The sequence below is a fragment of the Carica papaya genome, chromosome 2, assembly GCF_054855325.1.
Source record: "Carica papaya isolate Zhongbai chromosome 2, ASM5485532v1, whole genome shotgun sequence".
Lineage (NCBI taxonomy): Eukaryota > Viridiplantae > Streptophyta > Magnoliopsida > Brassicales > Caricaceae > Carica > Carica papaya.
Genome location: NC_142310.1, coordinates 30,434,243 through 30,506,331, shown reverse-complemented (window position 1 = coordinate 30,506,331; position 72,089 = coordinate 30,434,243). Strand labels below are relative to the sequence as shown.

Below are 72,089 nucleotides of genomic sequence, written 5' to 3'. Positions count from 1 at the left end.
CTGGTGTAATAGTCAATCGTTCCTTGAGTCCTGCAAAACTCATTTCACATTCTTTATTCCACTCAAACTTGATATTTTTCTTCCTAAGCCGAGTTAGAGAGGTGGTCAGGCTTGAAAACCTCTCTACAGACCTATAGTAATAACCTGTCATACCTAAAAAGCTTCAAACTTCCTTAACCGAAGTCAATTTCTTCCAACCTGTCACTGCCTCAACCTTATCAAGATTCACTGACACTTCATCCTTTGATATTATGTGCCCTATGAAGGTAGTCTGCTCAAGCTAAAATCCATTTTTGTTCAGTTTTACATATAGTTTCTTTTCTTAGAGAACCTGTAAAACCTGAGTTAGATGCTGAACATATTCCTCTCTGCTCTTTGAATAGATCAAGATATCATCAATAAAATTTATGACAAACTGATCTAAGAACTACTTGAAGACCTTGTTTATCAAGTTCATGAAAATTGCAGGTGTATTGGTTAGCCTGAATGACATGATTAGAAACTCATAGTGCCCATACCAGGTTCTAAAGTTCATCTTGGAGATGTCTTCTACCTTGATCTTTACCTGATGGTAGCCCGAATGCAAGTCAATTTTTGAGAAACCCTGAGTACCCTATAACTGATCGAAAAGATCATTGATCCTGGGGAGGGGGTACTTGTCCTTGATTGTGATCTTATTTAATCCTCTGTAGTCAATACACAACTTTAAGGATCCATCACATTTCCTTACGAATATGACTTTAGCACCCCAAGGAGATATAGTATATCAGATGAACCCATTATCTTGCAATTCTTTGATTTGTTTCGTCAGTTCTTCTATCTCAACATGACTCATTTGGTAAGGGATAACTGAAATGGGCTAGGTGTCAGGCTGAAGATCTATGGTGAATTCAACTTCTCTATCCACCGACAGTCCTGATAGTCTATCAGGGAATACATCCAAAAAATCTCGAACCACAGGAATCTCTTGAATGCAAATTTTTTTCTTAGGTTTGCCTAATGTAGAAAAGAATGACTGAGTTAAAAAAATCAGATAAACAATGCAGTTACCATGAGGGAATAATATCTAAAACTTTTATTAATTTGTAAATGATTATTCGTTAGGAAAGTTGAATATAAACTTCTTATGAAGCAATCTATAGTGGTGTGATACGTCGCTAGCCAATTCATTTCTATAATTACATCAAAATCCCCTGTGTCTAGTGCTATCAGGTCTACATTCAATCTCTTAGGAGAGTATCGGTCCAACTCCAGGAATTTTCGAAAATACTCAAACATTATCATATCACTTTGGACCATGTGTGCAAACTCCATCTCCTTTAAATGCCGAATGTATTCTGGGAGGTACTGTAAAAGCCTGAAACCTTAAGTAAAAGAATATATATAAAAATAGTAAAAGTGAATAATAATTACATTTCTTACACAGTAATTTAGGATACCTAATAGAGTTACATGAATATTCTTTTTAAATAATAGTTAAAATAACAGAACAAAAATGAAGTTAAAATCCTATAGGGTTAACCTCCATTGGCAATTTTGATGAGACCCGGGAGGTAACATTTACTTGTAACCCTCCTGCTGTTCAGGATTTAGATCTTGGTCTTCTTAATATGAAATGTTTCAATAAGGAGATGAGCTACACTAGCCCAGTAAAAATATCACACTAATCACTAACACAAAAAATCGAAGGTTTGTAAAAATTATAAAATAACTAATGGAGCCATTTGCTTTCTTAAATAAATTTATATAACATAAAACTGTTTATTCCATACTTACCGTTATGAATTTTCAGAATCGACTTATGAGGACAATAACTCAATAGCATTATGATTTAATATATAAGTGAGCAGTAACAACAATTTTTATTTTTTACCTGTTTACTGGTACCTCTGGGGGTCTATAGGAGTGTTCTTCTACACGTGAACCCAATATCCAAATTTGTCAATTAATCGACCGTCCCCATACCATGTCCAATAATGAGCGTCAAACATGTCATCGCTTCGATACCCTGTCTGATATGAGGGTGAATCATATCTCTCATGCCCTTCCGGTGTGAGACTTCTCAGCTCGTCTGACTAATGTAATGTTCACAGTAGGGTTCTCTATGTACTGGGTCCGTCCACCTTTTTTTAGGGTCTAATAAGCCTTTTATACATAGATTCTCACTATTAACTAATTATTAGTTACATACCAATATCTCATATTTACAAATCAATGGTAAGTCATGCAAATAGGCGATACATATATCAAAAAATAAGATTAAGATATTTATTATAAAACAAATCAACAAATGAGGGTTATGCAGTCAGGTAAACTGAATAACTGAGAAGGAATTAAAACTAGTAATTTAAGGTACACAATATGACAATAGGCATTTTAAGCAATACAGAAAATAAACAATAAATGAGAGCAAATATGCACTGACCGGTTCTGACTCCACTAGTAACCTGTCATTATTTTTAAGATTTTTTAATTTTCAGAAAATACAGTATTATTGATTATTAAGCTTCAATTTACCATAACAGGAAAAAGGGTGAGAGATTCTTACCCTGAATCGGTGTCCGAAATACCGTACTTCCTACTGTACCTCATGGCGGCCCCCTGGGTTTCTTGAATTTTCTTATAGAAATTAAAATACCCATCACATATCCTAAATATATCCCAAAAGGCAAAAATAGGCATGGCAGTGGTTCACTTCGGCCTGGCCGGTTTCGGCTGGTTTTAACTTGCAAAAAAATGAGTTAGGAGGCGTCGATTGGCTGAAAAAGGCAAAAAATTAAAACTCTATCGACGGAAGGTCCCTGGGTGCGACGATTCCCCTGGTCCTCCTTCGCGACTGAAGTTCTCCTTCGGTTAACTTGTACTAGAAAAAGGTTAGTGAACATGATGATCAAAAAATTACATGAAATAGAAAACGAAAAGGAGGTCATCATAGAGGGTTTTGGATTTTGGCTTTGGTAACTCGGTCGAGTTTTGTCAGTAGTTTTTTGGCTTACTTCACTCCAATATAGCCATAGGGAGACTCGGGATTGAATTCCGAGCGAAAAGGAGGAAATTTTACATTTTTTGGTTGTCGACGTTGGCTCTGGTGCGGCGGCGGCGACGTCCCTCCGGCAGCTGGTCTCCCCTTCAATATCCTTCTTCTTTTTCTTCTTTGGCTGGGTGTTGGCTAGGGTTTTGTCTCCCTGCGAAGAGGAGTTTAAATACTCATCTCCATCCGATCCAGGCCTCTCGTTCGAGTCGACGTGGAGCGAGGAAGACCGTTCGATAATTTCCAATTTAGGCCAATTGCATGGATGACTCTGGGCTGTCCATCGCAATCAATCTCGTTCGGTCGATCATGTATAAAGGGAGAATGCATCTGGGCCATTTGTGCGCGCGAGATGCTATATGAGCCGTCGGATCGCCCAGACATGCGGATCACCCACGTGGTGTCCCGCATGGAGTCAATGTTAGCGTGTCTGCCACGTAGCGTGCCCTAGTTTGCCATAGCTGCTGATCAGGCCGTCCCATGTGGCCAAACTTCTTTTTTACAAATTTACTCTATGTTTTCAAATTTTCTTTCAAAAACACCTCCTGTTTTCACACTTTCGCTCATTTTCCAAAATTATTTTTAATTTCTTCTCTAATTTATTTTTTTCTAAAAAATTAAACAAAATTAAATTGAAATGAATTTTAATTATTTATATATATTTTATAAATTAAAAAAAGATTATCCTGGGCCAAATTTTTGGGCCTATTGTTCCAGATATTCTGCATTGAAAGCTGACAGAAACTATTACCAAGTGACCAGAATAGTTAAAGTGGCATGCTTCAGTTGTCACTAACGACCTGCTTCACATAAGAACATGTAAGTAGCAAGTATGACCTTGTTCAAGAACCAACCTAAGAGTTACGAAAGCCTTCTTTGTTTCTACCAACTAATACTCAACTTATTTGAAAGTGAATACCCCTGTAAAAGTAAATGGTTTAAGTCTCTTGTACCTCTAAATATAGCTTGGGTCCATCACAGGTGAAATTAAGTCTTGTTGAAGAGGAGCTAGATTATGCAAGGGAGGGATCGGGTGACCCTGTGGTGGTACCTGGTTGTATTACGAGAGCATTGGATTGTACTGTGGCGGTGCTGGATGATACGGTGGAGGAGTAAGGTTATACTAAGGTGGCACTAGATCTTTCTATTGTAGGGGTGGTGTAACAGCCCCGAAAATTCATAATGGAATGTATATTAAAAATATCAAATGCGGAAGCGAAGTCAAAAATTCGATTAACATCCCTTACACTAAAAGCAAAAACGTACTCACAATATAAAAGATCAAACTGCCTAAAGGAGAAACTTGAAAGTAAAAGCTACAAATATGGCTATGGAGTCTTTAGGCGTCCCCTTCGTCGTCCTCCTGCGGAACTGGCTCGGGAACAAGGTCTTCATGATCTGAAATGATTAAATAAGGAATGAGCTACACTAGCCTAGTAAAGACATCACGATATCTCACCGTCACGGAGGTAAAGGTGGGTAGAAAACACAAAAAGACCAATGGAGCATAATTTACAACAAAACCTTTTATCAATAATAAAACCTTTACCATTCACTTACCTCGGTGAAATTTATGAGTCAATATACGAAAACAATAACATCATCATCATCATGAAATCATATATAAACTGTATAACGTAATACTTATCAAGCCTTTCGTAATACAATCATTAAACAATACATTTTCCTCATTTACCAGCCCACTAGTATCCATGGGGATCCATAGGGGTCCCGCTACCCGTTAACCCTTAACACTTGAAATCATTTTTCCAGAGCCGTCCCCATACCCCGTCCGGTATGGGCGCCAAAACTATAGACCTCATTACCCCGTCCGGTATGAGGGTGAAACGGGTCGTCCCCATACCCCGTCCGGTATGGGCGCCAAAGCACATAAGATCTCCATACCCCGTCTGGTATGGGAGACCACAATCCCGGTAGGGTTCCCTACGGACTCGGTCCGTCCACCATCTCCCAGGATATCTAGTCAGGCTGACCACATTATACAATTACCCATTTACATAATCTATCATTCTCTTTTCCCTCAGTCAGCATCATCAATCCACATACAAACGAGCAAAACAGTAATTTATGCCAAACAGACAACATACAGCATCAACATCCCAGTCATTCAATCCATAATCAATAAAACAGTACAATATGCACACGAAACTATAAAATGAAAACATCAAACCTCATACTGCATGTAAAACTGTAAAACAGGCCAAATAACAGTTAACCGACAAACACAATAGACTCGGGCTCCATTAGCGACCTTAAGCAATTTCACACATTCGTTGATTCATGAAATACCGTTTTATCATTTATTGAACTTTAAAATCGTGATAGGAAATAGGGTGAGGGGTCCTTACACGTTTCGGGGTCCGAACACGGCTTCACAGTGCGCCTACACGCTGTCCCCAATTTTTCCTGAATTTTTCCTGGAGAACTAAAACGCACTACTGGTACCTGCACGTGTTCCAAAAAATCCCAAATTAGGCCCAGGGCCCCTTTCGGCCAATATCGCAACTCCGGTACGGCGGCTCCGCCGTGCTCTGGCGACGGCGCCGCCACTTGCGGCGGCGGTTCACCTCGGGTTGGCCGTTTTCGGCCGAATTCGGCCACACTCGCATTGGTTCCTGCGATAAAACAACCCTACGGCCCTCGGGGGGCTGAAAATTTACAGAAAATCGAAGCTTACCGGCGGCGGTGCTCTCGGGTGCGGCGGCTCTCCGGTGAAGTTCGTGTTTTGGTGATTCGGCTCCGACCAACTTGTAGAGAAAAGAATGGTGATCACGGTGATATAAAAATTGCATTAAACGGAGGCCGGGAAGGGCCTCATCGGAGGCAAAAACCGAGGAGGGGCCCAGCGGCGCCGCTGGCTTTCGGTCGTGTTTTTCGGCCGTTTGGCCGGGATTTTGGCTCTGATTTGGCCACTTGGGAAATCAGCGTGGAAAAACGAGTTGAGGGTATGAAATTTACCTCGATCGGCGGTCGGAAATCTCCCCGGTGCGGCGGCGGGTGGCGGCGGCCGGCTCTGGTTCGTCTTCTCCGGCGAGGGCAGGCGGCTAGGGTTTTGTGGTCTGGTGTGGGGGTTCTATTTATACCCTTTTGCCTTTTGATCTTAGTCGTCCATTTTGATTAAATCTGGGCCGTCCGTGCGCGCGATTGATCTGGGCCGTCCGTGCGCGCGATTGATCTGGGCCGTCCGATCGCGCGCACGCGGATCGCCAACGTGGCCCGTCCCCGGTCGACATAGTTTTGCCACGTGGCAGGTCCTGGTTGGCCAGGACTGCTGACTAGGTCTGCTGACGTGGCTGCTGACGTGGCGCGCGCGTTTTTTTTTTTTTTTCCTTCAATTTCCCGGGTGCTACAGGTGGCTCATACTGTGGCAGGAGTGGAGGGTCAGACAACTCCCTTCTCTCTTTTCTGGTCTGCTAGGAAGAGATGAGTCTCTCTAACATCTCGAAAAGTCGATCGACATCCTCTTGAAACGACCCATCCCGGGCTACTCTGTTCAGTGGGGACATTCATCTCCTCATGTCTTTGTACTTGTATTTCACAAGAAAAGGTTGAGTGTCGAGTTATATTGAATGATTCTAACCTTTATACAAGGAATGATTCCGAGGAACGTAATTTTGATACTAACTTTAAAGGCCCAATACTTAATAAAAAAGAAAATATTGGATTAATAAAATAATGGCGAAAGCAGTTGAGATTTTAGAGTTTATATTGCTTACATAGTAAATTTGAATGCCCAATAGAGCTACAAGAATGTCCTTTTTGGAAATTAAAACAACAGAAATAAGAACGTAATTAAAATCCTATAGGGTCAACCTCCATTGAGCAACTCTGATGGGATGGGGCGACAACTTTTAATCGCAACTTTCTTGCTGTTCAAAATTCGGATCTTGGTCTTTCTGATCTAAAATTATTAAATAAGGGGGATGAGCTACACTAGCCCAGTAAGAATGTTAACACTTAACATTAATACGAAAAATGAAAAGTTGGTAAAAATTATAAAACAACCAATGGAGCCATTTTTCTTGTTTGGTAGATTCTTTTAATTTTAAAAACGTAGATAATGCTCGCCTTTTAGGTTATAAAATACGACTTATGAAGGCAGTAATCAAGATATCAATTTATTATACATTTAAAGGAATAATAATAGTAAACATCATATTTTTTACCTACTTACCAGTACCCTTAGGGGTCCATAGGGGTTCTTCTTATGCGTAGACCCAACATCCAATTTATCAATTAATCGTTCGTCCCCGTCCCTGACCGATAATGGGCGTTAAATGTACCACCACCTCAATAACTCGTCCGGTATGAGAGTGAATAATTTAATTTAAATTAATTTATAAATATAATTTTTTAATTTTTTAATTTTAATTTAATTCATAAATGAAGAAAATTATGTGACAGATGAAATTGAAAACAATTTTAAAAAAAATGGTGAAAATTTGGGTTCTGGAGGTATTTTTGAAAGAAAAATAAGAAACCGAATGTTAAAATACAATTTAAGAAAGTTGTACCACGTAAGATGTCCAGTTAGCAGCCTCGACAAACCAGAATATGTCGCATGGTAAGGAACGCTAACATGGTGCCACACGAGAGACCACGCAGGCAATCCGCATGCCCGCGATCAAATAACCTAGATCTGCTCCCGTGCGCACGAACGACCCGAATGCGTCCCCTCCCCAAATGCGATTGGACAGTCAGATTTAAACGCGATCAACAGTGCAGATATACTTTTTATTTAATCATGATTGAACGATCCAGATCAAAACTGATAGACAACCCATATTAAAAATGGACGGATATAAATAACCATCTTCACACTAAACCCTAACCCTAGCCGCCAGACACTCTCGTCGGAAAAGAAGACCCAGCCTTCGAGAAGGAGAGTCGCTGCCACCCACCGTCGTGCCGAAGCCACTTTCGGCCGTCAAAAGAGGTAAAAATTTCTCCCCTTGCTCGAAATTTAATTTTAAACACCCCCATGGACAAATCGGAGCCAAAAGACCAGCAGATTGGCTAAAAACTATAGGCAAATCCTAGTGACACCATCGCGGAAAATTGTAAAAAATGCCTCCGATGAGGCCCTTCCCGATTCCCGTTCTGCGTAATTCTTTCACCATTGTAACCATCGTTTCTTCCTCTACAGGTTGACCGAAGCAAAACACCAAACCACAAGGGTGAGCCAGCGGTGCCACCGAACTGGAAAACTCCGCCGCCGGTAAGTTTCAGTTTTTCATTTTTTTTTTGGCCAACCAAGGCCCCTTAACGTGTCTTCTCGCATAAATTGATGCAAAATCGGCAGAAAAAAGCTAACCCAAGGCAAATTGCCGCTACCATGTCGAAATTCTAGAATGGCCAAAAAGAGGTCCTGACACCGATTTTGGATTTTTGAGATATTTGTAGGTACTTGTAACGCGTTTTAATCCCCAAAAATTAATTACGGATTACTAATAGAGCCAGAACTGACAATTATTCACTGTTGATTTTATTGATTGATTTTACAGTTTAAATGCATGATAGTATCTGATTGATCGATCTTATAGTTTTGAATGCATATATTATTTATTTTATATGATTCAGTTGAATTGGAAAGCTGAAGATTAAAGGTAAATGGAGAATTGTATGAATAAGTGAATGGATGAAACGACAGTCTTACTGGATATCCTTGGCGATGGTAGAGGAAGCGGGTGCATAGAGAACCCTACCGTGAACGTTGTCTTATACCAGATGAGGTATCAAGGCTTAATAATTTGGCACTCATATCGGACGGGGTATGGGGATGGCCCGTTTCACCCTCATACCGAATCGGGTATTGAGGTTTTGTAATTTAGTGCTCATACCAGACGGGTTATGGGGACGGTTCGTTAATTGAAAATATTAAAGGAAATGGTTCATACGTTGTGGGGACATCCCTATAAACCTCCATCGATACCAGTAGGCTGATAAAAATAAAAAATTGTTGTTTTTACTTAATTGAATATGAGATCATGATATGTGTTATCTTATTGACTATACAAGTTATTTTTGCAAATCTCACTACGGTAAGTAGATGGTAAACGATTTTGTTATGATAAATAAATTTGCTTAATAAGAGCTCCATTAGTTATTTTGATTTTTTTACCAACTTTCATTTTTGTGTCGGTGAGTAGGGTAATATTCTTACTGGACTAGTATAGCTCGTTCCTTTATTAATCATTTCAGATCAAGAAAACCAGGATTTAGAGTCCGATCCACAAGAGAGTTGCGAGTAGGATGTCAGTTTTATTTATTTTTCGTTTATTTTCTTAAATTTTTTATATTTCCTTCAAAAGAGTAATTTCCGTAGCGCTATTTGGTACTTGAAGTTATTGTGTAATGAATGTAAACTCTAACTAATTATTTTGTTTCCGCACTTAACTTATGATTTATTTCCTTTAAAATTTTCGGGTTCGTTACACTGTCATGCGGCGCACAACGATCGGCCATACTACTAACGTCTCCATGTGACCAAATTTTTATTATTTTCACGTTTACCCTAGTTTTTCATATTTCTTTTTAAATCGGTCTTCTCTTATTTTTAGTTTGGCCATGATTTTTAAAAATATTTTGAAATGCATCCACAATACAATTTTCTTCAAAAAATTCAAATAAAATTTTAAAATAAATTTTTCTAATTTATTTTATTATTTTGATTTAATTATTCCGGACCTAAATTTCGAGGTCGGATATTACAACAATGTACATGTACCTAGATTTATAGTACACATATAAGTTTAGAAAATACATAAAAACATATTTATATTTGAATTTAAAACAGCTAACATACTCATTTTAAACTAAAAAAATATAGACCTAGAAACGAAAACATACCTAAATCCATAGTGAAGGAAATCTGCACGTCAAGCGGTAGATATTGCAAATCAATATGTTGGTCCTTTTTGAAGTTTTTATATTATTTTTTTTAATGATAGGATGACAAAATATAAAATATATAACTTATGATTTAAAGACTATAACTGTCTATTTATATAATTAAATTTTTGCTATTTAAAATTTTATCTATCACAAAATCAGAAATTACGTTTTTGGGTCTATATGCATAAAATAAAGTTTACACTTTAATTTGATACATTATGATTTAAAATACTTTTAACCATACTAGATTACTTAAACGGACCTAATTAAATTTAATAACTTTTTATGTACAATAAACTTACATATTAATCCATACAATTGATTAAAAAATCCAACAATAATAATATATAAAACTATTTAAATAGTTTTGAGTATATATTGTGTGTGAATCTCTATCTTTGAATTCTGTATTTAAATCATATATGATATATTTTATCAGCTTGACAATATTTTAGTATAGTTATTTTTTCTACTAAATGAAAATCTATTCTTGTTATTAGTACTAATATTCTTGAAATGAAAGATAATGGGTTTTAAATATCAAGTACGTTAGATTTTATTTTCTTGATGATGTTATATCATTTATAGTTTTAGATTCTTTAATTGTCATGATCACCTTGTTGATACATCTTTTGATAAGTATCTAATATTTATTATTTATTATAAATAAAATAAAAAATAAAATAAAACAAATTTCATAATCTCAACTGTTTATTCAGCTATGTGGTTTTTTGCTAGTTAGAATGTATTTGAACACTTTAAAGATTAACATAAAAGATGAATTTGCCTAATTAATTAAATTAATATCTTATTTATTATAAATTAATTAATTAAAATCATATTTGAAGCTATTTTTAAAGTGTTTAAACATGATGTAATCAATTTTAATTTTTTATGTTGAAAAATAAAGGAAAATTGGATGTTTGAACCAAATAAAAAAAATATTAATAATTAAATTATTACAAAAAAAAACTATAAACTAAATTGTAACAAGTATCAAATTTTGAGAATTAATTTAATAATTTACTTTAAATAAAATTATATGAGAAACAATGCTTTATAATAATATTTTCAATGTGATTTTTAATTTTATATGAGAAATAATACTTAACAGCATAAATGTTTATTATAATGTAAAAAATTATTTCTTTTTAAATATAACCAAATTGTTGGACAAAACAATTTCAATTTAGAATGAATTTAACATAGCTTTAGTGGTATATATATGAAAATTACCAATTATATTTTTTATAAAAAAAAATTAAGATGTTGGAGAGTTGTTAAGGTTTTGAAATGGGCTTAATTTAAACCCTTGTAGCTTTTATAATATATAGTGGGCTTACACAATGGCCCACAAAACACACTACCTTTCAATATTATAATTATTGTTGTAATATGATAACATCTTCTTCTCCTACTTTGAAAATTTTAATAATTATAATCTCACTGCAATCTAATTTATGTCATTGTCTTGTCATGACGTAACCCTAACTATTTTTATTTGTATTATTTCACATGAATTTGCTATTTTTTTAATAAAAATAATTATATTAAAAACAATTAACAAACCCTGAAAATGAGCAAAAAATATGTCTCAAATTAAAATTATTAAATTCTAAGTCTCTAACTCAATATTTTTTTAATCACTCATTATTTCAATTTGTTATGTCCCAATCTATTAAATAGAATATGGTGAATTTACAGTTTAGAAAATAATAATAAATTTAAACTTGTTACATCGAACAAATTTAAAAATTAATAGTAAAAGTATATGTTAGTATATAGCAAATCAAATGTTATATTGAAACAATTCCAAATATTTTCTTAAAAAATTTACTATAAACATGTTGAGTTATGATTGAATTTCAATATTAAATGAATTATGTAACATCCCAAGCCCGAAATTTAGATTCGGAATGATGTAATTTAATCTTTAAACTAATAATAAAAATTGTAAGATTTAATTTTAATTATTTTTTTAGATATATATATTTTGAACGAATTTAAAAATAATTTTAAAAAATATGACAAAATTGTAAATAAAATGGAGTATATTTGTAACAACCCGGAACTTAAAATGAAATAAATTACAAATCAAGTGCGGAAGTGAAATAATAGTGTTAGGGTTTATATTCTTTATACAATAATTCTGAATACCCAATAAGGTTACGGGAATTACACTTCTAAATGAACAACTAATAATCAAAGAAATAAACGAAAAGTAAACAAACTGAACACTCTACTCACAACCTTCTTATAGATCGGGATCTAGATCTTGGTCCTCTTTATCTAAAATAGTTAATGAAAGAGTGAGTTACACTGGCTCAGCAAGAATATCACACTACTCACCAATACAGAAATAAATATTGGTAAAAATCATGAAAACAACTAATGAACCTCTTAATTTAAGTTCATTTATCATGAATAAAATTATTTATTGTACACTTACCGTATCGAAAATTTCAAAACTGACTTACGGAGGCGATAACATAATAATATCATAATCTCATATTCAATTAATCTAAACAACAACTTTTTCTTTTAACCAGTCTACCGGTATCCATAGGGGTCCATAAGGATGTCACAACTACGCGTGAACCCTTATTCAACATTTTCAATTAACCGGTCGTCCCCATACCCGGTCCGGTATGAGCACCAAAAATAACATCCCTCAATACCTCGTCCGACATGAGGGTGAAATGGATCGTCTCCAAACCCCTTTCGGTATGAGCACCAAAACACCAATCCTCGATACCCCGTCTGGTATGAGTCAACGTTCACGACAGAGTTTCCTATATACCCAGTCTGTCTACCATCTCTCAGGATATCTAGTAAGGCTACCGTTCATCTATTCAGTCAATCAAGTAATTTTTCATTTACATTTTATTTTTTAGTTTTCCAATTTAACTGTGAACCATGCAAAACAAGCAATATATGCATTAAGAGACACAAACGAATCCTCATACCAATTCTAGTATATTATCATGCATTCAAAACTAATCAATCAATTAAAACACGACAAATTAGAATAAATTACCAGTTCAGGCTCCATTAGTAATATTTAATTATTGATACTTCTAAATTGTACAAACCACTACATTATTTATAATTAAACTTCAATTCCATAATAAGGAATAGAGTGAGGAATTCTTACTCGAGTTGATGTCCGAAATGCTAAGTTTTCAACTGTACCTACTGGTGGTCCCCAGGTTCACTGAATTTTTCTTCGGAGATTAAAACACTCTTCAAATACCTAGAAATACCTTAAAAAATCTAAAATCGGTGTTAGAAACTCTTTTCGGCCAATTTCGAGATTCCAACACGGCGTCACCGCCATGCTCTGATGACGGCACCGCTACCCACTGCGGCAGTTTGCCTCGGACTGGCCGTTTTTGGCCAGTTTCGATTGATTTTGGTTGGTTTTGTATCCTCCATACGAGAAAACATGTTAAGAGACCTCAGTTGGTCGAAAAAAGTCAAAAAACAAAGGTTTACCTACGGTGGTTTTTTGGTGCAGTGGCTCTACCGGTTGACCTTTGCAGTTGAGTGTTTTGCTTTGGTCAACCTGTAGAAAAAGGAATGGTGGTTACAATGGTGGAAAAAAAATGCACGAAACGGGAATCGGGAAGGCCTTCATCGGAAGTGGCTTTTTATTTTTTCCGCGGTGGCGTCGATGCAGTTTTACCTAAGATTTTCGGTTCATCCGTCAATCTTTTTACTCCGATTTAGCCATGAGGGTGTTTAAAATCGAATTTCGAATGAATGAAATTTTTTTAACCTCTTTTGGCGGTCAAAGGTGGCTCTGGCACAACGGGGAGAGGCGGTCGGCTCCCTTCCTGACAACTGGTTCTTCTTCTTCGGTGGGGGGTGTCTAGAGGCTAGGGTTAGGGTTTCATGTGAATGAGGGTATTTATATCTGTCTCCTTTTAATATGGATCGTCCATCGCGTTTGATCTGCACCGTCCAATTGCGTTTAAATAAGAAGTGAATATGAACCGTTCATTACAATTTGATCTGGACCGTCTGATTGCGTTTAAATAAGAAATGAATCTAAACCATTCATCGCGATTTAATCTTAACCGTCTGATTGCATTTAAAGGAAAAATGGATTCGGGCTGTTCACACGCGCGAGAATAAATTCGGACCGTCTGATCGCGATCACGCAGATTTCTCGTGTGACCTTTCGTGTGGCACTGTACCAGCATGCCTTACCACGCGGTGCGCTCCAGTTCGTCGGGGCTGCTGACTGGGCATCCTACGTGGTACTTTTTTTAAAATTGCGTTTTGACCTCAATTTCTGATTTTTCTTTCAAAAACACCCATAGAACCCAAATTTTCACTAATTTTTTTCAAAATTACTTTCAATTTCATCATTCACCTATTTTTCTTTATTTTTATATTAAATAAAAATTCAAAATTTTAAAAATTATATTTCTACATTAATTTTAAATATATTAAAATTAATTTAAGGGTATTACAACTCTCCTCTCCCTTAAAAAAAATTTAGTCCCTAAAATTTGTCTCTCTCTCACTTAATCAAACAGTTTGGGATATTGGGCTCTGAAGTCTGATTTTAGCTCCCATGTGGCCTCTCCTTATGTGTGATTCTGCCATAGGACCTTAACGAATGAAATTTTTCAGTTGCGGAGTACTCTACTCTTTCGTTCCACAATACTGACTGATAACTCATCATAGGACAGATCCTCCTTGAGTGAAAGAGGTTCGTGGGATAAGACATGAGAAGGGTCCGGGTTGTACTTGCGTATGGACACATGAAACACATTATAGACCCTAAAAAGTTCTGGAGGCAGTGCTAGTCTGTAGGCGGTGGTGTCAATTCTGTCTAAGATTTCAAATGACCTAATAAACCAGGGGTTTAGTTTTTCCCTCTTGCCAAATCTACTGATTTCTTTAAACAGAGTGACCTTAAGGAACACCCGATCACCTTTCTCAAATTTTAAATCTCTCATCTGAGTATCCGCATAACTATGGGCGACCATTCAACACCTCGTACGGAGCCATGCCAATACTTTCTTGGTAGCTGTTATTGTAGGCGAACTCTATTAGGGATAAATAATTATCTCAATGGCCCCCGAAGTCAAAAACACAAGCTCATAGCATATCTTCAAGTGTGCGGATCGTCCTTTCTGATTGTCCATCCGTCTAAGGGTGGAATGCAATACTAAGGGACAATTTCGTTCTCATAACTTGCTGAAAACTAGAACAGAACCGAGAAGTGAACTTGGGGTCCCTGTTGGACACTACTGTCACTAGCACTCCATGTAATCTGACTATTTTTCGAATATACATTATTGCTACCTTGTTCAAGGGGTCGGTCATCCTGATGGCTAAGAAGTGAGAAGACTCGGTGAGCCGGTCAATAATTATCCAAATGACATCATATCCTGAGCGTGCCCTAGGTAATCCTGTCACGAAATCCATTATGATATGTTCCCACTTCCACTCTGAAATTGATAATGGCTAAAGTAGCATGCCTGTACGTTGATGCTCTACCTTGACTTGCTGACATACCAAACACTTGAAAATAAAGTCGGCCATATCTCTTTTCATCCCGTTCCACCAAAATCGGGATCGCATACTTTAATACATCTTAGTGCTTCTGGGGTACATGGAAAACTTTGAGCTATGGGTCTCTGTCATGATGTCCCTTTTCAACTCACTATCATATGAAACACACATTACGTCCTGAAATCTAAGCAACCCATTAGTAGAGACTCAAAATTCTGAATTAACTCCTTGTTATGCATCCTTCTTGAGGGCTGCTAGGGTGAAATTGGCAGATAGGGCTTTCTTTATTCTTTGGATCAACTCAGGTTGAACATTAGGTGGGCTAAACATATGGCTCTCCTCAAGTTCTGAAATTGCATCTGTTGTGTAGCTCCTATTTTTCTGCATTATGATACTATTAGGTAGGCTAATATACCTACACTTTTTTTGCTGAGTACATCGGCTACCACGTTGTCCTTACTCGGGTAATACAAGATGTTGCAATCGTAATCCTTGAGGAGTTCTATCCATCTTTTCTTACGCATGTTGAGATCCTTTTGAGTGAATATGTGTTTCTAGCTCTTGTCAGTATAGATTTGAAAGGTCTTCCCATACAAGTAATGGCGCCAAGTCTTTAAGGCGTGGATAATCGTGGCAAATTCTAAATCATGGATGGGGTAGTCTTTCTCATGACTCTTCATCTGCTTGGATCCATAGGTTATGATCTTTTCATGCTGCATCAGAACACAACTCAACCTTAGGTAGGAGGCATCACTATAAATGGTATATCTACATGTCCCGATTGGCAATGCCAACACAGGTGCGATAATCAACCGCGTCTTTAATTCCAAAAAAATTTTTTTACAGTCCTCGTTCCACTCGAACTTGACGTTCTTCTTTATGAGCCGGGTCAAATGAGCAGCTAGACTACAAAAGCCTTCTACAAACCTGCGGTAATATCCTGTCATTTCTAGAAAGCTACGAATCTCCTTGACTGAAGTTAATTTTTCCCAGTCGAGCACTGGCTCAACCTTTTCGGGGTTCACTAACACTGCATCACTTGATATGATGTGCCCTAGGAAGGTAGTTTGCTTCAGCTAGAATCCATACTTGCTCGGCTTTGCATACAACTTGAGGACCTATAAAACCTGAGTCAGATGATGAGTGTGTTCCTCTCTACTTTTTGAATATATCAGGATATCATCGATAAATACAATGACGAACTGATCTAAGAATTGTTTGAAAATTTTGTTCATCATATCCATGAAGATGACTGGTGCGTTGGTTAGTTTAAATGGCATGACCAAGAATTCATAGTGTCCGTACCTAATCCGAAAAGCTATTTTGAAAATGTATTCTACCTTGATCTTTATATGATAGTAACCTGAACGCAAATCTATTTTGGAGAAGACTTTGACATCCTATAACTGATCAAAAAGGTCATCGATCCTAGGGATGGTACTTGTTCTTGATCGTGACCCTATTCAGTCCTCTGTAATCAATATATAACCATAAAGTTCCATCCCTCTTCCTTGCAAATGTGACTCTGACACCCCAAGGAAACACACTATGTCGGATGAATTCACTATCTTGTAATTCAATGATCTGTTTTCTCAACTCATCCATCTCAACACGACTCATGCGGTAAGGGGCAACCGGAAGAGGCTGGGTGTTTGGCTGAAAGTCTATGGTGAATTCAACTTCTCTATCCACTAACAGTTCAGATAGTTTATTTGGGAACACATCCGGAAGGTCTCAGACTACCAAAATCTCTTGAATACAAATTTCATTTTTGGATTTGCCTAGTTAGAGAAAACAGTCGGGTTAAAGTACTTGATAATAGAAAAATAGCCCTGAAGGAACAAATGTTAAACAATTTTATTAATTTGTGAATCGCTCCTCATTAGGAGGGTTAAATACAAATTTTTTATGAAAATAATCTACGGTAGAGTGATACACCGCTAGCCAGTTTATTCCTACGATTACATCAAAGTCCTTCGTGTCAATCTCTATTAGGTCCACACTCAATTTTTTATCTGCCATATCTATAACACATGCTTTATATATAACCTCCCCCAGTAGTGTCCTATTCCCAGGAGTAGACACAAACAACACAGAATCAAGTCCTTCAAGTAATATATTAAGTAGACACAAATAACACAGAATTAAGTCCTTCAAGTACTACATTCAAGTTTAATGCAAAATCATATGAGATAAATGAATGCGAGGCACTAGTATTAATAAAAAAATATGCAAGATAATTACAGATAGTGTACGTACTCTGTATCATGTATGGGTTGGCTTCTGTATCCTACTGAGTGAAGTTGTAAGCTCTACTCTAGATAGGAGGTCTGGTATGGTTCTAATTCCTTGGGCACTCCCTCACATAATGCTGGGTACTCCCACATATGCGACATGTATTGTTGAGGCGATAGTAGGGTCGATCCCCATGATCCTTGCCATAGTATTGGCAAGTCCTGCCACGTCTTGTTGTTGGAATCTGAGGAGGAGCCTGAGTTATTGGCCTAGATCTCTTATTTTGCTAAGCATGTGCATTAGGTGCTGGTCTACGGTGTGGAATCGGGGGCTTGAAGTTCCCTACTACTAGAGAGAAAATATGAAGGTTCCTCTCCACTAGCTTTACCTTGGCCAGAACAGCTGAGTAAGTACTGAGCTCGAAACTGAGTAAGTATTGAGCTCGAATACATACAGCTACTGTCTGATCTCATGACAGAGACCCCACTCAAACTTTCTTATCTTTCTGCCTTCATCCATTATGCTCTCAGGGGAATACTGGCCTAACTCTAAGAACTTTCGGGTATATTCTGATACAGTTATGTCATCTTGGACCAGGTTTGCAAACTTCATTTCTTTCAGATATCGGAGATACTGTGGGAGATACTCTACATTAAAGGTCATCAAGAATTGTTCCCATATGACTGAAACGGGCAGGGTGACCTGCTTGAGTTACCACCAGTGGTCTGCCTCTCCCACTAGCATGTAGGTGGCAAGTATGACTCTTTGTTCGAAAATCACCCTAAGAGTCGTAAAGGCCTACTCTGTCTCAGCTAACTAGTACTCGGCATCTTCAAAGGAAGATTTCCCTGCAAAAGTAGATGAATTTAGTCTTTTATACCTCTCAATATAGTTTGGGTCCATCATGAGAGGAATTGGGTCCCGTGGAAGAAGGACTAGATTATACTAGGGATGGACTGGATGGCCCTGTAGTGGTACTGGATGATACGGTGGAGGCACCAGATTGTACTGTGGTAGTGTTAGGTGATGCAGTTGGGACATCGGGCTATATTGTGGTGGTGTCGGGAGATATTGTGGCTGGGGCACTAGATCATACTGTGGTGGTGCTGGATGGTACTATAGAGGAACAGAGTCGTACCAGGGTAGCTCAAGATCCTCTCGCTGCAGGGGTGGCTCGACCTGTGGCAGGCGGGAAGGGTCAGGTAGCTCTCTCCTTTCCTCTTGGGCCTGCTGGGCAGCGATGAGTCTCTCTAGCATTTCAAACAATCGGTTAACATCATCTTGAAGCGAACCCTCCCGAGCTGTTCGGTTAGTGGGAGTCTTTCTTCCCTCATCTATTTGTACCTGCATTTCACAAGTAATGGTTGAGTAATAATTCATTCTTTGGTGTTTCGTAGAGTTTTTATATAAGGAATGATTCCGAGAAATGCAGCTCTGATACTAACTGTAACAACCCGGAACTTGAAATGAAGTAAATTATAAATTAAGTGCGAAAATAAAATAATAGCATTAGGGTTTACATTCCTTACACAATAATTCTGAATACCCAATAGGGCTACGGGAATGAATCTTCTAAAGGAACAACTAATAATCAAATAAATAAACGAAAAGTAAACAAACTGAACGTCCTACTTGCAATCTTTTTTGCTCTGATGTGGTCAGAGAAAGATTTAAAATCGAATTTCGAGTGGATAGGGGAGAATTTTACCTCTTTTGGTGATCGATGGTGGCTCTAGTGCGGCAGCAGCCGGGGGTCAGTCTCCTTCTCCGACGACTAATCCTTCTTCTCCGGCGAGGGCAGGGCGACTAGGGTTAGGGTTCCCCTATTATGTGATATTTTTATACTCATCCTGCGTCGATCTGGACCATCTATTCGCGTCAACATGGAGTGAGGAGAGTCGTCCAATTTTTGTCTGTTTAGGCCGATTGGGTGGGAAAATTTGAACCATTCATTGCATTTGATCTCGTTTGTTTGATTGCACCTAAGGAGAAAACGAATTTGAGCCGTTCACGCGCGCGGGATCAAACCTTGGCCATCGGATTGCTGGGCACGTGGATCGCCCACGTGAGGCTGACATCAACGTATTTTGCCACGCAGCGTGCTCCGGTTCGTCAAAGCTGCTGACAAGTCGTCCTACGTGGCCAAATTTTTTTTTTTTTTGCATTATGAGCCCCTGTTTTTAATTTTTCTTTTAAAAACACCTTTCGAACTCAAATTTTCATCAATTTTCTCCAAAATTACTTTCAATTATGTCCCTAATCTATTTTTTTCAAATAATTTAATAAAATTAAATTAAAATAATTTAAATATAATTTTTAATTATTTTTATAAATATCAAAATTGATCTGGGCTAAATTCCAAACACAGGTATTACATGAGAAATCCCATCGGGACAGAGTTAGAACTTGATTTAATTACGCTCATATCGAACAGTGTATTAAGGCAATTGTGTATTGTGATGCCCATTACCAGACGGGGTATGAAGACGATCATTTGATTACAAAGAAAATATTCGTGTCCATGTGTAGAGGGAATTCCTATGGACCCCAGTGATACTAGTAGGGAAAGGTAAAATGAAAATGTGGAGATGATCATGGTAAGAAATTCGGCTTAAGAAAGGTGAAGAGTCAAACATTGTACATCTATTGAAATATATATTGATAGGTTATGATCCTGATTTTTATTTTAATGAACGATATTTAAGAAGTTATAGGTTAATCGAAAAAATATTAATGTTTTCAGTAAAACAAATAATAAATGCACTAGCGTTCGAGTTTTATTAAGAATGAGCTCCATTGGATATTTTATATTTTCTACAACTTTTAATTTTCCGTATTAGTGGTAACTTGTTGATATTTTTACTGAACTAGTGTAGCTCACATTTTTTCTTATTAACCATTTTAGATCAAAATGATCAAGACCTGAATCCTAAACAGCAAGAAAATAGTTAAAAAATTACTTCTTCCACTTCACCAGTTTCGAGCAGAGGGTAGCTATAATTGTTTTCTTTCCATATTTTTCTTGTTTAAGTTTCAAAAGAATTTTCATAGCTCTATTGGACATTTTTAATGATGTGCAAAGAATGTAACCTAAAAATATTAATTGCTTACGCTCTAATAATAAACATCAGTATTGTCATTTTACTATTACTATGTTATATGTTCGAAATCTTTGATAAGGGTTTGAGCTTTTACAAATTATCTCAACAATTTTTAGTAACGAAAATTTTGCTAGTTCTAACCTTATAATAATATTAATATTTACCAATATTCACAAAGTCATTTTACAGTGAGATTCAAAGTTTTAAGCCAAGCTTACAAATGAAATATCATTCTCATCATCAATAACAATTGATCTCATTAAAAATAGTTTCATTAAGAGAAAATTTTGATCTAAATTCCTCATCAAAAAGATAAATTAGAAATGATATATATTCTTCATGTTGTATAAAATTAAGGACGTCCACAACACTATTTGTAAAAAAATACGACTCTTCGTAAGTTATAAAAGAGAAACTCATTTGTAAAAAAAATATGATTCTTGATAAGCATATAAAGGAGAAAAAAATTACTTCTATTTAATTAAGAAAGAAGATAATATCTAAAAAAATTAACATATTATCATTTTTTTTCTCACATTGAGTTAAACCATAAAAAAAAAAAACTTGGGTCTTGGGGTGTCAAGATTAACTGAAACCCTAATAACATTCAGAAAAAAATAAAGACAGTCAAGAGCATCCAGAAAAACAAATATCTTATTTTATTGCTTACGCATTAAAGTTAGTTCTAATTTTTTAACACTCCCAGAAAAAAATATACTCAATAAATAATTTCAATTATAACAAATATTTTGATAATTTTAAATTATTAAAAGATATTAGAATAAATAAATTAATACTCGCCGGTAACATATCAAAAAATGTATGTTAATATCAATGAAAAACCTAATTCATAATTTACAAGGATCTAAATTAAGTACCTAGAAATATTGCTGATCAAGTTTGTAATTAGAAATGATTTGATATTTTGACATTTAATGTGAGATTATTTCTAATTTATTTTACTATTAAAATTTGTAATTCTAAAAATTAGAAATCACTAGAAGAAAGCTCAAAATTTGTAGTAATTATAAACACGTAAAAATTTTAGTTCGTTCAATTCTTATCTAAATCGTTTAATTTTGACTTTTACAGGCAGTTTATGAAATGTAATTTCTCTCTAATTAGGTATAGTCTTAAAAAATTGACCCAAAAAAATCTGAATTACCATTAAAGTAAATATTAATAATTAGAAATTTCAATTATTCCATCAGCAAAATTTAAAGAGAATTATTTCATACATTTAACACATAATTATTAAACAAATTTAACTAATATCCTCAATTTCAGAATAGTAAAATTAAATTAAATTCTCAATTAAAAAATAAAACAATAAAAAAACGATTTGTTTAAGTTATACATTCAATTATTTTATTCCACAACTAATATTTATTTTTTCAATTTATAAGAGATTATAAATTTAAATCGAGCTGAATTAACTGTCTATAATTTTTAACATGTTATGTTATAATTAATATATGTGTTTTATAATTAATGATTTATCTCATTCTTATTATATTTTCTTTTTTATTTTATATAATTAGAATAAGTTGAATCAAAATCAATTTTAACAGAAAAAATCTCAAATATTACAAATTAACTAAAAGTTATATCTTGGAAAAAGTTAAACTCTTTGATGACATCATAACTTACTTTAAAAAATATAGAGCAAGGTGATATTTTTTTAATAATTTTTTAGATTCGCATATGTAAATGTATCTGGAAGATGTTGATAGGGTTTATTAACTTTTTCTTATTAACGAAACTTTTTAGAGATTTATTCAATACAATACAAGATTAAATAAGAATTGGTTACCTAATATTTATGATTTTATATTTATAATTAAATATAAATCAAATACAAAATTATTACTGTAAATAATTAACATATATTGAAATATGAAATAAAAAATAAACCAAATGATATTGCATGAATTAGAAGAATGTTGGAAATTCACCTCAAGAACACATGCAACTATTTTATTAATTAGCAATACATCTAAATTAATAAATAAATTAAAAGATATTAGTAAGGTTTTTTTTTTTTTTTTCTATATGCTTGGTATATTGAGAAACACAATAAAAGAATCATAATAAAATACATATATATATATATATATGTATACATTGTAGAGAGGAAATCTGAAATGCACTTAATGAAAGACATATGATAAAATAAAAAGTAAAATTAAGAATAAATGAATTCATTGTATGCAAATGAGTAACCTTATATAGGTATAAAATTAAAGGTAAATAAAAGTCATGTTCCCTGTTATTAACTTCTCTACTAATTAAGTTATGTTATTTTATTCTCTACTACTAATTTATTCACTAACCAAACTATATTTTTTGCCATTTAACTTCTGGACTAATGAATTTTTTTAAAAATTATATAAAAAATAAAAAAAAAACTAAAACCAACTAAATTAGTAAATGACTTTATAGATAATAAATTCGGTCAAATAAAAATTACGTGCTGACTGATGTTGATGTTGTAAATTTAATATGATAATTGTATTAATTTTTATAAAAATATAAATTCGAATCAAATTATACATTTTATTTAAAAAAAATTTACATTCTGATTATATTATTAATGGTGAACAAATATTAAAGAATAAAAAATAAATAAATATTAAAGAAGCAAGATAATAAAAAGAAAAAGAAAAGAAAGAAGATATAGTTGAATAGATGTAAGGGTGGGACCAAAGGGCACTTGTGTGGTTGGTGTTATTGTCTTAGTGGGGAGTGACATGAAGGAGGCAAACATTATCTTTGCAGATGGTGAAGATGAGTAATCATATTCATATATCATATCTCCATTAACATAATGGATGGACAAAGTATGGGCCTTTCTCTTTCCTACATACATAAACCTCCAGACTTATAATACATATATATATATATATATATATATATATATACACACACACAGATGGGATATCCAATGAACTTTTACACATGTTTCATTTTTATATCTATATATATTGAAAATGTGATCGCCCCATAGGTATTACCATGATTAGTATATGATCGTAATTGACTAATGATGTCTTAATTTATGTACATGCATATTGTTATTTGAGACAGCATTTCTGTAGTCTTTACAAGAAAACACAACAACTTGGATAGAAATGTTCTGAGATACAGAGAATATATATATAATTGTAAAATAATAAAAGATTATTTTATTTTTTTTACAATGTGAACACCATTAATTAATTATACAAAAACTTTAAAAAACTTGAGTATGGTTGATTTAACTTTTAATATAATATAAGGATAATAAGTAAATTTTTTTACTTTACTTTTCTCTTCTGCAATAATTGATCACCAAACTCCAATTATTTCCGTAATTGGATGACTAGATTACAATGGTTGTGTCCTCTTTAATATTTATATCAAATGTTAATAATATTTAATGTGGATAAAAATTAATGTTTTATATTTTTAGTAAAATTTAAAAATATTTTTTATTATTATTTAATTATTGTCTGCAGGTGAAATATTTTTTTTTTCGTTTTAAACTTTTTATTAAAATATTATTATTATTATTATTTTCCGTGAAATATCATATATCAGCGTATACATATGACATTTAATGATAATATTAATATAATACATATCTAATATAAAAATACTTTTAACTAACAAGTGTTGGTGTGATGGACTAAAATTAAATTAAAAATATAATATTAAAATTATTCCAAAAAAAATAATGCATGAATGAATTTATAATAATACACAAATTAATATAATATTTTATCAAAATAAAAATGACTTCCTTTACGTCATCTATTGGGCCAAACACTTTCTTACATCAATCAACTTGATTTAAAATTTTCCCAGAACACAAAAAAAAAATAATAATAATAATGGAAATGGAAATGCTTGGAAAAGAATCTGACCACAAAACCCACTTTTTCTAAAGTAGAAAGAATTGAGAATGGGACGCTAAACACAAACATTTTCAAGTATCTTCTTCCTTTTCTTTTTTTTTTTTTAATTTTTATTTTTATTTTTGGTGGGACTTCAACAGTAAAATCTCCACCTTTTCCCTGTCTGTATCTGTACTTGCTCTCTCTTTCTCTGTATTCTTCTCTTTCTCTCTGTCTCTCTCCTTCCATTGATGTATAGCTGTTGAAAGAAAACTGGAAGAGCCCAAAGTTCAACAAAAGATGTGTTTTTATCTGTTCTCTTTTCTCTAATTAATTTTTTTGCCCCTGGCTTTCTCTGACTTTGCTCCAGCAAACCCATCTCTCCAACTTCTGCTTTCCCATAATGGTACGCACTCTCTCTCTCTTAGTTATCTTATCTCAAATTTATTCTCTGTCTCTCTTTTTCTTTCTTTTGATCTCACCCATAATCCATTTGTGGTAAAAACTAGGAAACCCACTTCATTACTGTCTTGTCTTAGCCAGCCTTTCATTATACCCAGTACTCTTCTTGGTTGCAGCAACACATCACATAACCAAAGGCTGCAGTCTCAGTTTACCACTACATGTAAGCCAACTCTCACCACCACCCCCCTATATCATAGACTCTATAGATTTCATTCTTCTGCTTGTTAACTTTTTTTATTAAATCTGTTTATGCTCCAGTTTTCTCTTGCTTTTTCTTCTTGTCGTTTGAATGTTTCCCAGATCCCATAACTTGTGATTTGTCTTGATTTTTGTTGTGCTGAATGATTGCTTGTCATAGCTCTTTGTTTCTCCTCAGTTGGTATTTTTAATGTTCGATGATGTTGGGGAAGAGGGGGAAGGGGGTTTTCAGATTTTGTTACGCTAAATTTTTGATAAATCTGATTTTGAAATTTTGCTGAAATTGAACTATATTATGCACTCATAGAGGGAAAAAAATAAAGCAAGTGTTGAAACTTGAAATAGATAAGTGGGTGGTACTTAAAATTAGCATTTTTATTGTTGAAGTTATGCCAAAATTTGATGCAATAAATGTTACATAATTACTCTCACGTGGTTAATAAAAGGGAATGATAGAAGGTTTCTAATACTTCTCTTGAATACTACTCGGAGTAACCAGTATTTCTTGTCTACGTAGTAGCAGGTATGTCTATCCCTTTTTCGTATTCCTTTTTATAAAGGTAAAAGCTTGAGTTGTGAGTTGTGTGTTTCGTGTGTCAATTCAGTCTTGTTATTTTTCACTTCTTCATTGTTTGATAAGGTAAGCTTGGTAGATTGAGAAACTTATTTTTGGTCAAGGAGAGTAAGTTAGAGGTTTATAGCAGTAGAGAAATTAAAGATGAATATTCAATTACTGCATATAAAAAGTCAGATTCTTAACAACAAAGTACTTTACATATGCAAAAATGGGTATGCAGGGCAGAATAATCTAGATTTGAGTAACAATTTTAATACCCAGATTCAATGTTGACATGAACTGGGCCTTAAAAAGCATATATGATTTGCCATTTTGTATTTGGCCAAAGAATATTTCGAATACATTGTGGGATGGATGTATTCAGCATCTTGCTCAAAAAGAGCAAAGGGACCAAATTGTATTTGTTTACTTTTCCCTTACATCGCTCTCCTACTTGTGGGTGTCATTTTGTTTGTTGATTACCTCAATTTGTTGCCAGCATTTTGTTTTAGTTTTGAAAAAATGGCTATAAGTGTAATTATGTACATACTTATAGCTCGTACCGTACGAAAAATATTTCGTAGTTACTGATATTTAATCTTGTGAAATCAAAAAACATTGTTACACTTACACACACGCATATGCCCCTTGGGTCTCCAGATTGTAAATGAGCTTTTCTTTAGAAATCTTGAAAATATTATCCTCTGCTTTTCAATCGTGATTATAAACGTAAATTTAATAATACCAGTAAAACAAACTGATAATGTCAATATAACATTGTGATTGATTTGTTTAAATTTACATATTTAATTTGATTATTTTCTTATTTATGTTAAAACTAGATACTTTATTCATATACAAGAGTCAGATATTGTTTCTTCACAGTCTTAAGCGAAATCCTATTTTCAGATAATTGTTTTCTATAGTGTGATCTGGAGAAGTCTTATCAAGTTATGGTAAAAATTATGGATAGTCTATTATATTCTTCTGGTTTTTCTGGAAAATTAACCGGAATTTGTAATTCTTCCAAGAAAATATACTTGTCATATTCAGAAACTAAAGAAAATTTGGAAAAAAAAAAATCTATATTTATGCGGAATCAAGAAGTAGCAGCTGTATTGCAAAGGCAGATATATTTGCATTTTGCAAGGTGCCTAAATATGTTTTATCTGCCTGTTATATCTAACGGAAATTAAAACATCAAGAAATATGAATACCTAACCTTTTTCACTTTGTTGCAATACATAATCTATGTAATAATCCATGCAGGTGAAGAACTGCATTGTGAATTTTCTGGGACAGAAACATGATAACACCAAACTCCAATTTGGAATCCGAAAACGATTCAGAAATTAGCAGCCAAGTAGCTTCAAACCTTTCAGTGCCAGAAGCATCTCCTGATCCTTCTAAGGACAGTGCCACAACATCTTCGTGTCTCACGAATGTCATAAAGCTCCAATCCGATCCAGGTTCCCTTTCGCTAGACTTGACTCTAAGTTTCAATGCTAGTGATCAAGCAGAATTGAAGGTTACAGGTGAGGCTACCTATGAAGCAGCAGCAGCAGCAGCAGCTCCTCAATCTGAAACAAGAATTTCAAGGATATTTTCGTGCAATTACTGCAGGCGAAAATTCTATAGCTCGCAGGCATTAGGTGGACACCAAAACGCTCATAAAAGGGAGAGGACAATGGCAAAACGTGCAATGCGGATGGGAATTTTCTCGGACAGGTATACTAGTTTGGCATCATTGCCACTTCATGGTTCTGCGTTTCGATCACTGGGTATCGAAGCTCACTCTGCAATGCATCAAGGCATCATACCATCACAGAGACCAGTTGAAACTAGAGGAGTAGCAAGGTTTCATCAGGATGGGCATTTTGGTATGCCAATATTCATGGAAGATGAAGATGTGGACTTGTTCTGGCCTGGGAGTTTTCGACAGGTTAACGAAGGAATTGGCCTAAATTCAGATTCAAATTTGGCTCAAAACTCAAACAATAATGTCGTTGCTGCAACACCAACATCACCAAGAACAGATACTTGTCCTGATCTTACTTTAAAACTTTAATATCTATTCTTGGTTGGTTGGCAGCTCCAAGTAGACATCGGTATTCATTACAGTGTACAGCGGCTATATAACTTAAAATTTCCAATATTCTATAACTTTGTTTCCTTATTCTTGTGATTTGCTTACTGCACAAGTCAATTTCAGGCAGTGAAGCCGGTTGCTGCAATATGCAATTTGTTTTTCCTGTTTGCAATCAAGCCAAACACTGGATCTGGAATCATATCAACTGAATTGGAAGAGCTTTTCTCTTTTTTGGGTATAACATGATTTTTTTTTTTTTGTGGACAAATGTTTCTGGATCAAACATAGGAACTATGAATTGGTTTGGTTGGAGATAGTCTGCTACCAAAACATTTCCTTTAAAGGTAACTGAAATTGAAGCATGTCTAAGTTCCGACCATAATAACACCTGTTAATGGGTCGGGTCGGGTCAAGTGAAACCCAAACAAGGCTTGTCCTCTGGGTTGTTGCATGGTCGTGGTCTAGCCCAGCCTTACGGGTCCCTAATAAATGAAAATTATTCTCAAAAAAAAAAAAAAAAAAGGAATTGTACATATATTACATTAAATATCAAATATTTGATTATTTTATTATTTAATCTTTATGCAATTTGTTTAATTAATTAAATTTAATTTGCCCACGAAGAACAGAAAGAAACAAAGAAACGAAACACGAGATGCATAAAAAGACAGAAGCGACCGACAAAACAGTCTGTCAGGGTTGACTTTCTAATGCATCTGACCAACCAATTTAATATTCACGTGCTAATTGAACAGAAGAAAATTTTACATCTTAGCGACAATAAATCAATGGAATTTAAAACAAATCTAAAACGTAAAATTTGCAATAATAATAATAATTAAATTAAACAGCAAGGATTGCGTGGGAAATTGATGAAACGCGATGCGGCGGTCGGCTCTCTCGTCTTTTAATTTAAATGTTGTTTTTATAATTTATTAATAAAAATTCAATTATTCTTAAACATTAAATAATTATTAACTTTTATTTATTTTTTTTAAATTATAAGTTTGGTGTTTTTAGAAAAAGGAAAAAAAAAAATCAAACGAGGGTTGTCTCTCGAGAATGGTACTTCTTAGTTCAAGAGTTCTTATTTAAACCTGTTTCTTTGCAGCAGCCCCACCTTTTTATCATCCTCTTTGTCTCTTCTACCATCTTTTTACTTGTAAGATCTTTTCTAGTTTTTGGGTCCATACCAAAGACCAAAAAAAAAGACACAAAAATAAGCAAAACCACAATCAAATAACCACCACAAGATGCATTAGCCTTTCACATAAATACCCAAACTCTTTATTGTCTTTATGTCCATTAAAATAACAGCACAACACTTACTCTCGAATCCTTCTTACTCTTAAGTGTGTTCGTTGTTAATTTATAGTGTCTCTAATAAGTTCCCAATCAAATAAGAATAGATTACTATTGAACAATTAAACTTTGTTTATTGCTAGAAATTAAAACTTGAATTAATTTACAATAAAGAAGCGAAGATGAAAGCAAAACAACAACCTTTCTACTTATATAAATAAGTTAGGCAAAAGAGTGTGAGTTGAAAAAAAACTAAGTGAGAATTATTAGCTTCAACAAGTTAATGCATACCGGGTTTCGGGTGTGAAATTTTGTACTGTGAGTGTTGTAAAACTTATGTTCTTTCTATCAATAAAATATTGAATGTTTTTTAATTTATAAATTTATTTCTCTAGGTAATTATAATAAAATTAAATTGCCAACATCTGATATTAGAGCTTAAGGTTTGATCAATATGTCTTCTAGTTCAACAACGGGAGTTTAAATTCAACAAGTGCAGTCATCAAATTTTAAGTTTGATAGCAAAAATAATTTTGCAATATGGAAACACTTAACGTAAAAGCAATGATTATGGTGAAATTCTAGATAATGGTTTTGTCGAAAAAGAAAAGTCGTCAATATTAGGTTTATAAAACTTAGTTTGTGATCATTCGTTAAATAAGAAGGTTTTTTTTTTAATTTGTCAGTCTGTGGAGCTGTCGGTCCTAGAAAAAATATTCTATGCTAAAACAACAAAAGAAGCTTGAAATATTTTACTTAAAACATATGAAGGTGTAGATCCAGTCAAACGAACTCGACTGCAATAATTGAAAAAATAGTTAAAGCTAATGGAAGAATACAAATACGAAAGTATTCGTAATTATTTTTCACAAATGAAGAAATTAATAAACGAGATTAAGAAAATAATGAAGACCAAATAAATGAGAAAGATGTCATGGAGAAGATCTTACGTACATTGTCAAGTTGATTCAACTACACAATGACAGTTATTGAAGAGTTCAAAAATTTGGACACCATGACTCTTAATGATTTACAAGCTTCATTAGAGTCACATGAGATGTGGATGAATGAAAGATCTCCAAGCACAATGGAACAAGCTTTAAAGGCTAAATTAAATTTAAATGATGAGATGCCTAGATCACAACATAGTCATAGAGGCTTAAATTTCAGAGATAGAGAAGGAGAAAATTTCAGAATAACTTCAAGACAAGAAACAACATAGAATGAATCTTCTCAAGGTAAGTCCGCATCCAATGTCATAAATGTAAAAAATGTAGTCATTATCAATCAAACTGTAAATCACATATTCAGTGCTATAATTGCAAAAGATATAGTCATTATAGTAGAGAGTATTGTCCAAAGAGATCATAACATTGAGAAAATCATGTCGGGGTAGCCCAAAACTATAGTGTAGAGACTCTATTGATGGCAGCTCATGATAGTAATGGAAATAACAATAGTCAGTGATTATTAGACTCAGGTTGTAGCAATCACTTGAGTGGAAATAAGGAAGTATTTTTGAGTTAGATGAATTGTTTTGTTCTTCGGTGAAATTAGGCGACAAATACGAAGTCCCAAATTTAGAAAAATGAAGAATTGCTGTTAAATTAAATAATGGGTTTGCAGATTATATTTCTAAAGTTTATTATACTCCTACTATTTGTCAAAACCCATTTAGCATGGGACAACTAGTAAAAAAGTTATGATTTGTGTCTCAACAAACATGGTACGTTGTAAGTGACACAAAGAAAGGAATGATCCTGAAGACAAAGATGTCATCCAATCATTTATTTCCAATGCAAATCAATTATAGTAGTGTTTATAACTGTAATTCTATGATTGTCGATGATAATTGGCTATGACATATGCGGCTCGGGCACTTGAATCTTGGAAGCATCAAATTTCTTGCAAATAAAGAGTGGGTTTCAAGCTTACCAACTATTTAAGTTCCTTACCAACTTTGTGAGCATTGTGTCTTAGTAAAGAAGCATAAAGATCCATTCCCTACAAAGCAGACATAGAGAGTTAAAAGCCCACTTGAGCTTGTGCATTTAGACTTATGCTACGTGGATGCTCATTCTAATGGAGGTAACAAGTAGTACTTCATTACTTTCATTGATGATTTTAGTATAAAGACATAAGTATTTTTTTTTTATGCATAAATGAGATGTATGTTGAATAGTTAAGAATTTTTTAGCATATATTGAAAGACAAAGTGGTTACTCTCTTAAAACTTTAAGAATTGATAAAGGCATAGAATATATTGTTTGTGATGATTTCTTAAGAAAACATGAAATTAAACATCAGTTAATGGCTAGATATACTCCTCGACAAAACAGATGGGCAGAAAAAAATAGAACTATTATGGACATGATAAGAAACATTATGCATTGTAAGAAGTTACCTAAGAGTTTTTGGGTAAAAGCAGTTGCTTGTGCCATTTATATTTTAAACATATGTCATGTTAAAAGTGTTTGTGATAAAACACCACAAAAAGTATAAAGTGGATAAAAGCCTAATTTAAGACATATAAAGGTGTTTGGTTGTATCGTTTATTCATATGTACCAGATGAGTTAAGGATGAAACTTGATGACAAAGCAGATAAATACATCTTCATTAGTTATAACATAGAAACAAAGGGCTACAAGCTATACAACCTAAAGACCCAAAAGGTAATAATTAGTCATGATATTACTTTTAATGAAGATAGAGAATGAGAATGGTCCTAAGAAGAAAAGAGATCACTATGAGTTATGGTGTTCATAAACAATGAAATAGAAACAAGTAATCGAACTGGTGAGCAGTCTTCTCCTCCAGTTTCTGAAGAATCATTTAGTGTTGCTCCAAAAGCTTCATCTCCTCTTGTACTAAGATGTTTACAACGAGATTGTCATCCGCCTACCTATTTAAAGGATTATGAAGTTAGTAATGATCCCGATGATGATGAAGATGTTGTTCATTATGCTTTCTTTGTAGATTGTAATCCAATAGTGTTTGAAGAAACGTCTAATAATGATCGGTGGATTAAAGCTATGGACGAATAAATTTTTGCCATTGAGAATAACAATATATGGGAGTTAATTACTCTATCGAAAGGGAATAAACCAATTGGAGTTAAATGGGTTTACAAAACAAAGTACAAGCCTAACAAAGAAGTAGAACGGTTTAAAGTGAGGCTTGTTGTAAAAGGATATAAATAAAAGTCACGTATTAATTACTTTAAAGTATTTGCACATGTTGCTAGATTGGATACTGTGCGTATGGTTATTTCACTTGCTGCCTAAAATTATTGGAAAATATATTAAATGGATGTAAAATCAACATTTTTAAATATTGTACTTGAAGAAGAAGTGTTTGTTGAACAACTACCTAGTTACGAAAAGAAAGGTGAAAAAGATAAAGTTTATTAGTTGAATAAGGCTTTATATGAGTTTAAACAAGCGCCAAGTGCATGGTACACTCGTATTGACACCTATTTTCTTAATCATGGTTTCTAAAATTATCGGTACAAATATACTCTATATATCAAGACAAACAAGGATGGAGATATTGTTGTTGTTTGCCTTTATGTGGAAGATTTGATATTCACCGATAATAATTCAAGACTTCTATCAGAATTCAAAAAGGATATGATTGCCCATATTAAGATGACAGATATGTGGTTAATGTCTTACTTTCTTGGTATTGAGGTTAATCAAACAGATGAAGACATATTCATTTCTCAAAAGAAATATGCAAGAGATATCTTTAAGAAATTTAAGATGGAAGCTTGCAAACCAATATTAACACAAGTGGAAGAAATGTTAAAGCTTATGAAAAAAAGCAGCGGTGATTTGGTTGAGGCAACAAATTTCAGGAGACTTATTGGAAGCTTGAGGTACTTAATAGCAACTAGACTTGACATTGTTTATGGAGTTCGTATTGTGAGAGATTTATAGAATCACCAAGATAGTTTCATTGGCAAGCTGCAAAGAGAATATTAAGATATATTAAAGGAACGCTTGATGATGATATTCTTCATTCAATCACTAACAAGATTGAACTAGTTGGGTATACAGATAGTGATTAGGCATATGATATTGAAGAAAAAAAAATATTTCAGGTTGTGTTTAATCTTGATTCAGGTGCATTTTCTTGGTCCTCTAAAAAACAACAGGTAGTGGCATTTTCAACAGTAGAAGCAGAGTATATAGTAGGTGCAAATTGTGCTACTCAAACAGTTTAGCTATGAATGATGCTTAATGAGTTAGAACATCAACAAGATGGTCCAACGATAATCTATTATGATAATTAATAAGTTATTACCTTAACAAAGAATCTAGTGTTTCATGGTCGTAGCAAACGCATCGACATCAAACATCATCACATATGTGACTTAGTGAAAGATAAAGAGATCGTGGTCGAGTATTGTGCATTGCAATATCAAATTGCAGATATTTTCACAAAGCCACTTAAAGTAGATATATTTATCAAGTTAAAGAAGATGTTGGGATTAGTTAAATCAAGTTTAAGGAAGGATGCTGGACAATTAAACTTTATTCAATTTTGAAAATTAAAACTTGAATTAATTTACAATAAAGAGGCGAAGGTAAAGCGACAACAATAAAGAGAGAAAATGAACAACAATAATAAAGAAGGTGAAGATAAAACAACAACCTTTCTACTTATATAAATAGGTTAGGCAAAAGAGAAATATAGACAAGTGTGAGGAAAAAAAATATTTAGGACGTGAGGTGAAAAAAAATTAAGTGAGAATTATTAGCTTCAACAAGCTAATGCATAATGGGTTTAGGGTGTAAAATTTTGTATTGTGAATGTTGTAAAACTTATATTCTTTCTATCAATAAAGTGTTCAGTAATTTTTAATTTATAAATTTATTTTCTAAGTAATTATAACAAAATTAAATTGCCAACAATTACAGAGACATTTCTCTTAGGGTGAGAAATCAATCACAATTTTATTGCCAAAAAATTTCATATCAGGTCCTTCAACATACATGCTTAAATAGAAAAGAAAACATAACTGCTTCCCTAATACAATAAACTGCAAATAACTACTAGAAACTATCTGATCATATCTTCTTTAGAAACTACTTCGACAACTGTTTGATCATATCTGGTGGTTAATGAAGTATCAAGGATTGGACATCTTGGGTCTCTGTGATCTTTGTACTATATCATTACTTGCCCCAAGAAGAGGAACCTTGTCCTCAAGGTTCATATCAAGAAATTGTTCTTGCAAGGTGGTGGTTATTTCCCAAGTAGTATCTTCGAGCAATAGATTACGCCATTTAATAAGAGTCTCTTCCACAAACTTGGAACCGCACTTAATCCATCGATGATCAAGAATAGATTCTAGTTGTAGGAGTGAAACACTATCTTCTGTGGTAGGAGGTAGGATATTTGTAGGAGAAGTGATAGTGTCAAGTTTCTTGCGAAGCATTAAAATGTGAAAGACTGGATGGATGCAGGATGTAGCTGGAAACTGGAGCTTATAAGCCACTGGTCCAATTCGTTGAATGATCTGAAAAGGCCCATAAAAGTGACAAGCAAGTTTTTGAAAAGCACATTTGAAGACAGAGTGTCGTCGATATGGATGCAACTTAAGGAAGACCCAATCACCCTCCTAAAACTCGACATTACGTTGTTAGAATTGGCCATTTGCTGCATGTGATGGTTAGCACTCTACAAATTAAGTTTAAGTTATTGTAGTAGGGTATCTCAGTTAGTTAGTTGAATATCAACTTCATTCACATGGGAACCACCCGTATGATAAAGAGGAATAGTAGGCAGTGGTCGTCCATAAAGTGCTTGAAATGGAGATAATTTGATAGATGAATGGTATGTTATATTGTACAAGAATTCGACCCAAGTTAATATGAAAGTCCAACTGCAGGGTTGTTGGTTGCAAAGACATCGAAAATATTGTTCCAAACTTTTATTAATGACTTCGGTTTGACCATCAGTTTGAAGGTGATATGTTGAACTCATCTTGAGCTTAGTGCCAAACAGTTTAAAAAATTCTTGCCAAAAGTTACTGAGAAATATAGGATCACAACCACTAACAATTGACCGAGGCATGTCATGTAACTTTACTATTGTGTTGACAAAGAGTTATGCAACAACCTTGGCAGTATATGGATGACTTAAAGCAGCAAAGTGTGCAAATTTAGTGAGGCGGTCGACTACAACAAAAATAACATTTTTACCATGAGAAGTAGTTAAACCTTCAATGAAATCCATGGAGATATATTCCCAAACTTGATCGAGAATTGACAATGATTGGAGTAGTCTCGGTGGAGTACGGGTATCTGCTTTAGATATATGAAAAATATCACAAGAGGAAACATACTCATGAATGGTTTTATGCATGGATGGCCAATAAAACTATTGGGCAAGACGTCTAAATATGCATTGAAAACCAAAGTACCCTCCAATAGGTGAATCATGGAATTCTTGTAATAGCTAAGTCATGATGTTGGATCAAAGAGGAATGACTATCCGACTTTTGAAAAAGATCAATATGTTTTTCTTTGCATATGGCTGCCCATGATTTTCCATAGCTATTTTTTTAATTTGTTGCATGTAAGGATTTATCACCAAAGACTGGCGAATGTTGTCCCATAGTTGCGTATAAGGAATGGATATGACATGAAGTGTAGGATCGTCATCTCTTTTGAAAAATGCATCTGCAACAGAATTCTCTTTCCCTGGTTTGTAGATAATCTCATAATCAGAAACAAATAATTTTGTAAGCCATTTCTGTTGTTCAGTTGCTCAAGCATATATTTTAAACTTCTCTGGCCCATTTGTATATAAAATTTTTGACTAAGGAGATACGGTCACCACATCTTAATTGTAATAATGATTGCCAATATTTCTTTGGCGTAGCTACACCAAGCTTGTTTGGAAATGCCCAAAGTTCTGCTCATATATGCAATTGGTTGATTATTTTGAGAATGAACAACCCCAATGTCGTCATCGAAAGCAACAGTCTAGATCCCAAAAAGAATTTAAAAGTTAGGTAATGCCAGAGTGGGAGTTGATGATAGAGCTTGTTTGAGTTGAATGGAAGCTTGCTTGGCATTATTAGACTAAAAATTGGCCTTTCTTTAAGAGATTAGTCAAAAACCGAGCTATGATTCCATAATTGCGAACAAACTTTCTGTAATAGCAAGTTAGTCCAACAAATCCCCTAAATTCAATGATAGTAGTTGGACAAGACCAAGACTCCATTGCTTGAATTTTATGTTGATCCACTTTTACTCTTTGCGATGGCATAATATGTCTTAGATACTCTAATTCTTACTCACTAAATATATATTTCTTCAACTTGACAAAAAATTGATTTCACTTGAGAATATCGAATACCTACTCGACATGTTCAAGATGCAAAACCCAGCCGCTATTATCGATTAAGATATCATCAAAAAATACCAATACGAACTTGCTTAGATAGAGACAGAAAATGGAGTTCATGATGGCTTGAAATGTGGATGGAGCATTGCATAGCCCAAATGACATTACCAGGTACTCATAATGCCCATTGCGTGTTCGAAATGTTGTTTTATGAATATCTACAGGATGAACTCTAACTTGATGATAACCTGCTGTTAAGTCCAATTTAGTAAAGAATTAAGTTCCGTGTAATTCATCGAGCATGTCATTTATAGTGAGAATAGGAAATCTATCTTTCACGGTTGCTAAATTAAAAGCACGCTAATCAATACAAAATCTCCATGATCTATTGTTCTTGCGTACCAATAAAATTGGTGATGAAAAAAGATATTGGGTCTAATTAAACCAGAATTCAACATCTTGTTAACCTGTCTTTCAATTTCTATTTTTTAAAAATGAGCATACCGGTAAGGTTAAATGTTGATTGGTTCAGTACCTTTTTGAAGGATGATTTTGTGCTCAACTTCTCTAACTGACGACAAACCTTCTACTTCCTGAAAAATATTAGAAATTTAGAAACAAAGTTCTGTAATTTTGGTTTCATGGTAGGTGCTTAGATTCTGCATTGCAACCAAACAAATAGCAAATAGATCTACTTCTTTTAGGGAAGTTGATCGGGGAAGATGAGGAGTGATACCCTAAAGGAGTCGCACGTGCCCTTTCTATTTGGACTCCATCGTCATGTTTTGCCAGTCACAAGCAACGGTGCCTAATTCAGACAGCCACTGCACTCCCAAAACCAAGTCTAATATGATCAATGACAATGCATAAAAAGTGAAGAAGAATTTGAAACCTTGTATTTCCATTGGAACCCATTTAAATCTTTCCCAACGACTCATGTGTCGTCAAATTGCTACTTTTACCAAAAATGGATCAGTCAGTATGACATAAAGCTAAAGCTGATTGGCGAGACGTTCACTAATGATATTGTGAGTCGACCCACTATCTATAAGGACCACCACTTTCTGGTTGTTAATGGAAGCGACAATCTTTATGCTCTAATTGGTTGACCAATCTAAAAAAAAATATTAAGGGAAATTTCTGGATCTTCGACAACGGTCAGTCCCTCTTTGTCCTTTCCACCTTCGAATAGCAGTAATTACAGTTTGCGACATCGGTGGTTAACAACAAATCTTTCATCGTAGTTGAAGCATAAACCTTGGGCTCGCCCTTTCTGCATCTCCTCCCAAGACAACTGTTTAGTCAATTTAGGCATTGGAGCTCCTGAAGAGGAAGACGTGATGGTTAGGGTTTGCGTATGTGTATTGGAATTGAGTCGTTCGGTTCGGGTAAACTGCCTCAACTGGTCTAATTGATCCTCTCTCATCCAGGCCAGGCTAATGGCCTCTTTCAAATTCTTAGGTTGAAATAGACAGATCTCATTAGCAATTTTGGGCTTGAGCCCACCCATGAAAAAGCCCACCAAAGCTTTCTGAGTCCAACCTTGAACACTATTACCCACTCGAACTCCATTTTAAACTCTCGAAGTGGCTAGTCTACCTTAATTTGGATAGGACCTCATCAGCATCTTCACGCTTGATTGGCCAAAAACGAGCCCAAAGTTCATTTGTAAACCCGGTCCAGTCCAACTCTTCTCATTTTTCCTTGTGTGCCTTTTTCAACCACCACAGATTTGCCTCCCCTGCTAGATGAAAAGCCACCAACAGCATCTTATTTGCTTTCGGCGTGTCCTACAAATTATAAAATTGCTCAGCACAGCTTATCCATTTGGTGGGATCGGAATCGTCATAGATCGAGAAGTCGAGGCATCACAGTCTCGAACCAAATGATGGTCGGGGTCCTTCAATGCGATCCGTGCCACCTTCTTTGATAAGCCATTCCTAACCTTTCTGACCGACCGTGTTGCTACTGGAACCTTCCTTGTTGAGGCTCAAAGTTTTTGTCAATCGCCAAAGGGTTTCTTTCATCCCGTGGAGTTTATCCGCACCGATTTCTATTCGGCTAAGTTGATCTTGCAAACCCCCCACACTTGCTTCTAAATATTCGATTCTTTCTTTGTTAGTTGACGTGCATGCTCTAATACCACTTAATAAGGTCACAATCAAAACAAGAATAGATTACAATGACATTTCTCTTAGGGTGAGAAATCAACCAGGCAATAAATTTTATATTAGGTCTTTCGACATACATGCTTAAATAGAAAAGAAAACGTAATTGCTTCTCTAATACAATAAACTGCAAATAACTATTAAAAACTATCTAATCATATATTCTTCATAAACTGTTTCGGTAACTGTTTAATCATATCTAGTGGTCATTAAAGTATCGGGGATTGGGTATCTTGGGTCTCTGTGATCTTAATACTATATCAGTATCTCATTTTGGTTCCTTAAAATTTTAGTTTAAATAGTGATCGATGTGTATTACACTTTGTCATTCTTCTACTTGTCTTTACCTTTTATATTTAGATGTCTTCACTTAAAAATTTGGATAAAATTATATAACAAACTAGTTAGTTGATTTGTTTTTAAGTAAATCTGACTAAAAATAATAATAACTTAAAGTTCAAGTGGGATATAACATAATTAGAAAAATTTATGCCCCATACAATTATTAATATACCAGTGATTACTTAGATCCTGCATAAGATATAAAAAAAGCCACACATCATCGAAATTAAAGGGCTAAAAGCCAACTTCATGCTATTTCATTTTGTTCATCCAGTCTTCAAAGATAATGCATTAAATAAAGTAGTTTGGTCTATTATAAGTAAATCCATGATCTTGTAACCTTTTAATCGAAATACTATAGTTGACAACTTATACTCTACTGTGAGATAACTTTAGATTTAAAATAAGAGGATTCTATTAGGTATGATAACCAAACATAATGCATACTAAATTGGGAAATTGCTTGGGACTATTGTAGACATTAAACTTTTAAGCTCATGTGGGCATTAACTAAATTACTTGAGGGTTAAGGTGGAGTTTAATCTTAATAGTCTTTTTTTTATTAGGTACATTTGTTACTTTACTTAGTATAGAGGGAATCTAGGGGTACATTTGTTACTTTACTTAGTATAGAGGGAATCTAGGTCCACTTATGGTACAAGCGTGTATATGACTTATGTTATATGTGTGAGTCTATTTCTTATATGTTATAAATGGGTGTCTTAGGACATTTAAACTTATTGTCGTTAAATTTATGTAGCTTTAAGTGTTTGAATGTATGTGATAAGAGAGATTTTATACTCTGCAAACAAATACTGATTTCTCCGTATTATAGATAGTTTGTTATATTATTGTAAATGTTAATTAGTAATACATAATTTTTTTATATTAATTATAAGTGACTTAGTTATTTTTTTCATTCATTTTGTGTCATATATATATGTATATAACAAACAAATAACATAATAATCACTAATGCAATAATCTAATAATTAATATTTTTGTAATCTACTTGAAGGGTACGAGTTTGAATTTCATTAAAAATGTAAAATTTGTCACTTTGTAATGTGTTACCAATCACGCAACTCAGAGTATTTGATTTAATAAAAATTAGGAATAACCTCATTAACGTGCACGTGAAGTTACAGTGATTATAGTAGATTTTGTCATATTAAATCATAACTATTTGAATGAAAAAGATTATTTTATAATGATTAAATATTTTGAATTATGATAACTATAATGGACTAAAAAATTCTACCAAGCTTTTTATTGAGAAAAAAAAAACATAAAAATGTAATTTGAACGAGACAAGTACAAAATTAGGGACATCTTCAATCAAGAAACAACAATAAGAACAATTAACAGCTAAAATAATTAACAATTAGCAGCCTAATCACAGGATTTACAGATATGAGAAAAAGAAATGGTAGTAAACTTGGAAGTTAAAACCTTAATATCAATCAGCAGAAGACCAAATTCAGTTGACAGAAATCAAAGTGAGAAAACAAAAGAGACAGAGCAGTTGGATGGGAAATTCCTGCGCCCACCTCCTTAACCCGAACTTGCATATATAATATATTTTTTAAATTTAAAATAACTTAAAAATAAAAAGTTTTATTTTAATAAATAACAGGCATATAATGCTTATACTAAACATTATCTTAACTTATCAAAGACAATATAATTATTTAAATCTCAAGTATTATTACCACTAATCTATATGTAAGTGCGGGCGAGACCCACTTGGCTTGTTATTCTTATATACATGCAAAAAAGTCATATTCGTTCTTATTTTTAATATACAATAAACTTTACACTTAAATAATATCTCCACAGAATCTTTTGATGAATATTTTGATGCCTTTATTAAAAATAAAAAAAAAAATGTTTAGATGTTATGATCATGACAAGTGACAAAATTCTTTGTGCCCAAAATCTGTTTGAGGTAAATTTGAAGATCGTCTGAGAATCTATGGAAGAAAAGAAAAAAAAAAAAAAAAGAAAAGAAACTCCCTCTTTACACTATAGCGTCCTTTTTGTGTAAGAATACTCATAGAAAAATATATATTTATATTATAATTATATAATATCTTAATGTATATATATAATAATATAATACATAAAGACACAACTAAATTTGTAATGTCTAATTTTAGTCGCTCTCTCCCTCTCCCTCTTGAGTCTTGAGAGACACTCTCTTCCCCGTAGTTCTTACCGACAACAGCACCCAATCACTTACCTTCTGTACTTGATTAACCAATTTCTAAATGTTGGATTAGATCCTAAAGAAATTCAATTTCCTCAAGAATTTATCTTAATTCAGGATCTCTTGGCTCAACTTTATCCAGGTTTTGCTGAGGGAGCAACCCCATTTTTTACCTTGATTTGGTCAAAATATGCAGAATTTCTTATTTTTTTGTGGGGAATTAGATCCATTGACCGGTGGTCTATGGCTAACTGATATTGCACACCATCATTTAGCTATTGCAATTCTTTCCCTGATAGCTAACTGATCCACTGACCGGTGGTCATATGCATAGGACCAACTAGGGTATTGGTCATGATCTAAAAGATACTTTAGAGGCTCATAAAGGTCCATTTACAGGTCAACTCTCGCCTTTAAATGGAAAAGAACAAAGAAGTTTAGAATTTCTTTTTTTTTTTTTTTGGTTAATAACTAAATTGATTGAGATACTTCAACCGATTCAATTTAGTTATAATTCCTAAATTGATTGGTTTGATTCGGTTCAATTAATTTCTGTCAATCAGTTTTCTCGAATATATATGTAATACCCCGACCCAAGAAAAATAAATCCAACCTATCTGTTTTTTAAAAATATGAAAAGTCAAAACGACGTGTTTTGATATGAAGAAAAGAAAAAGAGAAGGAGGTAAAAATGATGTCGTTTTGATGACAAGAACAAAAAAAAGGGAGAGTTGCAGAGGCGAACACGCCTCTGCTAGAAGAAGAAGAAGAGGAGGCATACATGCCTCTGAAACTCGCCAGAGAAGGAAGAGACAAAGTGTAGATGAATCTTTTTGTTCCCATTTATAAGAGGAAAAGAGAGACGAGAGAGAGGGATGGATTGGATAGAGAGAGAAAGGTAGAAAGAGAGAGAAAGAAAGGGGGAGAGAGAGAGAGAGAGAGAGAAGGAAGAAAGAATAAGAACAAGAATGAGAAGATGGCAGTGACGGCAGCATGCCCAGATCGTTGCCGATCTGCGGCAAAGCAAGAATAAGGAGAGAGGAAGAGGAGTTGTGGGCAGCGGAGTAATGCCGGAGAAGAATATTGGAGCGCAGCAGCCAAAACGCGAATTTTGCTCATCCGTATTGTTTTTTGACTCGATTTCACTTTATCTGCATCAAATTTGAGTGTGCGATGCATTCTACGACGTGTTTCGATCGGTTCGCGGTGGTGTGGGATGGTTGGTGACGTTCTGACGGTGGTCTGGCGACGTTTTGACAGCGATCCGATGATGTTGTGACGACGACACATCCAGGTACGTGCAGAGATTCTTGTGGTTATTTGTAATAAGGGCAAATTAACATCCATGGAATTTTATGAGAACTTAACTCGAGAGGAGAAATCAAGTAAGTAAAACTTACGCGCTTAAAACTATGACGTTTAGTAATTGATAATTAGGCATAGGATTCCGATGAGATTTTATTATTGATTATTGTGTTCTTATTTATATTTACTATTGAAATTGCTGACGAATTGTTTTGTTATGTTTTGATAATTGAATTCGTATATATATTGGTTGTAATGTAATTGGGAATAAATTAAGGATATGTAGAAAAATATAAGATGATGAATAGTTACAGTATGCGTGCTATAGATATAAAATATATTAAATAATAAAAATTAAGAAATTTATTAGTGAGTTGAAATTAATAAATAGATATTAAAAGATTTGATAAACTCATTTAACTAGTATCACCGAGGTATGTGTGTGTGTGTGTCGTCTTTTGGTGTGTGACTGTGGTGAACCCTATCCATGAATACGGCTTTAGTTAGACGTGGCGAAACGATAAAAACTGTAAATTGTATACTGTGTACTGCAAACTGTAAACTGTAAATTGAATTGTTATGTATTCACGTGGTAGAGGGGATACTTACTACTCTCGTTGATACCGGCGAAAATGGCATCGCACGGTGAAACTATTTTAATAGGATATAAACCGAATAGAAAGTCATGTATAACGTTTATAATACTAAGATATTGAATTAATATCTACTATATTATTTACGATCTAAATTGTGATAGTGAATACTAAATTATACTATTTATTGAACTATTTATATCTTGAGTTATGATACTAAAATAATGAATTCTGAATATTTAATGAATAAACTAATTTATAAGGTTGTTTTAATGAACTATAATGTAGATATCTCATGTTTTCTGAATTAAAGAGAAGTTTTATGTTTTCTAACAAATTTGACAGATTATCCTATTATTTGTTAGTACTTACATGCTTATTGAGTATATTAAGTTCATCCTATCTATTATTCATTTTTTTCATATCAGTATATTCAAAACAATGAAAGACTTACTAGGAGGTTGTTTATTTTTTTTTTTAATTCGAGCCATATTTAATGTTAATTATTTTGATTTTAATGAGTATTTATTTTAGAGTTTAGATATATTCAATAGATATTCAATATTTTGAACTAAATATATAAAAGATGTACTTTTTATTATTTTAAAATTTGTTACGCGAATTATTCTTATAAATTATTTTATCATAATATGGTGTTTCTACGGTCACCCAAAAAAATTCATTAATTAGATTAATTCTCAATTTTTTAAAAAAATATTATATCGGCCATAATTCTAATTTAGTTGAAAACATTAAATTAATTGATAAAAGTAGGAGATTTTAGCCATTGAGAACTTGGAACGTTGGCCAAAATTTATATTCACACACCAAAATTCTCTTACAAATGGTTAAGTATGAATACTACCTAGAAATCTTGTGTACACATAATTCATATATTATGAATATAAATAATATAAGAATTTGAACGAAGACCGGACTAGATTTTATTCATTACAAGATTACTAGAACAGAGTCAATAACAAACAAAATTCAACCTATAAATCAACTAATCAAAAACCATTTAAAGAAAAGATACTTAGCTGAATTATAACAATTATATATATATATATATATTATATAAACTTATTTTTTGATTTGTGCAAATGGGGGATTGAATCTTCAACCAGTCTCTCATCCAACACTAATGGAGGGGGAGGTAACCATTAAACCACAGTTTTTGTGGTTAATACAGTGCTTTGTTTGAATTAAGATATTTTTTAAAAAGTTTTTATAGAATATTAAAATTATGCATACGCATCTATATAATATTTTTTTCAAAATATTTTAAAATTAATTAAAATATATTAATTGGTTTCTTGCTTTTTATGAAAGCATGTTTCTTGCTTTAGGAAAGCAAGTGCATTGTTGTCAATATCTATCGTTTGATGCTTTTGGAATACAAATAAATTATGAGAACATATAAGATTGATACACATTAAAGAAATCAGTTTTATATATATATATATATATATATATATATATATATACATAGAGTTTAACAATTTATTTATAATGTTAGAGCATCTAACAATTATTCTCAAATATAATAATTAAAGAGAGTTCAAGTTAACTGTTATTTTTATGAAAAAAATTAACAATCAAAATAGGATATTAGGAGTAATTTTTTTGATGATTGTTACGGCCTAACATAAGAATCGTACTGGATTAGGTCAAACGATATTTAATTTAGTATTCAGTCTGTACTAAAGAAAATTTTAAATTTTTATAAAGAAATATTTAAAAAAATTATGGTTATGAATTAATATATGATGAATCATTATATGCTTTATTAAACTTTTTAATTATGAATTATATGAGTAATTATGGTTTATGGGATTTTTTTTATTTACTATTGATTTCACTAATTATATTTAATTTTAAAATATCATTCAAAAAAATCAATCTAGTTCAATTTGGTTTACATTTGATGAATGTCACTGTCATCTATTTATTGAGTTAAGAAGAATATTATACCACATGCAACAAAATAATATGCCAAATGAGATTTTATAAATCTCACGGCTATAATTAGGACCATTAAGGTTCATAATTTGAACAGACAAAATCAATTTCCTGATGGTTGGGAAAGGGTAAAAAGTTGACATGATAATATGATTGTTAATGCCGTAACTAGACCTGTTGAACTTAAGATTCCCTATCTAGTTTTTTTCTATATTGTATGAGGTTATATATTAAGATGTTTTATCATTTCCTTTCTATACGTAAAGATGGTTTTATTACCTAAGTATACGAGTAGCTTTTTTTTTTTTTTGTAGAAACGATGAGGCTTCGTTTTATTTAGTTGGTCTATAATTTTTTTCTTAGTTGTAGTGTTTTTTGTGCGTTTTAGTGGATAAAATCTAAATGTTTAAATATGAGCATCTAGTGGATATATCTTTAAATATATTTGTATTTATTGATTATCGAATCTAATCAATATTTGAGATAATAAAATATATATTTTTTATACTGAATTTTTTTTTTATTATAAAAAAATGGTGTTAAGATTTTGTATTTAAGTTAATTGCGTTACATTTCTCTTAAAAACTTGCTTCCTTTATGCTTATCATTTTTCTTAAATTGAATTTGTAATATATTTGAGCTACAAATTTAATTTATTTCGATTTATTTTACATTGAGTTATCTTGTGGTTTATCAATGATATTTAGATTGATTTCTCAATTTAAGGTAGTTGAATTATTTAGTACTGTGTATTTGTACATAACTACTAAATAAAATTAATATTGTTTATCGATAATGAATTAAAAATATATATATACTTGTTTTAAAGTAATAAACTTAAGTAAATGTGGTGTAAAGTGAATCATTCATCAGCTATCTTTTATTTAGATCGCCTTTGCATTAGGGGAAGAGGCCAAGTTTGATGTGGTGAAATATCCTCCTCTTTGAGGGGTTTGTTGAGCATAATAATTCTCCAAAGATTGACCGAGCAAAAGTTATTAGTATACGATTAACCTTGTCTTCTCTATAAAATATGAATGTCTAAAATTCTCAATTGCCCAAAGATTAAGGTGGACAGTGGAGATCAGGGTGTCTCATTTTTGTATAAAAAGAGTTTAAAAAAAATGCTTGGGACCGAATGCTGTCATTAATCCAACGTATACGGACAAGTGGGGAGGAATTTCGACCACCAACAACAAAATAAATTAAGGAAAATGATTGGGTGGTTGAGGACTTTGAATTGGTCTTATTTCACATTGGACTAAAAAGGTAATTTAAAATACTTCTTTTAGAAAATAAATAAATTTCAAGTATAATCAATATAAATTTAAGTCAACAAAAATCTTGATTTAATGTTTTTATATTTTACATTTGCTTAGAGTTTCTTTGAGATTCTTTTATCGTGCGGAGTTTGGCTTAAAATCAGATGTGAGCATTAATTATAGACACCCACTGAAGTTGATTAGACGACATGATTTATACAAATGAAAACGTGTTAGCGCATAATTTGGTAATTATTGAGTCATTAAACAGTAATTAACCTAAACAAATCTAAACGTTATTCTCATTCCTAAAAGAAGAGAGAGGAGAGGACCAGCTCAGTTAAAGTTATGATTGATAGAGTCAACACTGTAAATAAGCCCAAAAGATATAATTCATTTTAACCAAATTAAATTACCACCAAAATTGAAAAAGAAAAAAAGAAAAAAGAAAAAAGAAAATCATGGTGGACGCGCTTTGAAAAACCAGCCGTTGTTGCAGAGAGAGAGAGAGAGAGAGAGAGAGAGAGAGCTGGCCATGGTGTGCTGAAAGAATCAAAAGCTAATCAAGTGAAGAAGAAAAAACACCCACTTGATTCTCTCAAAATTTCCCTTTTGCCCTCATATTCATACACTCCTTCTCTCTGCTAACTCATTGCTCTCCTCCCTTTCTCTCCTCCCTTTCCTCGCTCTTTCCTTGTAAAGTCATGTTTGGGGACACGGATATCTCCGCTGATCTACCCGGTGATGGAGACACCTCTCAAACCAACCTCTCGTATCGCCGGATAAGTGAGGATAACCGAGAGAACGCTGATGAGAAGATGAGTTTCTCTCAAAAGGGTATTGATTTTCTCAGAGCAAGCAAGATGGGTCTGGATGGCTTCCCTCCAAAACCCCTCAAACCTGGCACTTCTGGCTCCCAGGAGCTTACTCTCAGTTACCTCTGTGATAATACCAAGTTGGGATTCTCTGACAGCGGGAAAATCCCCATGAATTCTCTGGAAAAGTTGAGCCAGAAGGGCAAAGAAGTCTTCGTCTCTGAGAATTCTAATCACGATGAGAAATGGGTCGAGAGGGATTTCTTGAGTTTGAATGAAAGTAGAGGGAATTCTTCCAAAAGAGAAGCAGACGAGGAGATTGAAGAGAGAGAGAGAAACATAGAGAAAAGGCCGAAGCTGGAGACTCTCAATCTCTCTCTAGCTTTGCCTGATGTCTCTCTCTCTCTAACTGCATCTAACGCTTTGCAAAATGCTGATTCCGTTCTTAAGCCGAAACCTACTAGGAGTATACAGTCTATGGCACCATCAACCAATAACACCCAAACAACTTATTCAAACGATTTCCCTGCCACTTCCTTATCATACTCCTACTCTCATCCCTTCTCTCACAACCCTAGCTGCTCCTTGACCCGTAATTCTACCGAGTATTACGAGTGTTCTGTAGGAAGAGATGATCAGATTTGGTGCGGTGGGGAGGGGACCAATGGGTCTGTTCACAGCCGGTTTAAGCCTATTGGAGATGTAGTTACTTTGTCCAATCATTGTGGTGGTAATGGAGGAGGAGGCTTCTCAACGATGCGGAACAAGGATTCATGTAACAGCCTTTATAAGACTACTGGCTCTGATAATTACTCGTTTTTCCCGTCTGAATTGCCGGCAAGGCCGCGTGTAGATAATCATTCAGGGGATTCAAGGAGGAGAGATTCGGAGAATTTGAGAGGTCTTGAGGGTGTCGATGGTGGCAGAGCTAGAAAGCTTTCTCGGCCTGAGAGAATCCTTCACGAGATTGTATCAGAGTCCATGCCTGTTATGGCTATCTTGATTCAGGAAATCCCAGAAGAAACCCTTGAATCCACTAAAGAGTACTTAAGGAGTTTAATAGGATCACCGGAGAGGAAAGAAGAATTGGTAGGCTTACAAAACCGGCTAGAGACAAGATCTGATTTCACCAAGGAGACTCTCTCCAAATGCCACAAAGACCAACTTGACATCTTGGTTGCAGTTAGAACAGGGCTTAAGACCTTCTTGTCTGGAAAAATTCGAATACCTGTTATTGAATTGGTGGAGATTTTCTTGTTCTTGAGATGCAAGAATGTTAACTGTAAAAGCTTGTTGCCTGTTGATGATTGTGACTGCAAGATTTGCTCAGCTAATAAGGGCTTTTGCAGTTCATGTATGTGTCCTGTCTGTTTAACTTTTGATTGTGCTAGCAATACCTGTAGTTGGGTAGGTTGTGATGTTTGCTCCCATTGGTGCCATGCTGCCTGTGGTATCCAGAAGAATCTGATTAAACCAGGTCCAAGCTTGAAAGCTCCATCAGGGACTACAGAGGTCCAGTTTCACTGCATTGGATGCGGTCATACCTCGGAGATGTTTGGATTTGTTAAGGATGTTTTCATGTGCTGTGCGCAGGACTGGGGTCTAGAGACTCTAATTAAGGAGCTTGATTGTGTAAGGAAGATTTTCAGGAGTAGTGACGATTTAAAGGGCAAAGAGTTGCATATAAAAGCTGATGAGCTAGTCAAGAAGCTAGAAACCAAAATGATGGCTCCTTCAGATGCCTGCAAGTTTATTATCAAATTCTTCAACTGTAAGTCTCCGAACTTCCTACTATTTTCTTTGGGCAATTATATATACGTATATGTATATTTCTTGTTTTATTGAAGTGGGTAAGTTTCATGCCTTTTGTGCCTTTCTTTTTTGTTATTAATGCAAAAAATTCCTAGTTTTAGTAGCAAAAACTACGTTTGGTTTATGTAGAACTCACAGGACTATTTCTTTGATGGAGGAAGCGAGGTTTACTCAATGCCTTCAAGTACAATGTCTGTGGAACCTATGAAATAACTTATAGTCATAAACCACCAATAGGATCTTGATTTGCTACAGTAAAGTCGGCTAATTTACTGAATAGGGCAGAAAGTATGTTATGATGTTCTTCAAAATACATTTATAAACAACTAAATTCAAGAACAGTAGTGTGGCAAGGCATATCTTATTACAGCTACAACTATAAAAGAGAAACCTTTTCCCCGTCCATCCCTGTCACCTGGCAACAGTGGGGCTCTTAGCCTATTTCATTCTCTGCTGACTGCTTTTGTTAATTATACTCAGTAAACTGTGTGGCCTATGGTATTGGAATCACTGTCCGGTCACTCCCTTCAGCTGATCTGAAAATCAATAAAATCTGAGGAGGACAAGCAGCATGCAAGGAACCATATCCTTCAGTGTACTATTAGCTTCTTTTATGGAAGAAATGAAACACTGGTATTGACATTGGAGGAATAGGCGCATTTTAACTGACATCTTGTTGTTGGATCTATTCGTAACTCTTTTTTACCCCAAATGCAGCGCAATGAGGAATAGATGCAGTTTAACTGACAATTTGTTATTTACTCTCCTCATAACTCTTCATAACTCTTGTTGTTGAATCTCTTCATAACTCTTTAACTGCCCAGTTTAGCTATGCCTTCACCAGTATCATATCCGCTGACAGTTGCTGCAAATAGCATGAAAATATTTTTGGAAGTTCTTAAGATTGACTTATTCATTATATCTTCTCTCTCCCGATCTGGATACCATAAACTAAACCGAGTTCTATTTATCTCTTGAAAATAGTGCAGGTTGTTCGTTACAGCTTTTGTCTCCCGAGTTTGATAAAGAGAACTATATTTTTGTTGTTTTTAGGTATGGGAACAGTAACCTGAAAGAGAGATGACACCTATTTTGATCTGTAATGGGAGTATTTGACTACAGAATTGGCACGTCAATGTTATCTTACTTTGGAAAGAATTGCACTCCAAGGGCTAACCAAAATAGTACTCACTTAGCTCAGACTCACATTTAAATGGACCATCAGTTGGTCTTTTGTTTAACTTTCACACTATGTTTGGGAGTTTCTAAAGAAGACTAAGGTAGAAGTTTTTGAACTGAAGTAGAGAAAATTAAAGTAAATAGAAGTAAGGATTTAATGAAAATCTGTGTCAGAGTTAGTTTTTATATAGAGAGTAAAAGAAGGATTGAACCACACTCTTCTCTGGTTATACAAAGTAGACTAAGGAATTTATTAATAAGAGCAAAATAACTCATTGTTATTAACAAAGTTGCTATGCTGTAGACAGGGTGGGGTATCTAAGAACTTCAACTCTTGAGGGGTTTAATTAGAGAGGTTTGGAGAGGTTCTAAGATAGCCTCATTTACTCTAGTTCACTCTAATTTACTTTTTTAAAAATCAAATAGAGTTTCATGTATATTTCAGTTTTACCTCCTTAACTCTTAAAAAAGAACTCTAAAATATATTGTTTTTTTTTAAATGAAAATTTATATATTTTAATAATCAAGTGACACATATATGACAAGAACAGAATCGACCTCAAAAGGAAGACCCACGCACACATAGAAAGGTGTGGCTAGATGGTTGGTCAAGCATACTGTTACCTACAATAATAGAACTCAGAATAAATTTCCTCACTGATAATTGGATACAGTTGACCTTTATGCTTTTGAGAAGTGATTCTAAGCTATGTATGGTCTCTTATATGTATCCTCGCACTTACTGCTCAAAGTGTTATTCTGTCATCATGGAATTTTAGTGATCATATGCGGTACTATCTTTCCAAGAGTCCTCCATAGATTGACACTTATGAAATGTCCATGTGGAGATACCATTTCCTGAAGATCTGGGGTTGTTTTTCAACACTAGGTGGCTTTAGAGAAAGTTTGGATGGTTTGGATTGCCTGACAACGCTTTTGGCAATTGAATAGATTGACATGTTAAGCACTTAGTCCTAACAATAAAAAGCATATTCGGTTTCTTTAAAATGTATCCTGTTAAACTATCGGTCGCTCTGATTCTGGCTGTCATCTCACTCATGGTCCTGGTGTTAAAGGACTGATTCTTACCTTCATAGAAATGCATGCATGCCATTGAGTTCTGCTATTGCCTTCACTTGTAAAATATAACTATTATGCTAGAAACAATGGGCTTTAGAACTTGCAGCTTCATGATTACTTTCCTTGCTGTGTTAAAAACACTTGTACACTGTGCTGGATTCGACTTGTGAAGTCTGACTGCGATCTTTTTTTAGTACTTCATACATTGCCAACTGATTTTGGACTCTTTATAATTTACAAAAGAAATGGTTACAAATTTTTTTTTTTCTTCATTCCAACTCTGACTTTTTTCCTTCCTGTTTAAATAGACGCAGATTGTATGTCAGACTTCCCTGCCTCTGGTATGTATTCAAAAGAAGTGATGCCACCTCAATCTATTGTTAGGAAAGATGAGGGATCTGTCACACCAGCCACTTCACTCTCTCAAAAATACAGTATCTACAGCACAAGCTCTTCAAGTGGACGGCGTGATTTACTGCCAAATGATCTCCTCCAGAAAGACCAGAAAGTATCCCTACCAAGTGATCTGAAGCTTGAAGATGAGATCCAGTTTGGTAGATCATTGAAGAATGAAGGATTTGACAGCTTGGAGAGCATAGTAAGGATTAAAGAAGCAGAAGCAAGAATGTTCCAGAGCAAGGCAGATGAGGCACGCAGAGAGGCAGAGAGTTTCAGACGAATGATTCGGTCCAAGGCTGATAAATTGGACGAAGAGTACGCTGAGAAGCTTGCAAAACTTTGTTTGCAAGAGACTGAGGAAAGGCAAAGGAAGAAACTGGAAGAATTGAAGGTTTTGGAACATTCGCATTGTGATTACAAAAACATGAAGTTTAGAATGCAAGCCGAGATTGCTGGTTTGTTGGAGAGAATGGAGGCTACAAAGCAGCAGTTGGTGTGAACCTTTTCAATTTTCTTTTATCTTTTAATTCATCTTCTTTTTTACGCTTTTTAAGAAGAAAAAAAAAAAAAAAAAAAAGGGAATAGTAAAGGATATGTAATGGTAGTATTGTGTAATTTGTTTAATGTATTTATTTTTCCCTCATGAATTCTGTTCTGCTTCTTCAAATGGAAATTGAATGATTAGGTTATGGAATTACATATTAGCATCTTTAACAACCCGTTTAAAAAAAGAATATAATATATATATATAATATAAATAAATAACTAATTACTTAATTAATGAAGTATTATAATTTTTTTAATACTATACTAGTTGATTTTTTTTAGTAGAAATTACATATATTTATCGATTAGAAGACATATACACGAATCATAATATCTGTCAACACCGATTTCAGTTGAATTAATTTATAATTAAATTAAATAAGTAATTAATATGACCGCGGAAGAACAACAGTGAGACCTACACAGAAGGCAAATAAAAGAAGCAGTAAAGCAGTGAAGTTGAGAAGAAGTGCTTCCGAGCTGCGAAATAATCCTAACGATATGAATTTCTGAACAAAACCAGTCTCGGCAGTACATATTCCCAACAAAAACATGCACAAACCACTCAACCTATGCCATGGCAAGTGAGATCCTCTTACTGACATTTCTGCACCTGGGAACACATAACACCAGAATCCCACGATCCACTGCAAGTGTTTTGTAATTATTATTTATTCACCTTAATTATATACTTAACTATATATCTGTAAATATATATATATATATAATATGGGTGATGAACTTCTTGAATACCTGGAGGGCAAAGAGGGAGATGGTAATGATGCCTAGCCAAGAATGTAAAGTAAACATGTGAGGGTGATTTATCTCATGGTGGAACTTGAAAGCTGTATAAACTCCAAATATCCCAGATGCAAGAGCCATAATATGTAATGTCCCATGAACTGCTTTTTGTATTCTTCTCTCTGCAGGAACCGCCTTGTAAGCCATTATAGCTGCACCCAATATATTTATTTGTTTTTTTTTTTAATTTTTGGGTTAAAAATCACCATATATAACATATATATATATATAGATATACACATACACGTACATAGTAATCACTCACCATTTCCTACAATTAACAGGAACCCAATTATCATGAGAAGAGGATGTAGCTGGTTGTGGGAGAGGGAGTATGAATTAGCATCATGAGGTTAATTAGTTAAAAGTGAGTAACTATAATGATGAGAATTATAAATTAAAGAGAATGATTAAAATTAATTACATTGAAAATCTTGGACTTGTTAGCGGATGTGAAGGCCAATCCCTCTCGAAAATGTAAGAGCCATACTAGCACAAGAGTTGTGATTGCAATGTTCAAAAGATATGCCAGTAATATCACTGGTGCAGCAGGTATTCCGTACCTTCCACTTTTTCTCGCCATACCAGTTTACTGATTAATTTCATAGCATTCATTCATTGATATATATATATATATATGTATGTATAAGTGATTTATTCCAAACTTTTCGTTATGCACTATGCAAATTGGAATTGGGTAACCCTTCATCCGGCGGGTCGGCAATTAAGATTAATATTAATAAAGAAGGCTTCAAATGCATGTATTTCCCACTTCTTCAAAGCTGGTCAAACATAGGTTTAATCGATTTCTCAAAAAAGTTCTTCTAGTTAAGAAAGCTAATTGTTTTGAGTTGTGTATGGGAGTTAGACAATTCACAGCAAAAATGTAATATTCATACATTCGTCTTGGTTAAGGGGAGAATACATTTATAGAGCTCTTTGGCTCTTGATTGACAGAAAACAAAGGCAACACAAGAGACAACAGAAAACTAAAGTAATACGCATAGAGCAAAAGGTACATGCAGCTTTAACGGTTTTCAGAGAGGGACGATTTGGCTCTTAAGCGGAGGACGATTGCATTTCAGTTGTTGGCCATGCGTGTTTGTCGGCGGTCTGTGTGATGAGTTGGTATGTTGACTGGAACTTCCAGCTAAGCTGAACAAGTTGGCACACTTGTCGTCCAAGAACGGTTGTTGCCAGTTGTTCCTATTCTCAACATTCCCCCTCAAACTTGTCAAGGGAAGCGGTCGGTGAACCAGTCCAAGTTTTTTTCCTGAAATACTTAATCTGTGTTTGTGATAGGGTATTGGTGAAGCAATCGGTGGTCTGATCACATGAGGGCATGTATCTAACGTCCAGAGCTCCTTTTATCACTTGGTCGCGAACAAAATGAACGTCTATTTCAATATGTTTGGTTCGTGAATGGAAAATAGGATTGCTTGCAAGGGTCGTGGCACTCATATTATCATATCAGATTATCGGAGTTTGTGGAGTAGTTACATTTATCTCTTTGAGTAGGGACTCCAGCCAGATGATTTCACAGGCAAGGAGAGCCAAGGCCCTGTATTCGGATTCTGCACTTGACCTTGACACAACATTTTGCTTTTTAGAACTCCAAGAGATCAAGTTTTCTCCAAGATAGACACAATAGCCTGAAGTCGAGCGTCGATCATCCTTTGAACATGCCCAATCGGCATCCGAATACCCAACAATATTTAGTTTGTCACTGGGTTTGATATTATGACTGACATCAGTCATTCCTTTTAGGTATTAGAGGACTCTTTTCAAAGCTTTCATGTGAAGATCAGTTGGTTTTTTTATGAATTGGTTAAGTTTGTTGACAATAAATGATATATCTGGCCTTGTGTGAGTTAAATATTAAAAGGACCCTATTATTTTTCGATAAGGAGTTGGATCTTTCAGTTTTTTCCCTTCTCCAGTAGATAAATTGTTGCCGAGGACAGCTAGTGTCGGACAAGCTTTAGCAGATAACATGTTACTTTTTTGAGGAGGTCTTTGATATATTTTGTTTGGGTGAGAAATAGACTAGTGTCATCACGTGTTCCAAGGAAAAGATGGATGTCTCCAAGGTCTTTGAGTGCAAAAGAGTTGTGAAGTCGGTTGATGACATTTTGCATCATTTCTGGTTGATTTCCTGTCACTATTATGTCATCAACATAGATTAGGATGAAGATTTGGGTTATCCCTGCGAGGAAGAGAAAGAGAGAGGTGTCTGCTTGTGAGTTTCTGAAACCCCATTCAATTAGTGAGGATTTGAGCTTGTCAAACCACACTTTTGGAGCTTGTTTGAGACCATGCAGCGCTTTATTGAGTTAACAAACTTGGTTGGGGTGTTTGTGATCTTCGAAGCCTTCAGGTTATTTCATAAATACCGTCTCTTTTAATTCTCCATTCAGGAAAGCATTGTTTACATCCAGCTGTTTGATATTCCAACCGTTTGTTACGGCTAACATCAGGATCACTCGAAGTGTTAATGCCTTAATCACTAGGCTGAAGGTTTGATAGAAGTCTATTTCAGGTGTTTGATGAAAACTCTTTGCCACTAATCTAGCTTTGCACCGTTGGAAACTTCCATCGGCATTGGTCTTGATTTTATAAACCCATTTGTTGCCAACCAGATTCATTTCAGGTTGATGAGGAACCAGCTTCTATGTTTGATTATTCCTGAGTGCAGATAGTTCTTCTTCCATAGCTGACTTCTAGTGAGGAATTCTGATTGCTTCAGCGATGGAAGTAGGTGTTGTAAGGTCTCTTGCTATCACTGTTTTGAATAGTTAGAAGTCTTGTAGCATGTTCCTTGGTTTAAAGATCCCTGATTGAGCTCTGGTCATCATCTGGTGTCTTGGTGCTTTTGTCAGCGTGTTTTCAGCTTGTTCTCTCTTCTTCTTATTCTAATGGTCTTATGTTTTGAATGGGAGAGGACACTAGTTCTTCATCTCTTGGAGAGTGTTGCAGTGAGGACTCTGACACAGGAGAGGAAATTGGTGCTAGAGTTTCTTTAACGACTTCTCCACTTGGACTTTCTGGGATAAGAGGTGTAGGATTGGAAGATATGTTCAGCTAAAAGGGCAGTGTGATTGTAGAAACAGTTTCAGGTTGATGTGTTTTTACGAAGTCATGGTGATAGGGGAATTCGAGTTCATTGAAGACAATGTTTCTGGAAACATATATTTTGCCGGTGGAACAGAGACATTTGTATCCCTTGTGCAGTGGACTGTAACAAAAAAAAACACATTTTATTGAGTAGAAAGAGAGTTTATAATTTTGATACGGTCGTAGGCACGGGAAACAGACACACCCAAAAGTCTTCAGTTGTTTGTAGTTAGGCCTTTTGTAGTAAAGTTTTTCTAGTGGTGAAGACTGATTCAAGGTAGGTGTAGGCATTTTATTGATCAAGAATACGACTATTTCAAAAGCATCAAGCCAGTATTTCAATAGTACACCCGACTCCACATGAAGAGTGAGGCCAATTTCGGTTATATGCCGATGTTTTCTTTCAGCACGTTCATTTTGAACTGAAGAGTAGGGGCATAAGTATCTGATCTTAATCCCATTATTTTGGAGAGTCTGGGCTAGGTCAGTGAATTCTCCTCCAATGCCTGATTGAAGACATTTTATTTTCTTTTCAAACTGAGTTTCTGTTTGGTGTTTAAACAGAGTAAAGGGTTGAAAGACTTCTAATTTCTGTTTTAGTGGATAAAGCCAAGTGAACCGACTATAATCATCAATGAAAATTATATAGTACCTATGGCCAGAGAGAGAAGGGAGAACAGATAGTCCCCAGACATCGGTGTGAACAATTTCGAAGGGAGCTTCTGCATTTGATAAAGATAGATTGTAGGGAAGAAGATGAGACTTGCCTAGTTAACATATATCACAAAATATGTTTTCATTAAATTTAAAGGATTCGTTACATGTTTTTAGGATGACAAATATGGTTTTTGAAGATGAGTGTCCTAATCTTCTATGCCACATCAAAATTCTTGATTCAGGGGTTTGATGATGTTTGCTAGTGAAGAGGGCTTGACAGTAAGGATGAAAAGGAGGAGTTGATCCTGATGAGCCCAAGCAATATAAGCCGTTTTTAAGCTTCCCTAGCAGCAGCACCTTGTCTGTGGCTTTGTCCTTCACAAAACAGGAAGATAAGTCAAAAGTAACTTCAACATTGTTATTGGAGGTAAGTTAAAAAACACTCAGTAAGTTTTTATTGATCTTTGATACATGCAGAACTTTGATTAAGGTTAGTTTCCTATTTTTGGGATTGTGAATGTTTATCTTACCAACGTGTTTGATGGGCATTTTCTCACCATTTTTAATCATGAGACTTTCACTTCCTTCATATTATTGCTTGGACTGCAGTATGTTGGCATCTCGTGTTATGTGATTATTAGCACCACTGTCAACATACCAAAGTGAATATTCAAGGGTGTCCTCAGGGGTTGCTGAAAGGGTTGAACTTTGATATGCCTTTGGAGAGTTTTCTGGAATGGTTCCCATGTAGTTGCTGTCATACCGGTAATAGTAGTAAGCAACAATATGGCCAATTTTGCCACACACCTGGCAGATTGGTCTAGAGTTACCACGGCTCTTAATCATCTTCTGTTGTAGTGACGACCTCCTCTGTTAAAGGAGTTGTTGCGTCCTCCTCCTCTATTAATTAATTGAGAAGGTGAGGTCTGATGAGTTCTGTTATTTTTAATGCTAGAGAAAAATGTTGCAGGACGTCCGAGGTTTGGAGTAGTCGTAGTCAAGTTGAGTTGTTCCAGCCATCTTTCATAGTTGAGCAGTCGAGATTGTAGTTCGACCCAGCTTATGCTTTCTTTCTTTGTGATTTGACACACGAGTGGGTTGTATTTAGAGGAATCTAAACTAGTAGGAACTTGTGAGGTAAGATCCTCCAAAGTAACAGGATGTCCTACTAGGGCAAGATTATCGGCAATTTATTTGATGGATTTGAGATATTCTTCCATATTCAGGTTACCTTTTTGCATTTTGATAAATTCTCTTTTGTAGATTATGTTTGCTCATATTTTAACTACGAAAAGATCACGGATTCCTTCCTAGAGGAGTTTTGATGTTGAATGCCCCATCAGTTGGGAGGCTATGTTGGTTTCAATAAAGCTGTAAAACCAACCCAGCAACATTTGATTTTGTGCAAACTAGTCTTCGAATTCCGGATTTACTACAATTTCGACTTCAACACTTCCTTCTATGGTTCTTTCTATGTACTCAGGTGGGCTCGATTTGGCGCTGGTGAGGTAACCTTCAAGTTTGTTTCCTCTTATGATTGGGAGAACTAAGTTTTTCCAGATGAGATAGTTATCGTAATTGAGTTTCAAAGTACACACAGAGCTCATTGAGCTGCTAGATAGAATTTGAACTCTTTGAGGTGTTGGGTTGAAAGCGGAGGAGTTGCTGTTCTCTCCTACTATTATGCCAAGGCTCTAATACCAAGTTAAGAAAGCTAATTGTTTTGATTTGTGTATGGGAGCTAGACAATTCACAGCAAAAATGTAATATTCATACATTCGTCTTGGTTAAGAAGAGAATACATTTATAGAGCTCTTTGGCTTTTGACAGACAGAAAACAAAGGCAACACAAGAGACAACAGAAAACCAAAATAATACGCACAGAGCAGGAGGTACATGCAGCTTTAATGGTTTTCATATAGGGACGATTTGGCTCTTAAGCGAAGGATGATTGTATTCCAGTTATTGGCCATGCATTTTGTCGGCGGTCTGTGTGATGAGTTGGCATGCTGACTGGAACTTCCCGTTGAGTTGGACAAGTTGGCACACTTATCTTCCAAGAACGGCCGTTGCCAGTTGTTCCTGTTCTCAACACTTCTTTGATCCAATATTAAGGCACTTGAACGAATGATTGTGTTTATATATTCACTGTTTATGCATACTATTGAACTAAGAATGATCCTCAAAGAGACCAAAATTTTATTAAAAATCAAAAAGTATGAAATTATGTTAAAACTTTTTGAAATATTTTTAAAAGGCTTGCTGGATGAAATATTCTTACTAATGTGTTTAATTTGTGTTAGAGTTAGATCAATATAATATATTGGTCCTTCATTCGGCCCAACTATATTGGCCCACTTATTCAATGTTCATATAAGGTATATTTGTTAGATTCCAAACAAATTCATTTAATATATTTTTAGAGTAGTCAAAAAAGAAATTTCTAATCAAAAATTAGAAAAAAAATTACAAATACGTAATCAAATACAATTTTATTTTTTTTTCAAAAAGAATATTGAAATTTAATAGAAAAGTAATTCAATTGAACATGTTTATTTATCGGTTATTAAATGCAAAATTTTTAAATAATTTTCAATGATTAGGATATAATTAAGTAAATTCTCAAACAAACAAACAAATGAACAATCCCCATCCATCAACAACTATGCATTTTATATTAATAAACCAAGAATGCTAATTAATATTATATTAATGAATTAGATCAAATTATTCAGAAAAAGAATTAATATATACATATATATATATATATATAAAAACACCCATTACAAACATACATAAACAAAGATCATTAAGAAAAAAAAAAAAAACCACCAGAGGCGGCGGGAAAACACATAAAAATTATACATAAACAAGGTTGAATTCATGAGAATTAAACATAGCGAGCAAGAGAAACAGTGAGATCAACAAAGATGGCGAAGATGAGAATGGAGAGGCCCAAAAAGTTGATCAAACGAAATTCAGATTGACTGGAAGTTCCTCCAACCAAAATGGTTTGTCTCTCCATGAGTCCCGTCAGAGCTGCACATATTCCCATCATAAACAATCCCTTCCCTCCGCACACATGCCATGGCAACATTATTGCCCTTCTTCTCGCCTCCATCCTCCCCACCATGAATGTCCACAACCCAAACAACCACTGCCATATCATTCATTCCCAATATATTTAATTATTTTATCTTATATCAAACACACACACACACACACATATATATATCATGTATGTATGTACCTGAAGACCGAACAAGCAGAAGGTTATCAACCCAATCCATGAATGCAGACTGGTCAAATCCTGAATGCCTCTCATGTCGTGGAACTTGAAAGCAGCACATATTCCAGCAATCCCCAGACACAACGCCATGAGATGAAGTACCATGTGTGCAATCTTCTGTACCTTATGATCCCACATTATCAACGTTTTGTATACCATCATTGCTGCACCCATGCATCATCATCGCTAATTTTCAATTCTCCAATCAATATAATATATACCCAAGCATGCATGCAAGATTGACGTACGTACCTTGGCCAACAAGGTAAATAAAGCCGCAGAACATGAGAAAGGGATGCGTCTGTACCCACAATCAATACACATACCATGTACATTACTTGTCTATGTGTTTATGACTGTACATACATACATACATACATATATATATATATATATGGATATTGGTAATGGATATTATAAGGTGTAGTGTTACGTACGTTAAAAACACGAGCTGGGTTGTCAGAGTCATATTCGATGCCTTCACGAAAATGCAGCAACCAAACGAGCATAAGAAAGAAGGCCAAAGAGCCGAACAAATGCGCGACGATTGTGAGTCGAGATGCATTGCGGTATCTGGGCAAATGCCTTCTCGTCTCAATCGACCCATCCATGTCCATGATCACTTAATTAATCAAACTCTAAATCAAGAGGATGATGACTGTGGGCTTAAATATAAACTAGTTATTGGGATTGCTTCTTCCATGGGTTTCGAATTTTTTGCCAACCAAAACTTTATGATCTAACCAAGTAAAGTATATGCACATGTACATTTCGAATTATATATTCTCACTTACATATACATGCATCACTTAGTTACGCCATTGATAAAGTAAATAAATTTCACAGCTAAAATCATTAGTTCCTACATTTTTTGAATGGAATCCTGCTTACTCTTTAATTCAATCAATGAGTCAGGGCATTAAAAAAATAATAATAAATTATTTATGTATTTTGTAGTCCCATTCATTCACCAACTATACAAGTTAAAGAATTATATTATAATTAATAAAATATATAAATTTTTATTAAAAAATTAAATATGTTAATAAAATTTCTCTTAATAGTCAAAACGGGCCGAGTCCAACCTTTGAATTTTCTTGGGGTCAGATCTTTTACACTCTTCAATGTAAATTTTCTCTTTGCGATTTCGCCCATCTCCCTCCACAGCAGAGATCCATAAAGAGCATGTAAATTTTAATTTTTGGTCTTAATCGAATTTTTACTTAAGATATAATTTTTATTACTAAAATTTTAAATTAGACAGTTAGCATGGTTTTCATTTAGAATAATTAAATAGTACATTAATCTTTCTGAATTTATAGTAAATATAAATAATAGATTCTTAATTATATCGAAATTTTTTAAGAACCCTGGAATGTCTTCGAGGCCTGTATGTATATATGTTTATATATTGAAGAATCAATGTTATTATTATTAGAATCTACGAAAGCTTGTAATTATCCTCTCCTAGCATGCACGAGAATATTAAATAATTATAATTAATAATTAGCAAATTTGGGCACACACAAAACCAAGGCTCCACTCTACCACTACACATTTCGTGTTTGGACTCCTCCTACATAAACCTAACCTAATCATTCTTCTGCCTCATCAGGACCACTCTTTAAACTTCCCATGCTTTTAAAATTTTCAGACTTGATTACTTAAAATCATTATAATGGATTTCACATTTCTTTTATAACAATCATTTCATCTTCCCATTATTTAATTTATCATCTATATATGAAAAAATAAATAAATAAATAAATGGGCAAATAAAAAAAAAATTAATCTGTATATTCTTAACTAATATATTCGACTGATTGTTCTAAAAATTTAAATTAAGAAAATAATTAATTAATTATTCATATTCTAATATGTGCATGCACAAACTTTAGTTGGGCTCACGGAAAAACGTCAATCCAAATTTTATTTCATGGTATATTGAATTTTTATTTTCAGTTTGGTAATCAGTAAAAAGGGTTGTGCAAGTTAATTATGTTTATACATGCAAACAATAAATCGACGTACAATGTACATATATATATATATATATAGGAATATTTTTCCATCACCCGCAATACCATGAACAGTACTAGAAATTATTAAATGGGTTCGTACGAAATTCAGTTTTTCATCTTCATCATTACAAGAATTTTCTTTTCTGTCGAATTGTGGTATTAGCAAATGAAATTATATCGATGTGCGTGCTATGAAAATTACTATTCTGCATATAAACAGAGAGAAATATATACGAACTTCATTTTACGTATAGCCGTGAGCCACAAGCTACATACATGTATAGCCAAACCTTTTTAAAGAAATAAGGGTTACTTGTCTTTCACGTAAGCGCATTAATTGTGTGTTGGTTTCATATTATTTTGCATGGTTTTGGTTAAATGGACGGTACCAATTCCCAAGTGACTTTGCCTACTAGGGGCAAAATTGCATAATATAGACGGCATGGTAGATTCAGTATACAGATGACTAACTGAACACAGCTTATTTGCAATTCATGTATGTATGTATATATCTACCTAATTTCGCTATTATACTTTCTTCTTACGAGCGATATAACTATATAAAGAGGGAACCAGTGGATATATACTTGCCTTACATTATAAGTTACATTCTCAGACCATTTCGCATTATTTTTTTTCAATTTAATTGAATTTGTATAAATTAAGAGTCGAAATTAACTCTACAACGTAAAAAAAAAAATAAAAAAATTTATTCATTTAATAGTATAACATTTATCAGAATAATTAAGTTGATTATAACTATTAAATAGTTAAAAAAATTTCTGAAATAGCAATGGAAACACTGGTACATTATTTTCAACCAACATTAATGCCTTTTTACTATTTTTTGTTCTTGCTTGTGAATGAGGAACCCCATATATACATACACACACACACATATATATATATATATAGATACAAATACACATACTCGCAAGAATTTTTCATCAGTGACTAACAATGAGAAATCTAATCGGAACTCTCCCTTTGTTTCTTTGTCCTTTTTCTTTGACTTCCCCTTTACTTGAATGATTACAAGACAATTTCATGAAACAAATTAAGGGTGATTAATTAATTACACATTGGAATAATTAATGTTAACCAATCTGATTAACTTAAGTAAGTTAAAAGGTATGGAATAATTACTTTAATTGTGTTTTGCAAACTGCACCCGACTAACTAGGGTAGGAAACTGATTACCAATTAATTTACACATTATGCTGCAACTATCACTTCTCAACATCTTATATCATACCAAATTATGAATCATAATTTATCTATATATCAATGCCAATGCTATATTTTTATAGCCACTCGATTTCTTAACATTTAAGACCTTAATTCTCAATTAAACCCTACTTAATTAATCTAAGTTCTATTCTCTACCCTAGCTACCAACTCAGAGAGTTTAGAAAAATATAAAATATACATTTCACAAAACACTAATTACGAATACATATATATATATATATATAACTTTGAAACAAAATTAATAATATATCATTAGTGATTAATCTAACTTTTTTTGCTTTGGTTAGGTACATGTCTAGTTAAGGTGAATGATAATTGGAAAGACTTGGTACTTATCCAATATATATATATATATATATATAGGGGAGTCTGCGTGTGTGTTTTATCCATTAGATTTCTATATATAATATACGCACAGAAACAGGAAGAAGTGATGATGGAGACCCAGCACTAAGATTGACGAGAACCATGGTTGGGCATGTAATTCATGGGAGGTGTATGTCGTTTGGGAAATTGGAGCCAATTCGAACTTGGCCCACGCTGATTGGAGTTTGATAAAATATCATACGCATCAATCCAAAATTATTGAATTAAATTATCAAATCTGAAAATATTGAGATGATTTGACCGCCATTATAATTAATTTTTGGTGCATAAAATTAAATCTGTGAATTGGACACATGGGACCCCGGCGTACCATTCCTTAGGACAAGTTTAGTTCGTGCCAAAATTAAGCAGCCATTGGAAGATAACGATACTCATTCCATTAATTTGTGAAAGGATACAGTTGTACAAGAAAATGACTTTAAATCAATTGAGTATAACTATGACACATTTGTCTAATTTCTCACACACACACATATATATATTATATGGTTTTGAAATTATGTTGAGATGGAGAAGAGTTGATGGGTCTGTTTTAATTTCCATTCCAATTAATAAAAATCAATACTGGAAATTGCAAGGAAATTCAGCAATTATATTATTTTTATCAACTTTTTATTTGTCTGTCTTTAATCTTAAAATATATGAATTTACCATCCGAATATTTCAGGTTACAATGACAGTGGATTCGTATATATAAATATATACATATATGAAGCAATTATTTGTTTGAAGCAAAAAAAAAAAAAAAAAATTGATTAAACTAATAAAATATTTAATTCAATTATATATTTATTAATTATTTTTTAAAAAATAATAATAATTTATTGAAAAAGAGATAACCTTGTTTAAAAAGGAGAGGATGAGTGGTTTAATACGGGCCCCTTTTCTCCATTCCAATGCCTGGGCCCATCTCATCATCTAATTCTATCGTCACTATTTCTACACGTGGGTCCTCCCGGGGACCACTTTTTATCCCCGTTTGTGGACCCCCCCCCCCCCCCCCCCCCCCCCCAACATCATTTCTTCTCCCGTATATGCTGACTCAGCATATTCCCACATATACTATACTAATATACATACATACAAATCCAGCTAATTCGGCCATATCCACTTTATACGTATATATGTGTATGTTTTTTGTTTTTTTTTTTTAATCACTATAGATTTTTACAAGAAATTTAATTAATTCCCTTTTTTCAAAGATTTTTCTAATTTTCATTTTCATTTTTTTTTTAATTAACATAAACTAAAGTGCTTTGATTTCATGGTAATGACAAACAATAAGTTTCAGTGTCTTTGAAATTTAATCATTCTTATTATTTATATATAATTATGTCTTAATTTACCAAATGAAATTGATGCTTCTTTGCTTTTATTGCAAAGTATTAAGTTATTAATTAGCATCATTAAAAGTGAGATTAACAAGTACCACCTATATAAATAAATAAATATATATATATATATATGACAATTTTATTTTGTCCTATTTGAAACTTTTTTTTGTTTATAGAATGTTCGTGGAGTGGGCTGGTAGGATATCAGTAATATTAGAATTGACCGCTGGCCAGCTACTTTAATTATAACATTATATAAATCATAATTGTTACTTGCTATGCAAAGTTTTAAAGTAATCTGTAACGTGTGTGTCAAAAAGAGGAGCAAAATTAGTAATATAAAATTAATAATTTTATCGGTTAACCGAGGATTATTATCTCTTCTCATTACAATTAAAGAATTAATGCAAGCATAATAAGGTAAAATGAACAGGGACAATTTAGTATAGTTATAAGCTAAGGTGTCACGTGCTTTAAATTTTTTGTTACTTTAAAGTTTATCTCATAATTTTATTCTGGCATCTAAGTCAATAAAAATTGACATATATAAATTAGTAAAACACGATATGATATTATCATTTAACTGTGATATATTTGTATAACATATGTTTGTAAAATTTAAACTATGCACATAATAATAAGTAGATATAGAAAGTAATTAACACTTAATAATTAATAATAATAATAACAATAATTTATGTTACGAGTAATAATGACAAATCTATAATTGTATGTGTATTGATGGAAAAAATATCATATGTCAATAAACTCTTGATTGTTACATACTAAAATATTATCTTCTTATATGTTTAGATAAATAATAAAATTAGATATTATTTGTACACATGTTCATATTCAATATATTATATGTAAATAACTCTTGTTTATAATTAATAATTTAAAAAAAAATGAATAATTTTTATTAAAAACATAAAATTTAATTATGTTTGTTTTAATTAATTATAATTGTTCATTTGAAATAACTAGGGTTATATTATAATTTGTTTGTGTTTAAGGTGGTGTTATCTATTTTTCATATAATTTTTATACATTGTAAATACTCTTAGATATATGAATGAAACTCAAATATCTTTAGATTAAGGGAAGAAATCATAAAGTAGGTGGCTTGAAATGAAATGATGAGCAATGTATGGTCACAAGGTTTTTCCTTGAATTAATTAAGCTATTTATGATGGTCATCATGATGTGGAATCATAACTCGTACATATCTTGAAGTATAAGCAACATATATATATATATATATACATATAGAGAGAGAGAGAGAGAGAGGGAATGCATGTGTTATGGGTAAGAGAGAAACAAATTAAGCTTATGAGTTGGAGTTGTCTTATATGTTTGACATGTGGGGAATAAATAATGTAAAAATGGACCTATCCGTTACTTTGTTATTTATTATTTTCCGGAAATAATAAAATATAAAATCAAACGGACGGGAAGAGTTGTTGAATGTGGACCCCACCATATTTGCACTAGAGATTACAATGTTTTTTCTTTTTTGGCCTCATCGCTACCTTCTCCCGAATCTCATCATTTTTTATACGTAAACAATTTAATCTAACTAATTACCGAATGTTTAAACATTTACATTTTCTTATATAAAATATTCATCTCTGGCCACCACAACATATATAGCATTGTAATTGTTTCCCCCCCCCGCCACCTCATTTATTATAATTATATGCATTAAACAAATTGGCTATATAACACAGGGTGCCAATAATATTATTTGATGTATTAAGGTATAATTACTCTACCATCGTCGTATGATAATCAACCACTAAGTCTATAGGAAATCCTGATTAATATTTATTTAAGATATGAAAAATATATAATGATGAGAGGTCTATGCTTAATTCAACACGTTTCCATTATTAATTATTTTAGTGGGAAATTCGGTGGTAATTATTATTTAACTAACTGATTTCCCTCATTGATTACACTTTTTCTCTTCCAATTATGATTATTCTGCTTATTGACATATCAGAAAATGAGGTTTGGGATATTTTTTAAAAAAGAAAAAAAGATGCTTGACTTGATGATCTCTCCTGGGACACCGAAAGGTGCATTCAATAAATATATAAATCCATATACATGTATAATATATGTTTATATATCTATGGACGTATATCTTTAAAAAAAATACAATTTTTATTACTTTATTCGAATAAACAAAAATGGGACTATTGTTAATTTAATTAAATTTTGTTCTAGAACAACAAGATTAAGATGGGTTTATTATATAAAATTTTGCCATGAGTCAAGATTGAAGTCACTATATATATATACACACACACACACACACATATATATAGGGAGAGGGAGAGAGAGAGAGCCATAGATATTTATATTTTAAGAGGGAATAATACGGATTAAATTGCATTTTTGTAGATTATATATATATATATATATATAGACAAGATCTTTCAACCATAGCTTGTGGACATATATATATATATATATATGTGTGTGTGTGTGTTAACCTATTATCTCTACACATGCATGGCATCTTATCTTTATCTTAAATTACTAAAATCAATATCGATTATTTTCTCTCCTTTGCAAATGGGTGAGGATAATTCGATCTCAGCTTGTGACCAATAGTGGCTTAGCTATTGATAAAACAAAAATATATATATATATACTAATTAATTATTAGATGGTCTGTATATTTATTTCTGTAAGCTTAATTTTGAATAATATTAATTAAATGATATACTAATTATAATAAAATATATATATGAAATAATAACTTTATTTAAATTTACAATTACACGTAGGTAAAGAGACTTACAAACTATTCAACTAAATAATAATTAAATTATATAAATTAGTGTTTAAAGAAAGATTGGATCTTAATGAATTGTAGGGTTGTTTTTTAAATGAAAGGAAGCAAGTTGGTAAAAAGTGGGGTCCAAGTTCACGGATTTAAAGAGAATAATAGAGGGGTTAAATGAACATGTGACACTCTTATTTTTATTTCTATTTGTTTTATCATTTTGGGCATGCAAAATTATGTACCTTCAACCGTAGGGGTTCACGAGCCCTCTTGCAAAGGACATCACCCTTCAAACATAATTCTTACGTCATTAATTATTTCTTTTTTTGTTTTGTTGGAAGAAATTTGTTTTATTAGATAAAAATTTTGAGAGTGAATATTAATTTGGTATGTAGTTAATACTTCAAACAAATAAATAAATAAAAGTGGCATTCAATAAATTTGTAAATATCAGTAAATTGCATGAACTCATATATTATCATTCAACAACTATTAAATTATAAGTGACTTACGTGAATGAAAAATATAATATATATATATGTGTAATACGTACTTTTTATACTTGTTAACAAGTGTCAATATCAGAATTTAACTTTTTGTATACATAAAGTTCATGACTACTGCTAATAATATACGTACAACATACAATAACAATAATAAATATTAAATTATTTATATCTTTTATATGAAACGCATATAATAAAATTTTTCTATTATATTATCTTAAATATTATGAATGATAAATATTATAGTAACTCTTTTTTTTATTTATAAAATAGAACATGATTGGCTACTTTAATCTTAAAAATCTTATAAGTAAATTTTTTTTTTCTAACATATTGCACTTTTGGCTAAAAGATTTTGCTTTTATTTAGCATTCTCAATAATAGAGGACATACAATTTTTTTTATTTAGAAGTGATGAATTTTTTATTGAAAATATTATTTTCATACATTTTTAGACCATAATTTTAACTATCTTTACATAGTATTAAAAGTAATATTATTGACAAACTATTTGGTTGTTGAATAATTAGTACAATTATTTTTTTAAAAGATATCATAAGTTTCAGTTTGATTATGCTTTCGTGTGTGTTTTTATTTAAAAATTGTTTTTATTTTATTATAATGTATAATTTAATGTATGAATATATGAATTTATTGGTAAAAAGAAACATTACTTAATTAAAGAAACTTAAATTTTTTTTCTGTCAACAAAAATAATAAGGCTACTAATTCAATTTTAATTATTTTTTTTAGGAAAAAAAAAAAACACCTCTCAAATAATACACGTGGATTTCAGATATTAAATTCGAATAACGGAATTTACGAGAAGGCAAAACATCTTTGAGACGCAAATGGATGATAATGCCACGTGTACTTGGATAAACTTAAAAAAAAGCCGCGAGGATTATTCTGGATGATGTGGACGACTACATCCTTTTACCACGTCATCGCTAAAACAGAAGACGGGACCTTACCCGCTTCGACACGTGTCCCAAAAAGTAATATGGACCCCACTAACCCGCACCTCTTATGAAAAAGGGGAACAGGAAATCGTTGCAGCTGGATTTCTTTGCCGGCAGGCAAACATCCCCCCAGGAGCTAAAACGAATGAAGAAACGAATTTTATTTTTTTTAAAAAAATTAAATTATTGGGCCCTTGAGGAGGCAAACAACTGAATATTGTCTGCTGCAAGTTTTGATTAAATGACCAAATTACCCACGTCAGTTGTCTAATATTACCATTTCGTTTGGATTCTCCCCGTGCGGTATCAGCACTCTTGTCCTTTTTCTCACCATAAACTATTTATTTTCTTCATAAAATAAATCAGTTTTAAAGCACCATAAATTCCACCTTTTTCACTTGTAAACTCCTTAAAAAAAATTTGTTCCCAATAAATTAATAAATATAAAAATTTTTATAGTAAATCATCATCAAAAAGTACCCTTTCATGAATTGTACAGCACCAGGAAAAACAAAAAACCTGAGCCGTTGGATTTTGATTGAATAGAGATGATTGAATCAAAAGCCGTTGGATTGAGATACTGAGCTGGTCCTTCCCAATATAAGGAAACATAGTTGGAACTCCCCAAATGGCATGATTAACGGCCGCGATTGAACAGAGATGATCTTATTTTTTTACCCTTTCGGGATGATCGTCCTAGTGGTTGCTCACGTGCATGGTATCCATCGTAAGGAGCATCAGCATCATCCTCAATGCACATTGGGATCCAGCATCAGATCCCATGCTCAACCACAGCAGTTAAAAAATAAAACATGCATTGGATATTTCACTCGACTGCGCAACTTAGCAGAGTAAGGGTGTTTCGGTCTAAAATGCGCCCAGAGGTACAACGGACAACACCGTTGAGGTCTTTCCCAGACGGTAAGTGCACGATTTTCAAAAGAAAAAGAGCAGATAAAAGTTTTCTGACCGAATAAAAATTATTTGTTTTATTATAAATTGGAATAAAATATTTAAAACATTTTACACGTAAATCGTGCGCAGGAGGGAAAAAAAAGAGGAGGAGAAAAGATGGGTGACGCTACTCTCGACGGACGTTTATGACGCGGAGGAGGTGAGAAGGGATTGGCCCCTTGGTTAACGCCGTTAACTTCGCCCATGAATTGCGTTATAGTTATGGAGAAGTTTTGTCATCCCAATGGAAATGAGCATTTTTCTGCCCTGTTGAATCTGATTTTCTCAACTATAGAAAAAAAAATTATATATATATATATAAAGTGGGTGGGGCCCAGATGAACAAACGGCTAATGTATGTGGTTGCTAGATGAACCGACCACCCCGTGTCAAGACACTTCCGTATTTTTTTAAATATATTTTCTAAATTAAAAATAATTAATAAAAGTTTTTTGGTAGACAAAATTAATTAAAGTTAAAACGAAGAGTATATTTATTTATAAAATATAATAATTCATTTAATCTATAGTTAATAATAAAATAAATAATTATTTATAATCCTTTCATATTTTCTCAATTTTTTTTTTTAATTCATTCAATATTGACAATGCAGGTTTATTCATTAGTACTTTAATCTTGGCTGGTGCTTAGAAATTAAAAGGATTTTTTAAACGTGCAGGATTAAATAAAATCAATTAACAGAAGATGCAGAGAATTAAATTAGAATGGTGGACTTTGTGATAATCACTTAAAACGGAAACTTAATTAATATTGCGTGTGATATCTAAAAGAAACAAATCTCTTTATAATCATAATTTCCTTTTTTTTTTATTTTCTATTAAAACCATTTAATTAGCTTAATTTTTATAAAAATAAATAAATATTTGAGTCACTCGTAATTTGTGCTGTAAATTTAGTAGTAAAAAAAAAATAGTTTTTTAAAATTATAAATTATTAAAAACATATATATATATATTTTTATAATAAAAAAAGCTCAGATATAAGAAAAGCAAATCTGAGTGGATTGTAGTTAAGAAAATCAGGTGAAGCGTAAGTAATTAATTAGGAGCGTGGGATGGAGACGCGTGCAGTCGCCGATTTCACGCAATTCCATTAATGCCACGTGTCACATCCGTGTCAACTACCTAGGCGCCGAATTATATACACTGGCCCCACGCGATTCTCATGTGATGTGGCGAGCGTTTTCGCTTTTATTTTCATGCCCTCTTTTTCCTCCCACCAATTTTACGAAAATGCCACTCTAGAACCCCCCCCCTTTTTTTTTTTCTTTTTTTTTTTTTTAAAAAAAGAATTGTAAAGACTATGTTGATAATTACTTTTATATTTAATTTGAATAAAAATTGTCCACTCTGGCTGTTAGCGTTACGGGGCGGTTACCTGATTAAGAATGCACCCACCACTCTTTCCCTTTCTGCTCTTTAAATTTTATTTTTTTGTAAAATAAAAAAAATGAATAAAGGAGGACCTCTTTTGTTTTTTTTTTTTGGGGGGGTATTTAAAAAATAGTTGATAATAATTGTTTGTTTTGGCCTCTAAATGATTCTTATAATCCCCCACCCACTGTTGCTTTATTTCTATTTATTTATTGTTTATCCTTCTTTCAAGACTCGAAAGTTTGATTTTTTAAGTTTATGGTGGTCCTTCTTTTTTTTTTTTCAATTTCAAAT

The 72,089-nt window shown here is 33.4% G+C and overlaps 4 protein-coding genes across 6 annotated transcripts; 2 read left to right on the top strand and 2 right to left on the bottom strand.

Moving 5' to 3' along the window:
* Positions 1-24,753: 24,753 nt before the first annotated feature.
* LOC110823848 (zinc finger protein 7-like) lies at positions 24,754-28,235 on the top strand. Of its 3 annotated transcripts, none has more exons than XM_022054339.2 (3): positions 24,756-25,092; positions 25,265-25,311; positions 27,175-28,235. In XM_022054339.2, exon 3 carries the CDS (start codon positions 27,212-27,214, stop codon positions 27,971-27,973), a length of 762 nt encoding a protein of 253 aa, XP_021910031.1. In that variant the 5' UTR covers positions 24,756-25,092; positions 25,265-25,311; positions 27,175-27,211; the 3' UTR covers positions 27,974-28,235. The 3 variants fall into 3 exon arrangements, with proteins under 3 accessions (XP_021910032.1, XP_021910031.1, XP_021910030.1); XM_022054338.2 differs by having other exon boundaries at positions 24,757-25,092; positions 25,196-25,311; XM_022054340.2 differs by lacking the exon at positions 25,265-25,311 and having other exon boundaries at positions 24,754-25,092.
* An 18,818-nt stretch (positions 28,236-47,053) lies between these two features.
* Positions 47,054-52,479, top strand: TTA1 (class I heat shock protein, putative (DUF1423)). Its single transcript, XM_022054045.2, has 2 exons — positions 47,054-49,083; positions 51,692-52,479. Exons 1-2 carry the CDS (start codon positions 47,202-47,204, stop codon positions 52,279-52,281), a joined length of 2,472 nt encoding a protein of 823 aa, XP_021909737.1. The 5' UTR covers positions 47,054-47,201; the 3' UTR covers positions 52,282-52,479.
* Positions 52,480-52,714: 235 nt separating this feature from the next.
* Positions 52,715-53,716, bottom strand: LOC148268952 (putative ascorbate-specific transmembrane electron transporter 1). Its single transcript, XM_088212328.1, has 4 exons — positions 53,554-53,716; positions 53,395-53,443; positions 53,082-53,281; positions 52,715-52,975 (listed from the first exon to the last, which is right to left on the bottom strand). Exons 1-4 carry the CDS (start codon positions 53,710-53,712, stop codon positions 52,715-52,717), a joined length of 669 nt encoding a protein of 222 aa, XP_088068454.1. The 5' UTR covers positions 53,713-53,716.
* A 5,876-nt stretch (positions 53,717-59,592) lies between these two features.
* On the bottom strand, positions 59,593-60,845 carry LOC110823813 (putative transmembrane ascorbate ferrireductase 3). The gene is made up of 4 exons (XM_022054296.2): positions 60,627-60,845; positions 60,442-60,490; positions 60,151-60,353; positions 59,593-60,057 (listed from the first exon to the last, which is right to left on the bottom strand). Exons 1-4 carry the CDS (start codon positions 60,804-60,806, stop codon positions 59,791-59,793), a joined length of 699 nt encoding a protein of 232 aa, XP_021909988.2. The 5' UTR covers positions 60,807-60,845; the 3' UTR covers positions 59,593-59,790.
* Between the last annotated feature and the right edge of the window lie 11,244 nt (positions 60,846-72,089).

Excerpts from the sequence above, each read along its gene's own strand:
- LOC110823848 (XM_022054340.2), top strand. The coding sequence starts at position 27,212 with ATGATAACACCAAACTCCAATTTGGAATCCGAAAACGATTCAGAAATT.
- TTA1 (XM_022054045.2), top strand. The coding sequence starts at position 47,202 with ATGTTTGGGGACACGGATATCTCCGCTGATCTACCCGGTGATGGAGAC. Across the intron at positions 49,084-51,691 it reads TATTATCAAATTCTTCAACT|ACGCAGATTGTATGTCAGAC; the intron begins GTAAGTCTCCGA and ends CTGTTTAAATAG.
- LOC148268952 (XM_088212328.1), bottom strand. The coding sequence starts at position 53,712 with ATGGCGAGAAAAAGTGGAAGGTACGGAATACCTGCTGCACCAGTGATA. Across the intron at positions 53,444-53,553 it reads ACAAGTCCAAGATTTTCAAT|CTACATCCTCTTCTCATGAT; the intron begins GTAATTAATTTT and ends TCCCACAACCAG. Across the intron at positions 52,976-53,081 it reads TCTCCCTCTTTGCCCTCCAG|TGGATCGTGGGATTCTGGTG; the intron begins GTATTCAAGAAG and ends AAACACTTGCAG.
- LOC110823813 (XM_022054296.2), bottom strand. The coding sequence starts at position 60,806 with ATGGACATGGATGGGTCGATTGAGACGAGAAGGCATTTGCCCAGATAC. Across the intron at positions 60,491-60,626 it reads ACCCAGCTCGTGTTTTTAAC|ACGCATCCCTTTCTCATGTT; the intron begins GTACGTAACACT and ends TTGTGGGTACAG. Across the intron at positions 60,354-60,441 it reads TATTTACCTTGTTGGCCAAG|CAATGATGGTATACAAAACG; the intron begins GTACGTACGTCA and ends GCATGGGTGCAG.